This window comes from Camelus dromedarius, chromosome 5 (genome assembly GCF_036321535.1).
Source record: "Camelus dromedarius isolate mCamDro1 chromosome 5, mCamDro1.pat, whole genome shotgun sequence".
NCBI lineage: Eukaryota > Metazoa > Chordata > Mammalia > Artiodactyla > Camelidae > Camelus > Camelus dromedarius.
The window spans coordinates 57,563,293-57,635,381 of record NC_087440.1 but is presented as its reverse complement, the minus strand read 5'-3'; the positions used below and the strand labels follow the sequence as shown (position 1 = coordinate 57,635,381).

General features: G+C 41.9%; 1 protein-coding gene and 1 long non-coding RNA gene across 2 annotated transcripts; both read right to left on the bottom strand.

The window, feature by feature from the left end:
- Positions 1-36,731: 36,731 nt before the first annotated feature.
- Positions 36,732-46,782, bottom strand: DACT1 (dishevelled binding antagonist of beta catenin 1). Its single transcript, XM_031453793.2, has 4 exons — positions 46,147-46,782; positions 43,824-43,956; positions 42,933-43,088; positions 36,732-40,131 (listed from the first exon to the last, which is right to left on the bottom strand). The coding sequence occupies exons 1-4, from the start codon at positions 46,489-46,491 to the stop codon at positions 38,354-38,356; spliced, it is 2,412 nt and encodes an 803-aa protein (XP_031309653.2). The 5' UTR covers positions 46,492-46,782; the 3' UTR covers positions 36,732-38,353.
- A 17,898-nt stretch (positions 46,783-64,680) lies between these two features.
- LOC135321406 (uncharacterized) lies at positions 64,681-70,080 on the bottom strand. Its single transcript, XR_010381150.1, has 3 exons — positions 69,947-70,080; positions 68,869-68,939; positions 64,681-67,115 (listed from the first exon to the last, which is right to left on the bottom strand). It is a non-coding gene; the product is annotated as an uncharacterized LOC135321406 (long non-coding RNA).
- Between the last annotated feature and the right edge of the window lie 2,009 nt (positions 70,081-72,089).

Sequence of the window (72,089 nt, the reverse complement as noted above, 5' to 3'; positions counted from 1 at the left end):
GTGGTGGTCAATTACCGAATCACTCCATTGCCTTAAAATATTTTCTCAATCCCCTCCTCCACCTGTCTCCTTCTGAAGTACCACGACCTTTTGACAGCCAGCCTGACTGAGAGAGCCCATTCCTCTTCAATTACTCTGATAAATGTAAGAGCAGAGATGGCTGCGGTTGATAGGCACAAGCTAAACAAAGGCTCCAGATGAGAACTTTTGATGGCTATAGCTTCCATCTGAGCCTGGTAGACAGGTATTAATTCATATAAATGCTGTAGTCAAACCATATGGGTAGGGGAAACTTGACTACTAGACTGAAATCACAGACACACTGCAAACTGAAAAGCTACACCTCTCCTGATGTCACGGTTTATTTGCATGCACTCCCAGCCAAATCAATATCACCATCTTAATCAAGAGGGAATTACAGGCTTCAGCAGAGAGGTAACATTGTTAGTAATTACACCCAAGCCATTTTCAGACACATTGCATGCTGAGCTGAAAGGTTTGAACAGATATGAGAAGAAGAAGAAAAAAAAAAAAAACCTGAGAGAGCTTGAGGGCTGTTTGTGCCCAGCGTGGCGATTCTAGAAGTCATTGTGTTCACTTTGAACCTTAGAATGGAAGAGCGGACCAGGAATCTGAGGGTCAGGGAAACAAAACACCGCGGCATTGTGGGAGTGGAGGGGCTTGTAATCGTAAGTGAAACTAACCAGACTTTTTTGTTCTCGTTAATCAAAACACATCATCTCTTGCATCCTTTAGGGGAAAAATTCCCGGAACAGTTGCCATGTACTACATAGTGGGTTTGCAGCTTGCCAGCGATACAATTTGGGAAGAGGAGCACTCTGGCTGGCTGTGAGCATTTCACAGAAGCCCAGGGCACTGCGCCCAGCTCGGCCTTCCAGCAGCAAATAGAAATTAAGGGAAGTAGGGGTGGAGGGAGAACAAATCAAACGACATTTATTTACACTGAAAGTTTTATAAATTCTCTTCATCCTTTTTTTTTTTTTCTGTGCCCTAATTTGCATTCCAGGATTTGAGAAAGAGAACCTGCTTAAATGAAGAAAGTGTGAAATGATGTTTGTGAATGAGGAAATGTGATTTTCTCAATTTTAAGTGTAGGCAGCTTCAAAGCAGGAATGGTGCAGAAGAGACATTGCTTTAGTTAAAGAAGAAAAATGACTTATAATTAACTCTGAGATGGCAGCTTGAGCCTTGCTGGCCTCAGCCGAAGGGGCTTTGTTTATATGCAAATGACTTTTTCTAAAGCACTAAAAACGCTTCCTTTCCAGCAGGATGCAAACATCCTCTTGATATTTTTGTCTATTCTATTCATTTACTTGTTTTTTTTTCCTTTTCCCCCCTAATATTTCTAAAGAAGATGTCAACTTTAGCTCCTACTAGGAATGATCACAGGTTCCAAATTAACCTATTTTCCCTGGTCAAATGTTGCTCCACACTGTCATTTTACCATCATAGCTGTTTTGCAGGGGTACCATGTTAACAAAGTCAGCCCAGGCATCGGCAGGATGACGAAGCTGGGATCCTCAGAGCGGGCTTGGTTGGCAGCAGCAGGGAGGCAGAGGAGGCTCCATCTCTGTCCCTAGTCCTGGACATGTCCATGGTGCCAGAGCCCAACACAGAAGGTCACAGTGCCACCCTCCCAGGCTGGTGCATCCCGGTGTGGTGGGGGTGTGCCCAGGGTCCCCTTGGGCAGAGGGTGATCTGGAAAAGGAGAGAACACCCTCTGCCAACCACCCTCCGCCCCACAAACCAGAGCCTTAGCCCACCTAGCCTAGAAGGAAGGTGAAATAGGGGCTCTAATTTCTGAGGCACACCCACATACACTGTGTATTACTTTGTGTCCCTAGAAATTTCTGTCAGTGAAAGATGCTGTTGGCGTGTTGCCAACCAAACACTCCCTCCATAGGACCCTGTTATTCTCCAGCTGGTATTCACTGGCCTTTTCCTCTGAGGAACCCCCTAACCCCAAATATCCGGTCACCAAATACTGCCAATTTTACATCTTAAAGTTGTACGTCTGCTTGGTCTGTTCCTCCCATTGCCAGTATGCTTGTTCATGACCTGCCCATTCATCTGACTACTGAAGGCACTCTTGTCTGGACTCCTGGCCTCTGACCACTAACCTTCAGCACAAACTTCACACTGCCACCAGAGAGAGAGACAGACAGACAGACACACAGCCACGTCGTCCTATGACCCAAACCTTTCAGTGGGGTGTTAGTCCACGCGGGCAGTGATAACAAAATACCACAGGCTGGCTGGCTGGCTTAAGCAACAGAAACTTACTTTCTCACAGTTCTGGAGGCTGGAAGCCTAAGATCAAGGTGGTGGGTTTCTTCTGAGACCTCCCTCCTGGGCTCACAGGTGGCCACCTTCTCCCTGTGTCCTCTCATGGCTGCCCCTCTGCTGGTGCACACGTTTGGTGTCCTTCTCTATGTCCTAGACTCCTCTTATAAGGACCCCAGGCATATTAGAAATGACCCTGATTTCACTTAATCACATTGTTAAAGGCTCTTCTTCAAATACACTCACATTCTGATGCACTGGGGCTTAGGGCTTCAGCATACGACTTGGGGGGGGGGCAATTCTGCCCATAACACTGCTTGACCAATAGAATATGGTGGAAGTGACGTTGTGTCCATTTCCAGCTTTAAAAAAACTGGGATTCCCACTTCCTGCCTCTGTGACACCTGCCCTTGGAACCCAACAGTCACACTGCGAAGAAGTCACACTGCGAAGAAGTCACACTGCGTGGTCACACGCAGACCACGGGGAGAAGCCATGTGTAGGTGTCTGGCTGCCCTTCCTGCTAAAGTCCACTCCACGACCACATCTGTGGGTGAGAACCTTTCAGGATGACTCCAATCCCAGCCACCCTTGGATTACAACTGCATGAAAGACCCAGCCTGAGAATCTCTAGCTGATCCCAGTCCATTCCTAGAACCGTGGGAATTACTAAAATAAGGGTTAAATTTTAAACCACTAAGTTTGGGGATGATTTCTTACACAGCAATAGGGAAACAGAACAGGTATTTTTGTGTGAAATCCACCGACTATTGTACTGACCATTAATATAAATTTAAAGAATAAGACACTGTTCCAGCCAATTACTATGCTTCTATAGGCTGCTGGTTTGAAATGTTTGCTTGCTCTAGCAATACCCAAATGCTTTGAATGTTTCTAACACCCTGCTTTTCCATTCTTTCATGCCTTTGCAAATGCCACCTCAATCCCAGCATCCCAACTACTTAGTTTTCTTCTGAGAAGAGCTTGTTCACTTTTATTGAATAAATGACCAGGTGACCAGGAAATCAAGGACAAACTATATTGAGGTCACTTCCTGTCTTCCCTGAATCTCCTTTGAATCCTTATCATAACCCCCTCTTCCTAAGGTAGGCAGATCTGGCTCTGTCCTTGCCTCTTGCAACACCGTGGATGCTGACAAGTTATATACCTTTTATTCTACAGTTTCCCCCGCTGGGGGCAGGGGGTGGGGGGTGGGGGATCTGCAGTGACCTCTTTCCTGTTTCTCTGGATTGCCTCCTTATTCTCTTCTTTTGTCTTTCCTCTGACAATTGTCTGTTCATCCACTCTTCTTTTTAATGGCCCTCAATTATTCAAGGAAGAATGTCAAGCACGAGGGTTCACCAGGCACTGCATTCTGCAGGACGGAGGGTAGAGAGGGGACAGAGATGGCCATAGCACACCCTGTCACTGAAAACAATCTGCTGTGGTCCCCCAGCGCCTTGCAGTAAATGGGAACCTCTCGCATTTAATATTAAAACCCACGTGCAATTAGAGATGATCTGCAGATATGCAGGTCCATCACAGTCCAGATCCAATCGTTTATTTTTCACAAGGAGTCAATCAACAAGAAAACTTTTCACACTGGTGAATTCTTGGCTACCTGGCATTTCTTCATGCCAACTGCTTAGTGATATACCTTGTCTCTTTGTCCTTAGATTTTAAAAAAAAAAATTTTTAATCTTGTGTCTGAAAGTATGGCTAAATGTCTCCTAAATATTTCTCCTAGCTCTGATTTCTCCACCGCTGCAGTTCCACACAACACTGGGAGATTAATCTTTTAAAATGCCATCTAAAAGCAATCAGCAGACACTGTCCATACACCAGAAAAAGCTCCAAATGCCATGCCTAGAACTCAAAGGCATGTGGGGCCTGGCCCCAGTCTATTGTCCCGAGTCCTCTCCTGTAACACCTTGCGTGACCTCTGGCTCCAGCAAACCCATTCCCTCCTTGTCCTTCAAAACACTGGGATGCCTCCCCCAGTTCTGTGGTTTTCTCACTCTCCTTCCACCACCTCACAATTTATCCCATCTAGGTCCCTCTCTTGCTTGAGAGGCTCCTCAACCCCTTCCCTTTGTGATGCTTCTCCTAAGGCCCAGGGTCTTAGAAACAGACCCTTCTCTGAACCCACATGACACAGATTTCTACAAACTCAGATACACTCCCTCGTGTTGTCGTCCCTCTGCACGCAGGTTCCTATTCTCCGGAGAGACTGTGTGCCTTTCAAAAGGAGAAGCTGGTTTTTCACACGACTTTATATCCCCAGGACCTAGCTCAATGCCCAGTGGTCAGTGCTCAGCAGATGTCTGACCGTCACACCCAGTTGTATGTGTGTCTGTTGTTTGCTCTGGTTATTGATTAGACACACAATCCAACAGACAGTTAAACACCTCACTTTGGTCACTGCCTTTGACTTTCCTCTGACCCTGTTATAATGTGTAAAACTTAGCAGGATTTACTGGCCACTCACTAATTAAATAATTGACCAGGAGTTATATACTGTGAACACCACCTAAAGAGATGTGAAATTCTGTTTCTAAGACAAACCAGGCTTACCTCTAAACAACAACACTCAGCACCCCTGGGAATTTACTAAAACAGTATCTGAGGAATGGGCTAAAGGCACCAAACAGGAAGTCAAAATTATTTTGTTTCCTTTATTCCACAGGACCTTGGAATTTGCATCCATGCTGAAACCGTGTGAAATAGCAGGCCAGCAAGTGTCTGACTTTAAATATTCCACAGCGAAATTAAAAAACAAATCAACGCGTATAACTGAGAAAGCACTCGGCTCAGGAGAGCTGAGCTCACGTCTCACTTCTTGAGTGTAGAATGACTGGATCCTAAAGACGCGCGGCTGAGTGCCAGTGAAGGGGAAAGGGGTGTAAACTCTAAGCAAATAGAGCCAGGTTGTCAAATCTATATGCAATTAATGTAAGGATTACGAGACAGCAAGAGCCCTGGATTCTGGTTAGATTTTAAGTGGTGCTTAACCAGACTATTAATTCAGAAAAATCTGGCCAAAGCTTCCCAAATCATCTTTTAAAATCTAAATACCGTGTTTTATAGTTGTCTGTGACCCAAAAAATACAGACAACACATTATGACTTTTACATAAATGTCACTGTCCAGACTCATTTAAGTATTTCCATCAAAGACTCCCCATCTTATAGATGAACAGTGAGGTCAGGAAGCATTAAGAGACGGCCTCACAGTCACACAGGCATTCTAACCCAGAGGTCAACAGCCTTCCAACACACCCACTGTCCCTAACTCAAAAATGAAAGAACCTCTGAAGAGAAAGGGTCCAAAGAGAAAGTGTCTGGATTAAGTGACTCTTAAACGGACAATACAAACAGTATTTAACATACACTTGTGGTCATGAAAAATTGGCCTTCTTAAGTCGACCTCCTGGACCAAGGGTGGCAAACTGGATTCTTCTCATGAGCTAAACTGATCAATTGTCTGAAGCCGCCTTTTGAGAAAGTTTCCACAGCTGCCTCTGGGTTTCGTAGGGAAAAGCAATGCAATAGATTAGTGATGTCTCATTAGAGTCGTGTGTTGGTAGCATGCGTCCCACATATCTGCCCTTCCTGGCTTAGACACTTAGATGTTGAATTTATTGTGGCTGTTCCCTGGCTCTGACTTGTACTTGGATTCAGTCCCCCCAATGCAAAAATAGTTGCTTGGACAGGTCAGCCACCTCAGAGAGGACTGATGGAGGAGCTGCAAACACCTCGCTTCAGGTGGAACCATCCCACTGGAAGGCTGAAGCAGTGTGTCTGGGTTATTTGCTTTATATCTCTGAGAAAATGCACAGAATATGAAGATTCCAATTTTCCTTGAAGAAAAGCACATTATTCATCTTGTTGGTGACTGACAACTTACGATGAAAAAGAGTGAGCCTACTGTTTATAAATTGTCACACATGAGATAATATCACAAGTTAAAATAGTAACAGATTTCTTTCTCCCATATTTATCCCTTTTCCTTTTTCCACATCTCTCCCCAGCTTCCACTTCAAACTGAGTATCTACTTGCGGTGGAAGGATTTGACAAGACAATAGAACTGAAATAGCCTGCCACACGTGGACACGTTTTGTTTATCCATTTTGTTGAATACTTATGTTGTTTCTACTTTCTGTCTATTATGAGTAATTCTACCATGAACATTTGTGGACACATTTTTGTGTAAATATATGTTTTCATTTCTCTTAATGAAGCAATTCCTCTCTTGCATCTGTTCCTTTTATCAGGGAAGCCAGAGTTCACCAACATGCTTCCCCTTTGTTTCAGTGGCCACAGTTTAGTGACTTGGTCACCTCTGTCTGTAAGTGAGACTGGAAAAAAAAATGTTTCTGGTTAATTATAGTATGGGGCTTGAGAAAGGGAAAAGGGACTTGGGAATGACTCTAGGGTTATCCAACTAACAGTGTTCTTCCAGTGGGCATGTGCCTCCTGAATGTCTCCACTCGTGTCAAAAGCATCTCAAAACCATCACATCCAACTCATCATCCACTCCCTCCACTAAATCCGGTCCTTCTCCACCACAGTTTTCCTTCTGTCTCCTTTCTTTCCCTCACCCCTGGACCTAATCAGTCCCCAAGTCCTATTTTACCTCCTAAGCACCTGTCAGCTCTGTTCACTTCCTTCCATCCACTCCACACTATTTCAGGAACCTCCATCGACTCCTTGCATGAACACAATTGCCTCCACTCTCTCCTCCCTCCACCCGTCCTCTACACCCTGCCCAGAACCATAGCTTCAAAATGCACATTAGTTCATGTTTCTGTAAAATTTAAAATCCGTTGAAGGCTTCTCATTGCAAAGACCAACATCGGTCTCATCGTCAAGCCCCTTTATGAACTCTCCTGCTCCAGGACTTCGCATAGGCTGTTCTTTGTGGCTTGAATGTTTCCCCCTGTTCCTTTGTCTCATTTTAATTCCTAATAATCCTTCAAAGTTCAGCTCAAACATCCTTCACTCTAAGAATCTTCCCTGCTTCTTCAAACTAGGGCGAGTCTTCTGTCCTGTGCTCTTACAACATACATTTTGCCTTCACTCATTTAACACATCCAGTTAACTCAGTGTGTGATTATGTGTTTAACATCTGTCTGTCCAGCATGAATGTAAGCTCCATGGGCCAAGGAGGTGTAGCCTTGCTCTCTGCATCTTATCCCATGCCTCACATAATCCCTCACACGTGGGAGGCACTCAGATAGTTGTTGAACATATACAAGAATAAATGAATTACTGAATAGATGGAAAGTACTGAGACCCAATTACTAACGCAAAGAAAGCCACTGAAGAAACTCAGCTAGTGGGGACCAAAGGGAGGAAGGGAGTTGGAAGAGATTTTATCTCCCCCAGGAAGCCCGCCTTCCTTGCGGACAAAATCCTCAGGCGGTAGCGCCTTTGGGTGCCTGATCACTAAAGCTTTCAACAGTATTTGCTCAGATATTATTTTCTGATCCATTCTTGTCTCAAGTTCAAGTCTCTTGAAGGCTAGGATGATTTCTGATCAAGCACCTGAAGAGTTCTTGCATGGCATTTGGTACAAGCAGATCTCCAATAAATACTTTGAGTTTCATCGAATCCTGATATTACTGAATTGTGCCACCAGAGGCTTCTGGTCTCCAAAAATATTGTAAGGAGAAAGCAAAATGTTGTAAGTGCTTTGAGAGCAAGGACAGTATATTATAACCTTCCCCTTGCCTGACACATAAGGACCTGTAAATGCCCACTGACTTGGGTCAGGCACTCCACAGGCGCTGGCAATGCAGCCTGTCCCACCAGCCCCACTCTCATGTTACCTCTTAACAGCTCTCATGGAATCCCCACTTTACAGGAGAGGAAGTACCCTCTACCCCTGTGTGAGGATGTGACCAGCTTCAAAAGAGCTCTTTAAAAGTTCAGGGATAGAGGCTGTAGATCACCTCAAAAGAGATCTTTCCTTATCCACTTTCCTTTACAATTTAAGGAAAGAAAAGAAGGAGCACTGGGGCTCAAGCCCACTCTCTCCCAAGTGAAGGAAAAAGTGATTTTCCCTCATTCAGAGCATAACCAGAGATTTCTTCTTTTTCCCCAGCACAGTGTGGAATTGTATAACTCAGCCCAGTTCCATTGTCCCTAAATCCTAACATTTTACCTTTCTCTCTGATCTAATGACCTCAGGGGAAAGAGCCTTAGTACTGAAAATGCACAAGCCTCTCCTTTTGCTCAGCCCCAAATCATAAAGCGGGGCACTGTTTCAATCTGGGTATCCCCATCACACCTACTTAACACTGAGCACTTAAATCCCTCTGCCAAGTGGGAATATGCTCATTGCGATGTCTGTCTCGGGAACCTGCACCAGACAACACCAACCAGCTCCCCACAAACGCTGGCTGAAGGATTTCAAGGCAAGCAGAAACTTTTCCAAGAGAAGCTTGGCAGCTTTTGAATCAGATTTCAAAAAAATGTCTGCAAAGGCAGCAATATTATAAAGGTTTTTTATTCCTTGAACTCTATCCTATAGTCTTTTGGTTTTAAAAAATGCATTAAAAATTTACACATCTAATCCTTTGCACCCAGGTTTTCAAATCACTTGGCACAGGATAAAATGTTAAATATCTTTTATATATCTATATATAGATATATAGATATAAATATGTATATAATGTGTGTGTATATGTATATATGTGTATATATATGTATGTGTATATATGTGTGTGTGTGTGTGTATAGTGAGCAAGTGGACCCCAGGAGGGTGAGGACCGGCTCCAGCGTCTCACCCATCACTCTCTCCAGATCATGATACCTGGTCACGCACGCAGACAACTCAGGGAGGCCCCGCAAATGATTCTGGTAAAGAATAAGGAAACTGGGCTTCAAAATTAGTTTCTGTCCTTGCCTGCCTGTGACAACTTTCTCTCCCTGAAGGAAGGGGAAGGGGTGGGAACTCAGAACTGTCACCTCTAGCTGGAAGTCCCTCTGGTGGGGCAGCCCACCTCACACAGCCGGCCAGGCAGCTCTCCCCTCGCCAGACCTTGCTGACAGGGTGCAACCTACAGAACACCTCAGTCTCTGTTGGTGACATCACTGTCACCATCACTGATGCCATCACTGCTGGTGATAGTTTGCTAAGCACTGCTACTCAGACACAAACAAACTCATTTACAAAACAGAAACAGACTCACAGACATAGAAAATAAACTTGTGGTTACCAAAGGGGAAAGGAAAGGGGGATAAATCAGGAGTTTGGGATTACTATATATGAAGCAGATAAACAACAAGGTCCTACTATACAGCACAGGGAACTATATTCAACATCCTGTAATAAACCATAGAATATGAAAAAGAATATATACCGATGTGTAACTGAACCACTTTGCTGTACACCAGAAACTAACATAGCATTGTAAATTAATTATACCTCAATTAAAAAGTTTTAAAAATAATAATGCTACTCAGACTCCTGAGCAATCTTCACAAAGGCTTTGCAGCCCATAATGCTGAAACCATTTTCCACATTCTCTGGCAATTTAATGTAGCTCACACCTCAAGAAAAGGAAAGTGAAGCACACTTTCAGTCTGTGCTTTGTATTTTTACTGTAATCTAGAGGAAAGGTCCTTGAGTGTCGCACCTCAGCTATTCTTTTCTTATGCAGTGAGTTCCTTTATTTAAAGAGAACTATCTGCCCTCTGAGTCCCAGGGGTTTTTTCCCTCCAGAGCAGCTGGGCAAATGCTGACAGCACACACAACTTAAAGAAGCTGGAGACTGTTGTGAGTTACCCTTTGCTTTTGAAACTTCAGAATAAATTGCAACTTGCACAGTCGTATTTGAATCAGAATTCTTATTCCCACTGGCAATTTTTCAACTCCCAAAGTTTAAAAAAGAAAATCAAAGACGTACATATCTTTTTAAGACATCACTCTGTGTTCTTCTAACTCTATTTTTTTATCTCTGTCCTTAAGACCATGCATTCCCTTTGGGCGACCTCCTTGATGAAGCCTCTGATATGAAATCTGCCTTTAGGCCACTTGGTCAGGATGGAATTCACCCTCCATTCCCCGCCTCAGCTACAGAACCAGAACTTCCTGATGCCAGTTGTCTACACCAGAACTGTCACACAGTGCTCCAGGATTTGTATTCTACGTAAAATAGAAACTAAGTGGAAAACAACAATAATATCAAAATGCTTTATCCCAGTGATGAGTGATTCTTGAAGTAATTGGTTTATAACATTTGATTCTGCATTCAGCTCAGTTTATGTGATCTCCTCCAGAATTGAAAACTAAAAGGGAGCAATTTAACCCTTAGCAACTTTCAACTTAAATATTAACTGCGATCCAATTATTTTGGAATAATCAACAAATGAATACAAGAAAGCATATATAATTGGAGGGAAATCAGTAGATTTTTGCTCAACCTAAAAAGTGAAAATCAATATATGATTAATGATTAAAAAGGAAGATGAGTCCAACAGCTTCAAATCTGTTGAAGCTGTTTCTGAATTAAGCTAGGCACATATAAATAAATAAAAAATAAAGTCAACATGGTACTGTTGGCTTTTTTGCCATCAGGACAAACATTAGCCTGTGAACCTGTCTAGTGATTTACTGAACAAGTCAGTGCCTCTTAGATTAGTTATACGTCCCAGTTATATGCTGGTCACTACATGCTACAGTGCCTCCTGGACCTGCAGGCACTCTGGGGCACAGTGGTTAGGAATATGGACATTGGGTTTAAGTCCTACCTCTGCCGTGCGCTGTGTGGTCTGCACCAGACGGACCCTACATCACTGCCCTGATGCGGGGCTGTAAGGATGACATCAGCAGACCTCAGGAAACTTGAACTTCCCATGAAGTCTGCCTAAGTCTACTACTGAGGGTGCCTGGCAGGAGTCCAGAGGGAGGGAGGGAGGAGAAGAGGATTCGGGTGCTTATTCCCTTGGCTCCTTCTCTGCAAGGCTGCCGTGGGCTAACAGTGCCCCTGCTCAGAGATCCCTGCTCCTTGCAAGACACAACTGGCTTCACACATCTCTCCCCTCCAGGGTTTTGCTCTCCTCATCCATTCAGACCTGGGGTAGTAGCCGACAATGCTTCCTCTACATCCACGTTTGTAACTAGCCCATTTTGTAAATAAACCCTCCCAAGTTAACTGTTTTTATGTGTCATCTATGTTCTGTTTGGATCTTGACTGATAAACAGTGTAACTCTGGATAAATTACATAACCTCTCCATGCCTACATTTATAAAATATAGATAATAATGGGAACTCACGTCCCAGACCTGAGGATTAAATGAGCTTTGTTTTTAATACATATGAAATACTTGGAACATTGTCTGGCATGCAGTAAGCATAACTACTTCATTTTTATTTTAATCACCATCATCATCATTGTCATCATTAGGTGACACTAATAAACAAAGGTGACATGTCCTCTAGGAGCTAACCATCTGGTTTCTAGCATGCTGCTGTGTTGTTTGTGGAGACCTGTGATTTAAAGGAAAGGACCCAGACAAATCTGACAATTACTACAGAAAGTAGCTTAAGGGAAATCCAGAGGTGATTTAACAGCACTGGGCAGTTAAGATCGATAGTCATTACCAGTGATCCCAAAGGATTTTTGCATTCAGTTGCTTGCTCTGCTTTTTCTCAAAGCCCTTTTCATGTATCTTATCCTAGATTCATAAATGTTTAGTGCTAAAGAAAAAAAAAAAAAGGGAGTGGGGCTCTAACTAGAAACATGACCCCTCATTTCACACTTTATTTAGAAAAGAAAACTGATTTAACGAAAATAAACTTTTAGGCCATTTAGATGCAGACCTTGCATAAGAAAAATAAGTGGGGAAAAAAATATTGGGGTCTTTTGATCTTGCTCAAGGGAATCTCAGCTAACCATATGGAGAGATTTATTTCTAACCAAAGTTTCCTAAATCCAAGAAAGAATATTATTGTATTCTCTCCCTAGAGAAAGGAAATGGATCTTAATAAGAAAAAAAAGAAGAAAGGAAACAAAGAGAAAACGGAAGTCCCCCATCCATCCTGCAGACTGATTTATAATACCCGTTAGATTCAGGGGAATATGAATTGCTGTGTGTCCGAAGCCTTTGACCAGGACTTATATTCTACTCGAAGAGTGATAGTAAATGGTGAGAGGTGGGAGGGAGTTATCCTTCAAAAGAAGAGGGAAACTTACAGGATATTATGTGTGTCCAAGTCAAATTGTGAGAGGCTCATCCCCTCAGGAGAATAAAGCGCTAAATCCATCCTTTCAAAAATTGGAATCTTTGGGGGAAAAGAAACTAGATCTCAACCCTAAATATTTTATTTCATCTCTCTGAGCCTCTATTTCCTGTAAAATGAGAGGGTTAAACCAGATGGTCCCTGTGATTCCTTCTAGTTCTTTATTTCTAGAATTCAGTGAATTTTAAATTGGATATTACAGATATCAAACAGTCCCCTTCCCAGCCTCAGATTCTATTACAAAGAAACAGATGAAGGCTACACCTCACTTGTGAAAGGATCAAAGTTGCTTTCTGATTTCTTTCTTTTAAAAAAAAAAATCTCTGAGTGGGTTTCTGATCCTTGAATCCAAAAATTCATTTTGAACTCACCCAGTTGTTTCAAATTCCTGGTGAACAAATTTAGTTAAAAGAAATTGATTTATGAGTAGCATGTCAAAGGCCACTTCATTAAAATGTCCAATTAGGAAACCCACTTGGAAGACTGAATTGAAATTAGAAGGATAAAAAGACTTCAAGCAAGGTTAGGAAACAAGCCATCAGCAGAGAGAAGATACTTGCATCACAGATAACCAGCAAAGTGCCAGTAGCTGAAGCTTATTAAAAACTGCAAATTAATAAGAGAACAACAATCCAACAGAATAATGAGCAAATGATTACAAACCGTTTACAGGAGAGAAATGATCAATAAACATTAAATATGCTCAGCCTCACTAACAATCAGGGATATGCAGATAAAAACAACAAAGATCATTTCACTTAGGCAAAAATTTAAATGACTGACAACACTAAGGTTTGGTGAAGATGTGTAGACATCAGGACACACGTGGCTGGCAATAATACAAATAAAAACAAACATTTTGGAGATAAGAGCTAATGAAGTTGAAGACAAGCATATGCCCAGGTCTAGTAATTGTACTTCTAAGTCTATAATCCAGTGAAACTCTAACATAATAGCTCAAGCAGGTAGCTTATAAGAACAAGTTTATAACAGCAAAAAATGGGTATAATCAAAATGTCTGTCAAGTAATGAAAAAAAGATCAATAAATTTGGCATACTCCTACAATGGGATATTACACAGCAGTTAAAATGAATGAGCTTTTGAGCCACGTGTACCAACATGAATTTGTAAACGTCTAGTTGTATATATTCATAATATTTCATTCATCTAGGGTTGTAAAATATGCCAAAAACTGTATTATTTATGGATACATATACATATAGTCGACAGATAAATTCATGAATGGGACTGTCTATATAGTGTTGATGTGTCTGACACCAGAAGAATGGAAACATCTGATGAGGGAAACAAAAACCTTGGAATAAGAAAGTGTTCACAGGGCACAAGGGATTTCCATGACGTTTGTGTATTTAAAAGAAGAGGGGGGAAAGATCTACGGATGGAGTAGGGAAATGACAAGATAAGCCTAGAACCCCTTGTGGTACCAAGAAGTAAGGAAGCACTCCAAAAAGATGGAGCATGTGGGACGAAGGTAGGAGTCATCCCGAAGGAACTACCAAGGACTATGTCTAGGACACTCTGAGCAACAGAATAATAATAGGAATGAATTACAGCTTATAAAATAAAGCAGATTCCATGGCTGCATTTGAGATAATAAAATATTAAATAAATAAACAAATGGGAGAGAAGTCCTCATGGAAATAGAAAAAATCAGCAGTTGACAAACATCAGCGTAATCATCGTTGCAGGTAAGAGTCACCAATAGATGCTACAGATGTGATGAAAAACAGGATATTTGCATAGTCTCAGTGTATTTCTGCATAAGATACTTATTAATACTTACTCATTACATAGGGGAAAAGAGTAACTTCTCAATGGAGAAGCCTGGAAAAACATCTCCTCAGCCAAATGATCACAGTGAGCATCACCAGCAATGGAGCACATCATCGACACTGAGAACTTCCTGATGTGATGCACTGAAAGGACACAGTGTCGCTTCTGTGATGCTCCTGCTAAAAATGCGTAAATGAATTTAAGTATAAGAAAATACCAGACAGCTCTAAATTGAGAGACGTTCCCCAAAATAACTGGCCAGTATTTTTCAAAAGTGTCCAATCATAAAGGACAAAAGAAGACTGAGGAACTATCTTAGATGCAATATAGGATATCAGTGGGGAAAACTGGTGACATTCAAGTAAGGTCTGTAGATTAGTTAAGAGTATTGTATCAGTGTTAAGTTCCTGGTTTCAGTCATTTTACTACGGTTATGTAAAGTGTTAATATTTAAGGAGGCTACATGAAGGGTATGTGCAGGCTGTTATTGCTGCAATTTTTTAAGTCTAAAATTATTTGAAGATTAAACGTTTTACAAATGCTATGTAATTTGCTGCAGCAAATATGACAAAATGGCAAAGTGATTAACGGTAGTGAAGTATCCATTATTTGTACTTCTCTGTATGTTTAAAATACTTCATAGTAAAAGAAAAAATGAAGGATGTGTAAATTTAAAGTGTGAGTAATAATAAATTAGATAGTCCAAAAAGATATTTTTATTAGCAGTTTTAAAACAATGAGCTACTGTGGTGTGGACTCAGGCTTTGTACCTGCCAGTCAGAATCCTTGATAGAAAACTAAAAATACAAACACTGGCCTATTGAAAAGTCCCGGTCTTCTGACTCTGTTCTAAGCAAAATGCAAGGTGTTAATTTCCTTTTCCTCTGCCTGGTTTTTTCCTGTTGTTCATCTTAATTTCACTCAGACCATTACTACTCTAATATTCTTCTTGACTTGCTTGCTGCCTAATTCATCACCAGCCTAGACGTCTGGGGTCCAGTCATTAGGCAGCTTTAGAAGTAGTTGTCAATGCATAAGAAAAAAATATCTGAATGGAAATAGGGAAATCAAGTGTACAGACTAGCTGAGGAGATATTGAGCCTGACTTTGAAATGTTGAGCTTGAATGGCTTCATCATGACCTTCACGTGCAGGTGCCTTGCCGATTGTTGGAAATGTGGGTCTGGAATTTGGGACTGCAATTAGGATATGACCTAGCATTTGACGATTAACCACAGAAGATGTATGGCTTGATAAGACCACCAAGGTTTGGGAACAGAACCTTGAAGAACAACAAAATTTAAGGAACAGAAAAAAGAAAAACCAGTCTTTATTGGGAAAGTAATGAACTTTTTACCAATAGTGTTAAATGATGCACTAAATTCAAGAAAGATGAGAACTGAGTTAAAACTAGCAAGTTTGGTTATTAGAATATGGCCTTCAAGGCATCAGATGCAGCCAGATAGTATGGAGGGATGGTACTGTAAGAAGCTAAGGCCAAAGTACGTGGAAAGGGAATGGTGAGGCACAGATATTTGGTGGTGAGATAAGAAGGAAGAGGGGATGAGTTGTAGCCTTGAGGGAATAGCTGAACCCAAGGGAGGATTTTAGAAAAAGAAACATGAGCACACTTAACAGGGAGGAGAAGGAGCCAATAGAGAAGGAGAAAAATTGTGCCTTAGAAAGGTAGAGCAAAGTCAGGGAGGGGAGGGAATGCAGGTCAGGGTGGAGGGCCACACCAGCAAGAGCTGCACCTACTATCTTCAGTGAGGCCGTGAAAGAAAGACTGAAAATGAGAATATTGGAGGCAGAGAACTGAGAGACGCTGCAGAAGCCTTCATCCAGAGCCTCTGAGAAGTCAAAGTCACCTGCTGAATAAGGAGTATTAGGGGAGAGACTGAAGGAAAGTAAGGAGGTTCAGGAGAAAATTGCACTTTTCAGCATAAGTGCAAATCCACAGCTACCCTATTTTCTCACCTGACTGTGGAGCAGCCCTGGAGTGGAAAAGGATCAATGCATATAGCATTTAACTTTTGCATTTGTTTTGTAACTTTATTCCAATAACTTTGTAACATAACTAGAATGGACATTACTAACCCTGTTTTATTGAGGAGGAAATCAAGGCTCAGTAGTTAAGTGCCTACCAAGGTCGTACATCAATAAGATAAAGTTTAGAACTATTCACTTCGTTCACTCTAAGCACTTTGCAAGAAAGGGCTACCTTATACAAATTCTCTACAGCCAAGCAATTTTTTAAAAAGTTCTCAAGAAAAGCTGCCAATGCGTGCACTGTCAACAGAATCATGCTTAATAATCTTATTAGTGGAACAAGATTCTTCATTAAATTTGTTACGTGGTTAGATGAGGGTTGGTGGCAGATCGTAGATATTGAAAGCAGCTCCTTACAGCTAAAAGCTGTTGGCAAGAGCGGTTAGAATATACAATGATGGATGACACAGTATTCAATTTAGGGAAGGTCGTTGAGTCTAATCCAGTGACCCAAGGGTCAAACTCAGGCTTAGTCCTATTTAGCATCTCACATGATTCTTGCAGCATGCATAACAACATGCTAATAGAACCTGAAAATAATCATAACTGATAGGTGATGAAAATACTAATAAAGCAGGGGAAAGAAAAGAAAAGGAATTTTAAACAGTTTAGGGCTTAACATGAAGAGAAGAGGGTAAGGAATTATATAAGGCTTCAAGTGGAGAGATTTTTCCCTAAAAAAAAGAAATGCAAGTATACTGTAGTGGTGGAGAACCCCTACACTCTTGGAAGAGGATCAAGAAGAACCTAGAAGGTGATCAGAAGAGAGGTAACAAGTGACCATGCAGACAGGACAACAGTCAACCAAAAGGTTCAACTGAGTCTGGAGTTAAAATTGCAACTGGCACGCTATCACTTGCTTCACAAAAAAAGGCAGGGAAGGAATGGATTTATGTGTTTGTGCACATAGGAAATACACACACAGACACACACACAGACACATAGATGCACACACACACACAGAATATCTCTGAAAGGATATAGAAGAAAATAATAACCTTGGTTACGTCCTACGAAACAAACTGGTGGCCCACAAGCTAAATCCCACCTACAGACTGTTAATGCTTGGCAGCACATTATGAAAACTTTGGGTATCTTTAGGCTAAGTGTAAATTCTCCAGTGTAGCATAATCCTCATGATTCTCTAATTTCACACATTTATGTTAGCTGCCTGGCCCTTAGAGGGAATTTAGTTGGCATCAACACACATGCCCCCACACACAGCCACAGCCACATATATAGAATCAGATAAACATAGAAAAGGGCCCAAGCAGATATATTTTGCAAGGCTAGCAACAATGGTGTCAGAGCAGTTAGATAATGGGTGACTTCTTTCATCAACATTTCTAAATGTCCTCCTAGAAGACGGCTGATCTTAAATTCATGTTTAAATGAACATCGTTTAGCAGTCTCTAGCCAAGTACAACCATTGACCTTCCAGGGAGATTTGGTGGGACCATTGTTCTGACAGATTTTGCTTTCTGATACTCCTTTATGCCTGCGCCTACGTCTTTAACACAACCCAGGGCGGCTGAATGTATACCACGCGTGGATCACGCATAATAACTGAAAAAGCAAAACCAGGCAGCATGGTGTCTACTTTTCAATAAAGGAAAATATTTAAAATAGTTTCTTTTTTAGTTTTCATTTTAATAGGTACTATTTTAATGGGTGGTTTTTTAAATGATTAAACAATAGTCCACTCTCCCAATCATCCAGTTCCCCTTCACAGAGGCAGCTGAAGTTACTAGTTTCTTGAGTATTATTTCAGAGGTGGTCTGTGCATACAAGTAACTTCAAATATACTATCTTTAGGGAAATTTTGCCCAGAGCAAGTCCACTGTTTTTATCTGGATATTAGGAAGATGACTCAGAAATGTACCTTTTTAAAATGATCTGAGCAGAGGTCACTTTCAATTATCCGTAGAACATCACAGCACTTGCTGGGACCAACGTGGGTAAGTTTCATTGCAACGGTGGCCACAGAGACCAACCGTTTTCTCACACTTCCTGCTGCAGGGGAAGCAAAGAGACTTGGAAGCAAAGAGACCAGCAGCCTAACCAAATATTTCAGCCAAGCAAATCGACTGTCTCAGTGCTTTTAATGGTCTCCCTCTAATCTGATCATTATTATTCCATTCCTTCCCTATTGCTGACAAAAAGCCTATAGAGAATAACCAGTTTCAAAAGTGAAATGGGCTTGATTGTGAAAATATGCAACCTTATGATTTTAGTGACAATTTATCTCTGTCAGAGCTAAGCGAATTCAAATCCAATCCATCATATTTCTACCTCCACATCTCCTAAACAATGCTGAAAAGACATGGTTGCATCTGCTTCTCTTTAAGTCATTTATCATTTTTAAAGGGAGGGAGAAGAGAAAGTGGTTTCCCGCATAATTAGAAATCAAGAGATTCCCCTCTGTGAAGGCTGGATTCTAACTGAGGCGGGCGTCTTAGCTGAGGGGGTTGGAAGAGGGGCTGGGATATGCGTGTGGACGACTGACAGCCCAGGTGAGATAAACATCCCTTCTTTAATAACCCATGCCAACACCACACTCAGGGGATTAGGGAGAGGCTTGCACTTATCATCAGGACCTTCCCACGTGACAGGTGACCTCTGTGACCTGGTCCTGACAGGGGAGAGGAGGGAGTTTAGGAAGCAGGGGCCAGCTCATCTCTCTCCTGCCTCTTCCCTCCTGCAACCTAAGTGGTGTGACTGAGGAGTGCTGAAAGGTGCGCCTGTCACACTAATCTCCTCTCCAGCCATTGCCAGAATATGGGGATGTGACGGGAAGGTCATGACACCCAAACAGAAGGCTCCCTCGTGATTTTCAGCTGTCACTACACAGGGTAGCAGGGCTCTCTTCTGCTTATTCCAGAGCCTGGGGTGGAGACTTTCTCAGCATCCTCTTCTGGCAAATCCTTTCTCCCCAGCTCCAAATAGGAAGCACATGCTGTCAGTTACTTAGAACAAGAGGCTATGAGGTGCAGTGGGGTGGGGGGTGTCAACCCTTATAAACCTTGGCAATTCATTCGGCTTTGCCCTCGGGCCAGCTGGCTTACCCACTACTCGCCCACTCGTGGCCCCAAGTCCACTGTCCTTACCTTTAGGAACAAATCTTTAGCTTTCCTGAAGCCGTCTGATTCCATCACCCCAACACCTCTTTAACGAGACACTCTCTCCACCACAGGTCTCCCTCTCCAAGCTCGCCATCTATCTTTAGCAAATCTAAAAACAGACGTCAGGAAGAGATTACGGTGAAGTGTATGGACTTCAGGATTTTGCCCATCACCTTCCGCTTGCCCACCCCATTCCCGTCCCACTCTGTGTCCACAGGGCTAAAGCCCCCAGAGCTGACAAGAGACTCGAATAGCCCCACACAGTTCAGGGGTGGGGCTTGGGCGCTGCCTACTCTCTGAGGAAAATTGCCACCTGCTTCTCTTCCTTGTAAAAATGTCTACAAAGTAGATGAATCGTCTCAGAGAGTTCTACTTTTAACCAGTTAGGGGAATGAATGCCGCTTACCGGGTAACGTGCTGAGTCAGCTCTGTCTAAGTGAGCCTGCGTGCTTTCCCCTCACTGAAGGTGGGCGAGTCACAGACAGATTCCCAACCCAGTTGGCTCGCTCTACATAGGGCGGTGGAGGCTGTGAAAGGACCCTCACTCAGGCTCGGGACCCCCACCTAACTGAAAGCAGAGCCTAAGTGAGATTCAGGCAAGGGAGAGTATGGAAGTAAGACCCAGCTGGCCTTGCACCCGAAGGCTACGGGGCTGGATTAACGCTGGAGGTGGGGCACTCAGTCTTTGCTTTGGGTTATTTGCTGAAATAACATTTTAGTGGGAAAAGGAATGTTATTACAAAAGAAAGAGAGGGAGAGAAACCTAATGGTTTCAAGACTAGTGCTTGGCGGGCAATCTGAAATTAGGATTAAATGCCCTGTCTAATAGAGCGCCAACATTTCTCAAAGGGCTTCAGGGAACACTGGGTTGAAAGGCCTTTGGGTGGACATTGCTCCAGCAGCAGCCAGGTCTCCGACACCCACATCAGTCGTTCATCAGTAATAAATAGTCTGAATTCCACTCTGCTGGCTTCACCTTGCCCTTGGCTTTTTCTCTGGCCTCGCACTGTCTGCTCTTCCTCAAAAAGAAGCCACCTCTCCACACCCTGGGTTCCCATGGCACCCACAAGCACTTAGCAGCAGCCCCAGATGCCTGGAAGCCCCCTGCCCGCTGTCATTGACCCCATTAGCAGCCGTGACTCCAGCATCAGGCTCTTCAAAGACACCTCGCCCCTGAGTAATCCGGGCTGTGGAAGGCAAGCACACCTCTGAACCCAGTTCTTTGTCATTTGCCCAACCCTTACAGAGAAATAAAACAAAACCACACTAAATATCACATTTGGGGCCATAATAACTTGAGATTGGTATGAAATTTCTATCATTAGGGACTATAATAGTGGGGAAGTTGGTGGTCTATGGGTAAAGGCATTATAGGGTGACTTAAACTGACATCCATCTGGAAGCAAAACACTCTGTTAGTGTCAAAATGTGTGGTGCATACAAATTCTGTGTGTAATTATCAGATGTAGACGTAGTTCATTGTTATTCCAAGACCTTACTTTTATGACAGCCTCATTTTATTAGAAAAGAGTCCTGTTCACCTCTAAAACCACTTCCAGCTGGTCAGAGATACCACCAACCTAGAGAGGGACTTGCAATGGAAGGATGAATGCCCCAGGGAGAGGAATCAAAATGTGAGGGTGAGTTTTATTCGAATGATTTTCTAGGCATTAAACAGCCCCTAGCAACACTCCCCTTCTCATTATAATTTTTCTGTGCATTTAGCTGGGAAACATCTGAAGCCATTTTCTTGATAACTACTAGATGAAAGTTTCAGTTGACTTTTTGCCATCATTGAACATGTAAAACAGCCAACATTTAGAGCTGGTGTTTAGGATTTCATCACACAATGTTACTCTCCCGCTCTGCTCTCGCTGGGAGCTGAGCAGCTTCCAATACTTGAGTCACGTGTAACTGAATAAGGTAACGGCTGAGTTTAAAGTAGTTAAGTGGAGAAAATGTTCATTATTTTACTTTTGCAACTGAAGGGCATCTATCATTTTTATTTGAAAAGTCAAACTATGTGATTGAAAGCAAAATAAGCATTGCTGTCTCATGTTTGTGAAATAGCCACTGGATGATCTGAAGGCAAAAAAGGAGCTTGGACATCATATTATTTAATAATTTTCTAAATAACCAGGAATGAATATGTCCCAAACCTGCAAATCTAGCGTAAGTGGACTTTGTCAGCTAGACATGAAACTTTAGACTAATGAACACAAGGCAGAAGATTATATAATGGCATAATATGATTGTGAGCCTGAGAAAATATCAAAGTGCATAAGAAGTCCCTTCAGACACTGATGCCAGAGAAAAAATCAGAGCTTCTCTGACCCAACCAAATATCTGCCTTCCAAATTAAGACGGTCTGACAGGCCCTTCCAGGTCATCACCCTGCCTGAAGCTGAGCAAACATCATTCCGGAGAGGCAAGAATCACCTATTTGTCAAAGCAGCTGTAGGTGAGGTCTCAGCTTTCCCCTGAAAGCCAGCGAGATGCCTCCAGTCTTTCACCCACTATCTTTCATCCAGCCTGAATCCCTTTTGCTGTGATTTGAGTCTATCCCCTCTTGGTTTACCCTTGGTGAAGACAAAGAACATTGGTCACCATCTTCTTCCACATCAATCCGTCATATCCTAACAACTGCATTCTGCCCAATGGCAGCCTTTTTCTTGATGAATTATCCATCTGCAGTCCTTTAGCATCTCCTCTCAGGCTTAATTTTTTTTAGCTCTTTAATCATTCATTTGGTTCTCCTCTGAATTGACTTCATGTCCCCCCTTCAGGATGTAAAGTCCAGGCCTGGACCCTGTATTCCAGTTGTGCACTGACAGTGCTGATTAGAATAAGGGTCTAACTTACAGACCAAGCAGAGACATAGAAGGGAAGAAAGACCAGAGATGGAAAGTCACAACAGACTTCCAGTCTTTGCTCTGAGTCTGTTTCCAAGGTTCCAAGCACCCCTGTTGCTTATTAATCACTTCCCTGCTTTTGCTTAGGTTGGCTCCACTGTTTTCTGATACTTACACACTTTTCCCCACAAATACAACATTTGTGTTTAATAGCTGCTGCCAAACACAGCTGCTTTAAGACTGGCAAGGCTTAGGTACAGGGCAAGGAAGAAAGAGGGCCTTCACAGCAAAATGCCAAATCATGATCTTTTGACCCTGTCTGGAGACTGTGTCCTAGAAATTCCCTCTTCCACCTTTGACCCACCACCACTTAAGCCCCGTGACTCTTGCAGATTTGGTACTTCTGGCTAGCTCCACCTAGATGACCAATTCATCGTTATCTTAGATGATAACCCCCAACTCAACTTTCCCAGCTGCACAGCCCCAGCCCCCTCCCCAGTCCTCACTAGGGTCACAGCCATCTATCCCATCATTTCACAGATGTGGAAACAGAGGCTGAGACAGACATAAGTGACGGCATCTAAGTGTTTAGCACTGAGACATCCCATTCACTTGACTCCTGCCAATCAATCCATGGCTTGCCCCAGAGTCCCTGAACTCCCTAGCAATGCCTAAGTGATTAGAGAATGTTCTACGCCAACTTTCAGCAATGTGACGTTCATCACAGTGTTTAATGGTTCTCTGGCTCTGTTTCCCCATCTGTTTCTCAGGGTATTTTGTTTCTCTGAACGCCAGCTCCCACGGACGCATAGCCCAATGTCAATGGCCTTGACTGCCAAATCACAAGGTCCCTCTTGTCTCTATCCTCAGTTTCCCTTCAAAAGCTACTTATTTTAACCCCATGACTATTAACAGAAAGAATAGCTTCCAGACAATGTATCTCAGAAAGACTGTCCCCTAGAAATACGAGACATCTGTCTCACTATCTTTTCATTTTTCCCCTTATCAAAAGGGGTAAAAATGATCTTTCTTAATATGCAGATTACTACTTACTATGTGAATTGTTTTCAAACTCCCTCTCTCCTAGCTGAAAAACCCTTCTTTGGCATCATGAAATATTTTCATTTCCATATAGAGATTATATCTGCAATTATTTCCCTTGAAGTACAGTCAGTTTACAAGGTTGTGTCAGTTTCTGGTGCACAGCATAATGTTTCAGTCATACATGTACATACATAGATTCCTTTTCATATTCTTTTTCATTGTAGGTCACTACAAGATATTGAATATAGTCTTTCTTCCTTCCTTCCTTCTTTCCTTCCTTTCTTTCTTTCCTTTTTTCTTTCTTTCTTTTTTATTCAGGTTCACACCTCTGCACTAATCCCTTCTGAATTCATCTGTTTTTATCTCTATTTATTTCCCCAGTCTCCTGTTTGATATCTAGCCTGAGTCTCTGCCATTCTGGCTACTTTTACCTTCTGAAATTCCCATTTTAGGGTCCTCTAAGAACTTAGTCAGGTTTTATTTTAATTTAATTTCCCATCAATCATTAACATTGCTCCTGAGCATTTACCTTGTATTTTAATAACTGGTCATATCAGAGGAGATCTAACTTGACTTTCTTGGGCAATTTTGTTGTACATATTTTGTGTCCTATTCTATTTCTAGCCTCCTCTCTGTAGTCTATTCACATTTGCTGGGACATTACACCTAATCCATTATCTAGAAAATGGAAATATAATACTAAGTGGCTTACTGTAGCCCCCATTCCTTTCATAAGGTCATAAAAATTTGTAACATTTAAAAGCCAATGATCCCTGAGGTCATTAATTTCCAAAAAAGAACAAGTTTATTCTTGTGGAGCAGAATCTACATCAGATGTAGATTTCACATTATAAGAAATGTACCCTTAATGCACAAAATCAGGGCTGCCGGCAAGCCCCCAGCAACCGTTCAGTGCCCTGATGGTGCAAAGCCCATTAGACGGAGGCAGGTGGGCTCTTACCATTCAGAGGTAAGGACCGGTATTTCAGCAATTCACTTTAGCCTCGATATCAGATGTGGCTTCACAGAGAGATAATGACCCCCTTCAAACAATGGGAAATAACTGAGAAAAGTCATTATGTCACCGTTAAAAAATGTACTCGATTATCCTGCTCTAGCAGTTACCTAATCTGAGTTTTATTTCCAAAGGCTCCTGAGTGGGAAGACTTAAGAACTCCACATACCTAGCTCATGAAGTAATTGCTTTCAATGGCCATCAGATAGTGGGAGCAGAATGAGGGGTGAGGTAACGGGAGTGAGCTAGCAGCTAAAGGACCTCTGACGCTACAGCCCGCTTGACAGAGCTCTTTCTCTCTAAAACCAGTTGGAGAAAAGGCAAGGTCCTCATCTGGCAGATAAGGCCTGTTTGCAGGACACCAGCTGGCCTGAGGTGATTTCTCCGGAGCCATCTGCCTCCAAAGAGGCCCTCACCTGGGCTCTCAGCCATCTCCCGAGGGAGCCCCAGGCTCTGAGCGATACCGATCCCCACTGACAGCCACCTCTCCAGAGAGCCTCCTCCCGGAGCAACCAGTTGTCCAGGTATTAGGTTCAGGCTCTCAGCCCGGGGCAACTGCACAACTAACCTTTTCTGTTGACCTTCTTTCAAGCCTTCTGCTTCCACTCAGCTCCTGTGAGTTCCCAGGTCTCCTAAATTCCTGATGAAAAGAAGCATAGCACATAGACATTTCGTGTCACTGAAAACGGGTCCTTCCACATCCTCCCAATTAAACATTAGGCAGCCATTTGAAATGATGCAGTTATAGCTACTGACCAAAAAAAGTTCACCCCAGATTGTTAACTTGAAAATGCAGATAATAAAGCATTAATTTGACAGTGTTTTTTAAAATAAATGTTTATGTGAATATATTTTTAAAAGGCGTTAAAAATGTCTGTTAGGACTTAATATCAAAATATGAACTGGCCAGAGAAAGACAAATATTATATTACTTACAAGTGGAATCTAAAAAATAATACAAATGAATCTATATACAAAACAGAAAAAGACTCACAGACAGAAAACAAACGTATGATTACCAAAGGGGAAATGGGGAGAGGTGGTAAATTAAGAGGCTATGATTAGTAGGAAGGGCTTAGCTCAATTGGTAGGGTACATGCGCTTAGCATGTATGAGGTCCTGGGTTCAATCCCCAGCATCTCTGTTAAAAATAAATAAATCCAATTACCTGCCCACCCCACCAAAAATAATAACACAATATATAAATAAATAAAATATTTTAAAAAGAGGATAGGATTAACAGCTACACATTTAAATATATAAAATAGATTTTAAAACAAGGATTTAACTCTATAGCACAGGAAACTGTAAAGTCTTGAAATAACCTATAATGGAAAAGAATGTGAAAAATAAACATAACTGAATCACTCTTACAACACCTGAAACTAACACAATATTGTAAATCAACTATACTTCAATTTAAAAAAAAATGAACTGTGGCCAATTCTGGAGAACAGAATTATAGGCTATTTTTTTCTCTTTGCTCACCCCTGTCTCCTAATTCTTTGGTGAATGTGCACTGTATGTGTGATTTTTTTTTAAATAATAAGTTAAGAGAAAGAAACTCAGCCTGTAAATATGTGGGGCAATTTTTTGCTCCTCTTTTTATGTTGGGGACTTCTGAGACAGCCGTTGTTGACCGGGGGTGGGTAGTGCCCTAACTCTGGGAAAAACCTCTGTTGGCCACAAGGATTCCTTGAGTACTCTGTGCCCCATGAAGGAACAAAAGAGCTTTATAAGGAAAATTGAGGACTTCGAGAACCATTGGTTAAACACAGAAGAACCACAGGAGGCTTGAAGCGGGTAGTCCAAGTAACACGGCCTTAAAGATTTGTTCAAAGGAAGTAAAAGTACCCTTTAAATAAAATATATTGATTTTGAAACTGTATTACTATGACCTTTCCTTGATGATCAAAAGTAGATAGAATTTTGTTCATCACCATCATTTTATTTTTGTATTTTTACCACCTCTACCTAATATAAAACATCTGCTGCCCTTGGACTAGCTTCCAGTTCTCCCCACCACCCTCTGTGTACCCAGTCCCACCCCACAGCTACGACGCTGTTCTCAACTATATTCTTTCAGTTGGTCAGTCTGTGTTTCATATCATCTGTATGACTTGTTTGGCTTCAGTAAAATAAAAGCTTTATGTGGTTATTTAAAATGCAATGTGTGTATAGCTTTACCTCCTAAGAAGATTTGAGTTTGCTATTAAGAGAACCTGCTAGTTCTTTCCCTCTTCCAGAGTGACGGAGTTCCTGACTTTACCTAAGGCACACAGCCACCCAAAACAAAGCCCACACTTCTAGCCTCCTTGCCTTAGAATTGACAACGGGACTAAGTCCTGGACAACGAGACATACGTAAAAGGGCTGGGTGCAATTTACCCAAAGTGCCTTTAAAGAGAGGGCGTGTGCTTTTCTTTCCTCCTCTTTCTTGGAAATGTTGATGGGATGGGCTGGAGCTCAAGCAGTGAGCTGGGACCCTGAAGTAAAGTTCACATGCCAAGGAATCCAGAGCAATAAGACACAAGTAAACTGGGCCCTGATGCTATTACGAGCCTTCTCTAACAGCCTGGGATGCTTTTCTCTAGATTTACTTTATGTAAGAAAGAAACTTCCCTCCAGTTTAAGCCACTGTTATTTTGGAGTTTCTGTCACTGATGAACTGAATCCTAACTAATAAAAACAGTGAGTGTATTTTCATTCATTCTACAAATATTTCCTGAGCACCTTCTGTGTACTGAGCACTGAACATCCTGGCTCTGGAAATACAGCAGAGAACAAAGCAGGCGGAGTCCCTCTCCTCCCCTCCCCTCATGGGGCCTCCATTCTAGTTCCGTATCCACACTGCGAGGCACCTAGCAGGTGCTGGACTATTTGATGAACAAGTCAACAAAGAGCTCTCCTGTTTATCTTTGGGTTTAAAACAGATTTTGTGTTCATGTATGAAGATCTCTGTACAAATAGTGCTCAAAAATAAAATCACAGCTGCTTTCACAAAGAAAATCACTTAATGGAGCTTTCTTGTTTCCATACCTCCTCCCCACCCCCCCAAAAAATTAGGTAAACACATTAACAAAGCCTATTGTCTTTTGAATTATAATAAACAATGATGGTGCCATGATGACAGCTCAAAATAAGGCACTGTAGTGTTACACATACCCCTCTACGCCTCCATACAAGACTGGTGTGAGACTTAAATGAGATCATGTCTCAGAAACTGTTAATAAATATTGGCCATATTCAGAGGACAATAAATATTAACAGCTTTAAAAATAGTCATAATCTTAACTTCAGTAATTCCATTTCTGGGAGTCTATCCTAAGAAAATAATCTGAAATATGAGGGGAAATTTTATGGGAAAAAAAAATGCTCATCCCAGAGTCATTTATAATAGGCACAAACCGAAGATCCAGTGACCTTTCCCTACCACCCTGACTCCCTTCCTATGGTGAGCTGAGGCCAACCACTCTGGCCCAAGCTGAGAGCGACAAACCCAGAACTGGCTGGGAAGATGCAGGCAGGGCTGGGAAAAGGCAGAGCAGAATGGAGAACTTGAGTGCAACTTCCTGGCAAGGCAGACTTACAGAGAAAGAATAGCTCAAGATGTCGAGTCCATCAGGGTAGAGTAGAGAAAGACAGCTGAAATGAAGCTTGACCCCTGAGATCAGGCTCCTTGAGGAAACATTCTAGAATGTGGATCCTGGAGAGATGCCTTAGTCGAGTGGGGAAGGGGAGGAAGAACCCTCCACAGAGCATCTCCAGTGCAGTTGGTGGGTGGGCCCTGAATAGGAACAAAATGTATTTTCATCATGAGAGAAAGGGCTAAGTAAATTATTGAATGCTGGAATAAGATATTATGTAACCATTACCAAATGCTGATTAGAAAGAATGTAGTAATCAGAAAAAAGCTGGACTATTGCTAAATATATACATTTATGTACATATAGTACATGTAGTGTACAATTATCTATTTACATAAAAATATATAATTACATAGTATATGTATGGGAAAATGTACACACTTACATATACATTTGCATGGTATGTACTTACATGTAAGCACATATGTGGATGTGTATGTATATACATACATGATAGTGACTATGCCATATGTATAAGAAAAATATTTGGAGGAACCATATAAAAATGCTAATAATTGAGTAGGAAGGTAAAGTGATGATTTGCCTTTCTCTATTTGTTAAATTTTATTTAATGTGTAGGTTTTAATTAACTTTTATATTTAAAAGGTTGGATGTGAGGACAAAAAGAAAATTAGGCACATTTACCTAAATGTTAGATTACTACTCTTCCAGAAATTTGTTTCTCAAGAATAAAATATGCGTGTCTTAGGCAACAAGCCATATTTTCAGCCTCCTAAATCCTTTCCTCTAAATATCAACTGATGAGATTCCAGAGAAAGAATGTTCCTCCCTTGGACTACTTTTGGCTCTTTGGGAATAACTGTAACTCTTTCCTGACACAGGATATCATTTAGGGGACAAAACTCAAAAAACTCATTTATGGGATATACTCTAATGGTCAGCAATACCTGGATCCTTTCCAAAGGTTCTAACTTGCTCCCACGGTAAACCTTACTCACGTATCATTTAAAGGAACACAAAGGAAAGTGAGATGCTACAAATACAAGTGCTGTTATATTTCTCGCATTATATATTTTCTCATTTTTACTAGGAACTTCTTGCCAGAACGGGAGTCATTTCAGTCCCTCAGTTCACCAGGGCACAAGCTGATCTTTGGGTTTGATAACTCTAGAACTATGATCAGAATCAATTAAACTGTACAACACACTGACCACATGATTATCAATACCAACTATCCGCTCTGCCAAGGCCCTCCCATGAATTCTCTAAATCCAGTTAATTTGGGCAAATATTTAGAATGACAGCCCTAGTAATGAAATACTGACTTTGAATTTAAATTTTTTTTTAAGTTCCTCTGAACAGTTGGGGAAATATGAATGTGAGCTGAGTGTTAGATGAGATGAAAATGTATTTATTGTACATGGAAAGGTGAAGATCTTCCACTTTGAAAATTAAGTGCTAAAATAGAAAGTAAGGTATAATCTTATTCAAGGAACAAAAATACATATAAGCAGAGTTAGACGGGGATCTGAAAGGATATACAATGAAGGGGTTGGCAGGAATCATCTCTGGATAATAAATATCATGTTTTTATATTCTTATTTTTAAAATTTTCTATAATACGTATATATTGTGTTTGTAATAATAAGAGTATTTTCAATAAAAAAAAAGCTTCCCTCGGTTTTAAAAATAGACCCCTGTATTTCCTGGTTCTGGCTAAGTATCATATTCAGAATAAAATGCCATAACCCTTAGAAAGCCAGAAATGTGGGAAGCATCCTCTTAAATAAGGAATATAAATTTTAAAAGAAAATCTCATGGGGGAAATTAGCTTCTGCAAGGTTCCCTGCCCAAGTTTGCCAGTTCAAAGTCTTAACATATTTTGCATAAGATTTCAATAAATAGATTTTAGAGTTGTTTACTGAAACCAAGTTCGTACTCTGATCATTTTGATGTTGCCCATCATTAATGACAATCTTCCAACAAAATTCTCCAGGCTGCAACTCTACATCTTAGTATCTGTTTATAGGATTTCCTTTAAAATATAACAGCTAGATGAACAAGCCTTATTTAAAATTTTTTTTATATTTTGGTAACCTTTAAATATTCATTTGTTAGAGTTAAATTTAAAGATAAATTATTCATTGACCACTTCAGCAGTAACGATTCCAAAGCAGCTGTTATTCACCTGGGCAACGGTCCTCAAATTAAAATAATTCTCTGAATCAGCTCTGGGCTTCATGCTGCTACTCCTTATGTTTAACAGATAGGTTGTAGCAGCTCCAAAAAAATCACTGTGGGCCAAGGAGTAAATAACCATTTTCAAAAGTATAATTATACACTGTATTTATATTAGAGTCAGAGATATGATGATCAGGTAAATAATTGAAAGGGACAGGTCTGAAACTAAACAAAAGGACTCCCATGGAAACAAAGGCACTTTCATACCACCTTTCAAGCAATACACATATGGGTAGAGAATGTTATTTTTTTTCTCAGCCCTCAAAGAAAGAATCATGTAGAAAATACATAATTATATAGCTCCCCTCTATCCTCCAACTTAAAGGTCTGCACCTGGAAAAAAGTAAAATAAAATTGACTCTACCAATCCTAAATACACCCTTTTCAACAGTGATAAAGGATTTCCTTGCTTTTAGTGACTCTTACTATTTCATGAGATTTGCAAACCAGAACACAGAAAGCCCTGTGTATTTTTCAGAGTGACATGTGGAGTTCTGTGGAAGAGCATGATCAGCTCCCCTTTGAGACTCTGCTGCATTTTAAAATTCTACCCATATTAAACATAAATGGGTCAGTAGATTCTGGTTCTCCCATGGCAGACTATTCCTCTTACTAATTACAACTAAAAACTCTGGCAAAAATATGGAAAGGAAAAAAAAAAAAAAAAAAACACCTGAAGACTGTGAGAGTAAACAAAAGCAGATGGATTTGGGGGGGTGCATATGTTTTCTATTTTTTTCTTTTCCCATGCAGCTTTATCCTAAGAATAGGCCCCAGTTTCAGAGCAGTGTGTGCTATAGGCAGCTAAAATTCTGATAGAAAACATGTCTTTCTAGCCAGAGGAACCAGGAAATGATTACCCTGGTGGGTGGAATGAGTGGGAGAAATCCCAGATGGAAAAGAACTAAAAGTCCCCTCATTCTGTGTGTGAACCTTTGGCTGAATCTAACATCTGAGACAAGCGTGCAAGGTGCAGACTCAAACCAACATAGCAAAGGTTTTGAGAATTTAAATGAGATGTGAACCACCTAGGTAAGTGTCAGGCTAATCTCTGAACTATACGTGTACAAGACAGACACAAAGCAGCACAGCAAAGGCTTATATAACTGAACTGAGATTTAAACCACTGCCCACAAAGGTGAGAAGAACTTAGGGTCAGAGTCTACCTGGGTAGACTGCCTGCTAAAGCAAAAACATCAATTCTCCTGAGGATTATGAAAGGACTCAGCACCTATGCAGTGCTACATTGACAATGTTCAGGATAGAATCAGAAATTACCTGACAACCGAAGAAACAGGAAAATGTGATCTGTTCTCAAGGGAAAAATAATGATGCCAACCTCAAGATGACCTAAATGCTGAAACTATCAAACAAAAACTTTTAAGTAGCTGCTATAACTATGCTCCACTAGGACAACACAGTTGAAATTAATTAAAAGATAGAAATTCTCGGTAGAGAAATAGAAACTACAAACAATCAAACAAAAAAAAACCCAACTGGAAACTTTAGAACTGAAAAATACAATATATGAAATTAAAAAAAAAAAAAAATCCACCGGATAGTCTCAATAGCAGAACACAGATAACAAAAGAAAATGAAGATAGATCAATAGAAATCACCTAAACTAAAGAACAGAGAGAAAGTATTGGGAAAAAAAATGAACAAGGTTTCCAGACCTCTAGGACAATATCTATAAGTCTAGAGTTGGAATTCTACAAAACAATTACTAAAACTAATAAATGAATTTTGCAGGGTTCAAGGTTAATATACAATGTCAACTGTATTCTTATATATCACCAGCAAATAATTAGAAAATAAAATTCTCAAAACTTCTATTTACAGTATCACCAAAAATCATAAAAACACAGAATAAATCTAACAAAAGATAACCAAGACTTCTACACTAAAAACAACAAAACATTGCTAAAGAAAATTTTAAAAGACCTAAATAAATGGAAATATATACCATACTCATGGATTGAAAGACTCATTATTTTTAAAATGCAGTATCTCAATAGTGAACTATATACTCCATGAGATACCAATAAAAACTTCAGCAGGGTTTTGTTTTGTTGTAGAAATTGATAAGTCGATTCTAAATTTTAAATAATAGTGCAAAGGATCTAGGATAATCAAAGGAGTTAAGAAGAAGAAGAAAGAGAAAGCAAAGCTGGAGGATTTGCCCCCTGATTTCAATAATTATTCTAAAGCTACAGAAATCAAGACAGTTTGGTATTGGTGAAAAAATAGGCATACAGATAAATAAAACAAAATAAAATCCAGAAATATATATATTTCAATTTTTTTAACAAATGTGCCAATTCAGAAGTGAAAGTCATTTCAATGAATAGTGCTAGACTAACTGAATATCTGTTTGGAAAAATTGAGTATCTATCCTTAATTCACATCATACCCCAAAATAAACACAAAATAGGTCATTGACCCACATGTAAACCTAAACTATGATACTTCTAGAATAAAACATAGGGGAAAATCTTTGTAACCTTGCTTTAGGCAACAGTTTCTTCTATGGGATACCAAAAATCACGAGCCATAAAGGAAAAAGAGAAAACAACTCGATCAAAATTAAAAACATTTGTTCTTCATAAGGCACCACTAAGAAAACGAAAAGGCAAGCCACAAACAAGAAGAAAATATTCACAATATATGTCAGAAAACTTTTTCATGAAATTAAAAATTTTTCAAAAAACTCTTACAACTCAATAGTAAGAAGCTCAACAACCTAATTCTTTAAATAAAACTCCTATGTGAACAGATACTTCACCAAAGAAAATAGATGGCCAATAAACACATGAAAAGATGTTCAACATCATTAGTCATCAGAAGACATTCAAATTAAAACCACAATGAGATACAATTACACACCATTAAATTGGCTAAAACTAAAAAGACTGATCATGCCAAATGATAGTGAGGATATAGAACAACTGAAACTCCCATGTTACTTGTAGGAATGTAAAATAGTCCAACCCATTTGGAATATATTTTTGCAATTTCTAAAACAGTTAAACATACATCTACCATAAGACAAATGCATTCCACTCCTGAATATTTACCCAAGGGAAACAAAGACATCTGTTCACACAAAGACCTGTGTATGAAAGTTCTTCATGGTTTTATTGTAATTAGCCCCAAACTGGAAAGAACCCAAATGTCCATCAACAAGTAAATGGGATAAACAAATCGTTATATATCTATACAGAAGAATACAACTCAGCAATAAAAAGGAATGAACTATTGAGCCATGAAGCAACATGGACAAATCTGAAAATCATTATGTGGAATGAAAAATTCAGGCAAAAAAAGAGTACACGCTGTTTAATTCCATTTATACAGAATTCTAGAATATACAAAGTAATTTATAGTGACAGAAATCAGAGCAGTGGTTGTCTGGGGACAGGGGTGGAGGGAGAGATGGAGCACAAAGATACCAAGGAAACTTTTGAGAATGATGGAAATGTTTGCTGTATTGATTAGGGTGATTATGTGGGTACGTAAGTGTGTCAAAACTGATCAAACTGTAGAGTTCACGTACGTGCATTTTATCCTACTTTAGTTGTACCTCAATAATATTGTACCAAAAATAAGACAGGGAAGGGAGAATCTAATGTATCGGCAAAGGCAACATATAGCCTATGGTTTCTGTTTCTAGCCCTTCAATGGAACAGGTAACCTACTCGTCTCACTGTAAAACACTTAGAAATGATGGACAAACTATTACCAAACATCCTCACAAGCATTTATGGACTAAAAAATGGCACTCAATTTTGGTCTGCCTTTGGAGAGCAGAGGGAGAAGTTTCTGGTCCCTTAAGCAAGGCACTCAGGGACAGGGACGTAGCTTTCACAGGGTTTGGATGTGGAACTGAGACTTCCCCATATTCCTACCAGCACTGAAAGGTTGGTCCAGGAAAAAAAAAAAAAATCCACTTCCTGGCCCAGGATGAAAATAAACAGCTCGTCTGCCTTGGGAAAGGTCTCCTCTGAGAACATGTAAGCACAGTCTACCCTCATGGGGGCCTGGGATTTGAATTTATACTACCTCTGTAGTCAGATAACCCCAAAGTAGAGAAATGAACTTAGAAGTGGTCCAGCCTGGAAATGTCCCTGAGGTACCCGGCAGAAAAAAATACAAAGTTCCTCAGTATGGCAAAATTCTTAATCAAGTCTCACAGGATTCCCCCAATAATACTCCACTGAAGTGACCTCACAGTACAAAATAACAAAATGCATGAGAAAACTAGGAAAGCAAATATGTACAAATGTATAGCACTCAGATAACACTTCTGTTGCTAAATATTAGAATTATTCTAAGCAGAGCAAACAAGTAGCACATAACATCTGGTGCCTTTTTCCTCAGTGAGAAATACTTGGAATCCCATTAAAAAGCACTGAAAATTATATTCACAAAATGAAGGAAGCCAGATACGGAATGAGACATATAGACTGAGACTTGGTTTTGAAGAAAAAATATAAAGGTTATCTATTTATGCATATAACAGAGTATGGAAATACATACACCAATGCTACCAAAGAGTAGGATTTGAGCAGGATTAAAAGAGAAGAGTGTAAACACCTGTGTACAGATCTGATATTTTTTATTGTCTGACAATGAGCATTTGTGATTTGTTTAAATGAAGGAAAATATTTTAAAGAGCTCTTTTGTTTGAAACAACAATAGCAGATATTTTGTCATTGAAAATGTTGGACAAAACCCAGTTTTCCAAGTGCAGTACTACTGCTAGCTACAGGGAAGTCAAGCAACAGAGGAGGACAAGCCCAAGGTTCTTTGAAAATCCTGTTTTTCACGCTTCTCTTCCTTTGGCGTTCCATCACCTACAATGTAATTACTCAGAAGCTGGTTTTCAGAAAGCATCCCCTTCTGAGCACAATGCTTATTGAGAACGATTTGGACACAATTCAAGAACTGCAGGTCACAGTTGCCTTACACAATAAACTCTACAACTTGCCCCCAAAGAGATTGGATCACAGGACTAGAAAAGATGGTGAGATCATCCCCTTGTTTGTGCTTGGCTTAGATTTAATCAGGTAACCAGAGAAATTCTAGTCAAAGAAGAATGACTGGTTGCATATAAAAACATGTGAATACTAAAAGATGAGCATCTCTACAACATCTTGAAGAATTGTCTGGGATATCTTGCTAGAGGGATATCTTGCTAGAAAGATGTCTTGCTGAAAAAAGGATGTCTTGTTGGGAAAAAAAAGTCTTATCTTTATAAGCCATGCTGTTCCAAAGTTAAAGGCCTTCTTAAAGATAAGAGGTTTATAAATTACAGGAAAAGAAATCATTTCCAAGACAGAATCAAAAAACGAATACTTAAGGGATTTTTGTTGCACTGAAATTTACCATCCAAAAAATCATTTTAATTGAGTATATTTCATAATAAAAAATGAATTATGAGACTGAGCCTATTCTACAGTCTGCTTTTAAAAAAATTTACCTTCCTACTGGCCAAATTTGGGACATGCTGAGCATCAAAAAGAACAATAACCGTAAGTGATTATAAAGTACCAAAAGAATAAAAATCCTTAAGTCCATCATAATATTTTAAAACAAAGAGAAAGGGAAAAAATAAGGAAAGCTCTTTTTGGTAGCATGTCAGTTTTTAAAAGTAGAAAGAAAGATATTTAGAAAACCACCATTTTGCATCCCCAAGGCAATAACTGATTCAGGCAAAGAAACAGAAGTTATTAAGTGGAAAGTTATGAAGAATAGGATATCTAGACAGTACCAAAGAATCACCCACAAATACTAAACATTTGCAAAGAGGAAAAAAAGAAACCTTTCTAGTGGATAAAACTCTGCTCACTGACTTGACCAAAGGATCACTCTCAAATTCAGTAACAGTAGGGCAAACTGATACTATGTTTCTTATTGTGAAGCACTAAAACTACACAAGATCACTGGTGAAATTCTTCTTGCCAAGAATGTTTAACCCAAATCCAATCAGGCCTTCACAGTTCACAGGAAATAGAGGAACTAGATGTTAGAAGACAACATAAACAACCAAATCCAGAGCGTCGGCCCTTCTATAAGGCAACTGTGCTGACTTTAAAAACCCAATGTCATTTTAAAAATATATATGTGGAGAAGCTATTCTAGACTTAAAAGACTAGGGATCTATAACCAAAAGCAATGTGTAACACTGATTGAATCCTGGTTGGGGAGGAATGGGGAAATTGTTATTAAAAAATTCTTGAAACAAATTGGAAAACTTGAATAGAGATTAAATATTTGATGATATTAAGAATTATTGTCAATTTTCCTTAGGTGTGATCATGATGTTGTGATGCTATGGAAGAAAGAATCTCCTTGTTCTTAGGAAATACATGCCCAAGTTTTTAAAGATGCAATCTCATGATGCCTGAAATTTACTTTAAAATAATGCAGTAGTAAAATAATTATTTTACTTTAAAATAATGTGGTGGGGAGAGGGAGGATTGCCAAAATCTGTCCTTGACCTACAAAACCAGCAATTGTTTAATATATAAATGAAGAGAGTTAAAGCAAGCATGGCAAAACATCAACAATTGTTGAACCTAGGTGGTCTGTAGCTATGTAGGAGTTTATTGTACTATCCTTTCAACTTTTCCATGTTGAAAATTTTTTATACTTAGAAGCTGGGGGAGGTGGGGGGAAGTCTTCTCAGAAATAATTTCCTAAGAAGATATCAATCAAATTTACCTTAAATTGTAAAGAAGCACCTTAACTATTCTAACTGGCTTGCTTTTCCTCATTTGCTTACTCACCATCCATTCAAACACTCCTAAAATCTGCCTAAATTATTGCAAATGATATTCTAATGCTAGAATAGGCCTAATATAAATCCCATAATAATCAGTGCAAGATTTATAGGTGTAAACATCTGGTTTTATACCCAAATAACAAACTTAACAGCAGTAAAACAAATCGTTTATTACAGCATATAATGTGTTATATTAAATTTACACAAAGATATATAAAAACACATACTGTTTATATCATAGTCATTTAACATCAATAGGAATATCAAAACAAATACTACTCATGCACAAAACATGCAGATATTGGTATAAAAAAAGCAATTTTACACAATACTGTTTACCAAAAACATTTATTTTAAAAAAGGACCACCAGACAGGGTCAGTGGTCCAAGCTGGACTGGATTGCACTATTGTGTTTGGGCTAATGCTTAGGTGGTACGGTGCTCAGTGAGCAATTCTGAGCTTGGAGTCACACCTAAGGGTCATTTCATTAGGAGTGAATTTCTCTATACGCAATGACCAAAATGTTATCTCAAAGGCAAGTCTCCAAGGGAAGAATGGTTGGATCTGCTGCAAATTAGGGAGGAGGAGAAAGGCATCAATGTTGGGTAAACGGCCCTAGAAGGGGTTACTGTAACCAGGGCCTAGGCACCAAGTGTGGCAAAGGTTTTAGTGAATCCTTTTAAGGTTTATTACTAGCCTACCCATCCAGGTCACCTCTCTGGATTTAGGGTCTGGTCTTCAAGTTCTGAGTCCAGTAAACGAAACAATTCTGAGAAGAAAATTGAATGTACTGTATGTAAAAAAATACAGAAAACTACGACTGCCCCTTGTACCTACTTCACACAATTGTATGCGATACCCCCAACAGGAAAAAACCTCCTGGAGACACTGCCCTAAAGAACCAAAGAAGTAAATGTATGTCCTAAAATTCCATCCACCTGACCTTCAGAGCAAAAGGTCTCAACCCATTAACACTTGAACATCAAAACCTGTGCCTTCACAAATGCTCAGAAAATTTCAAATAAAAATCATCTGATACCACAAAATTCACTCACTATTCACCACCATTAGAAACTCAATATTCACTTCTAACCAGCAAAACATTCTTTACCTTCCATTAAAGGCACTAGTGTCCATACACGACGAAGATGAGACATAATTTACCTCGGTTTTATCTTAACAAAGGAAAGCATTCCATGAAATTATTACACGAAAAAACTAAGACGTCACCTTTTCTTCGGGAACTAGGAGGGCTGGGACCCCACTTTCCACAACCAAGAATGCTCCTCAAACGGTTGTCATCAGTTTCAAAGAGCCAGACCGAAAGCGGAGGATTTTTTTCTTGAGGTTATGTGAAGCCTTGATTTTGACGAAGGTTTTTGTGGGGTTGTTGCGCAGGTCCGGGGCTGGCACGGGCTGCAGGGGGAGAGTCTGGACAAACTGGGACCAAATCAAGCCGCCGCTCTCCTCGGAGTCGCTGGTGCTGGTGCTGTCGCCCACAAAGTCGCCCTCGCTCACGCTGGACTCGCTGTCGCCGAAGCAGTTGGTGGTGTAGTTGCTGCGCTCGTCCTCGCTGGTGTCCAGCACGGTGGAGTGGAACAGGGACTCGCACTCGGCCGAGTACTCGGAGTCGCTGGCCACGTAGGCGTAGGGGCTGGCGTAGGGCAGCGGCCCCGCGGCGAACAACCCCGCGGGCTCCCGGCGGCCCCGCCGCGCCCGCCGCAGCGCCTCCTCGTACGACACCTCGGCGGCCGACCGCCACCGCCGCGAGTCGGTTCGCTTGTGCCTGGGCTTGGCCACCACCGCCTCCCGGCCGTGGCCGTGGCCATGGCCCCGGCGGCCCGCGCCCAGCGGCCGGCCGTGGAGCCCCGCGTCGGGCTGGCCGCCCCCGCCCCGCCGCCCCTTGGCCGGGGCTCTCCTGAGTTTCTTATTTGTATCCGTGTCGTCGGGGAACCGACACTTCTTGCCGGCCGCCCGGGCTTTCTCCCTCACGGCGGGCAGCGCGCCCTCCGGCCCATGGACGGCCGCGGCCCGGTGCTTCAGGGCGGAGCCCCTGGGGGCGGCCGCGGGCCTGGCCCCCCGGGCCGGCCTGACGCCAGGCGGCTGCCCCGGGGCCGGCGGGGCCTTCCCCACGGGCCCTTCCTCCAGGCTCTGAGAAGACGAGCCCTCGCTTCTGAAATCCAGGGCAGGCCGCTCATCCACCGGGAAAGCGGGAGACAGCAGGGCCTGAGCGGCGGGAGGGGGCGCCCCCGGAGCGGCAGCCTGCGGGCTGTTTTTCTGGGACGCCTTTTTCAGTGGCTGGACCACTTTGTTCTCCTGCAGCGGCGCGGGGCCTCTCCCAGGGCTCTCTTTCGGAGAGGCAGCTGGGATGTGACCGCTTTCCTTAGAGGGCTCCCCTGTCCCAGCGGGGGGACACCTTGCATGGTCCTGGGCGGCTGGCTTGGCATTTTTGAGCAGATGCTTTCCTTGAAGTTCAGTGGCAGTGCCCGGGGAGCAGCCCTCGGGCGGGGTCAACCTCTTGCTTTCCAGTGGTTCTGGCTTTGATTCTTTTGACCACTGTTTCAGCGGGGAGAATGTCCCACTGTCAAAAGGGGGGATCCCGCCGGAGGGCAAAGACACCTGTTTAGAATTCTTAAGGTTCCCACTGTTGCCCTGTGAGACACCCCCAGTCACTCTGATGCAAATGCTCCCATTCCTCAGAAGGCCCTTTGTCGGGTCAGCGTTCACACTGGTTCTTGGTTTGTTGGTCCTTACGGGGTGTGTTTTTTTCTGGACCAGGCTCAGAATGTAACCATCCATTTTCTTACTGGATGAAGGAGGAGGAGCAGCCCACATACTGCTTGGAGATGGTAAGGAAGTGTCTGTCTTGACGGCATCCAGCTCGGATCCGACGCCAATGTCATTGGCATGGTTATCCAGCCTCTCCTCTTCCCTCAGGGGGTTGCCAGTCAAGCAAAGGAGAAACATTGGGCTCTGTACGGCCACAGCATGAAGTGGACTGGGGTAGCGATACACATCATTCCCGTTTTTAGACACCAGATCACACTGGTACTTGGGATTCACATCTGCAATGACACCAAGGGAATTAGATTGTGATGTGGATGGGGGAAGGCAAACTGCCCCTGAGGCCAGGTCTTCACAGTGGCCTTCTTTATATTCCAACCATCCTATGAGATCTGAAGAAATGAACTGGCCAACACCAGCCTGACTCTGGCCAATTTCTATGAAGACAAATTCATGGGTAGAGAGAGAATGCTAAAGAATCAACAAATACTCCACAAGTTACTCTGCTATTTCACATACACTTCTTACTACTGGATGAGGGGAAAAAATAATTAGCAAAGAATTTTTAACAAGATATGACAATGCTAAAGGAACAATATTCAGCCATTAAAAACACTTTCAAACTATTGGATAATATGGGGAAAACACTTTAAGTTGAGTGAAAAACCATAATGCCGTACCAGACTACTGATTATCATTTTATTAAGACTGGGTATATTCAAAGAAAAAAGTCTAAAATTAAGCATATCAAGATGCTAATAGTAGCTTCTCTGTGTGGTTGGAAAGCAAATGATGTTTATTTTCTATTTTATAAATTTTTAATAAATATGTACTGCATTTATAACTAGAAAAATAAATGATTTTTGAGTCATTCTTTCTCTAGGCCACTCTCTCTTCTGTGTTCTATTCCTGGTTTCTCTTTAAAATACTTCAGATGAACTATCTATGGCCTTTCTCCTGATTTATATCTTTTCCAGACCTAATTCTTAATGACATGTGTTTGACCTGTCAATTGAAAGGTCAGGGAAACTCATCAAATTTCAATACAGACTAATCAAATTGAAATAATAAGCACCTTATACTTTCAAGGGTGGTGCTACAAAATAAAGCACAGTATTTTAGGAAGGAATTCTTGATGAGGTTTTTAAAAGATTGAGCAGTAGGATTAATGAATAAATTTCCCACATCTCAAAAATGTACATGCCAAAATACAATGAATCAAGCTTTCTTGCTTAATTAAATGATTTTGATCTCTTCTCTTGGTGATTATTATAAATATCAAGTCCTGGTAATGACTTTTAATTAGAGAAAAATCAAAGTTTTTAATTGCTAATTTGTTTTCCATTATAATTATATTTATTCACTCAAATATCGAAAACCCACTATGTGCTAGATTCTATGTTAATTGTTCAAGGGAAAGCTCCATGAATTTCAATGATAATTAGCTGCTGGGGGGGAAGGAGGGGGCAGGGAATAGTCTAGACTCAGAAATGATATGATTCATTTATAAACAAAAGACTACTATAAAATAAAAGTGCCATGTCCCCAAATCCACCTCCACTCCCAATAAATGGTTTGTTTTAAGAAGGGAAAACCTCTCTAATATCTTTGCCCATCCCTACTTTATTATCCCAAGGCCTATCCTTGCCTTACTTAAAGCCACATTTGCCTATCCATCACCTTTCATCCCTTTTTTCCCTCCTAAGAATTAAGGAACAAGACAGACATCCCAGACCCCGAGGGCCAGCACAACTGTCTCATTTATGTGAAGATGTGGCCTTTGGGATAGCAGGGGTCTGCCTTTAAGGAAAACCTATACCTTAAGTATTAAGTATTAAAGTACCTTTAATGGGTTTATAAAATTTCCCTCTGAAACCAGATCTGCAGACTGAAAGGGAGCAATTACCAATGAACTTGAAGCCCATACACTCTAGATAACACAAATTTGAGCTTCCCCGAATGATCGCTGCTAACAACACACACTGTACAAATACAAAGACACCAGCCAATTAGCAACCTCAGTGGTTTGGTGTTACGTTTGCACTTCCCGGACCTCAGAAATTCAGCCTGATACCCAAGAGGAAAACACACACAGACCAAGGTGCAGTGACTGGCACCAGAGCCTACAGTTCCTCTCATCCCTGAATTTTCTCTGCTCTTCTGAGGAATCACTCTAAAGCAGGACTCAGGAAGGTGTCCCAAATTTTGGCAACAACTCTGCCATTCAGCAAATGAGGAGCCTCTGACAGAGGGCGTATAAAACCAAATTCCTTCTCTGTTCGACGAGAAGGTTGGACACAGCAATTTCTGAGTTCCCTTGGTGTGGTGGAAAAAAACACAGACCTGACAGTCTGGAGCTTGAATTGTGCCTCTGCCACTCATTCGCTATATAGCTTTAAACAACTTGCCTAACCTAACCTTACTAGGCCTAATTCTTCTGGTACATGAAATGGAGATACCAACACTTACACCCTGCAGAACTGTTCGGAAAATTCACAGCACGTAAATGTACGCAGAAACTCTTTCAGGACCAAAAACATGATTCTCTCTAGAGGTCACTGCACAAGTAGCCTCAAATGGGGAACACGGCCTAGGGGATCTCACCCCATCCACTTGCTAAAAGAAGAGAGAGGAAGGCACTCTGGAGAACACCAAGGGACCACTGCTCCTAGAAGTGCCAAGGAGCTCTTGGCCAGGCTGACAGATATACTGAACTTAATGTAAACTTTGGCTTTAAACGATTAAAGAAAGGAGAAAGAGATCCAAACTGATTTTCAAAAGAAAATGCAAACAAGTTAACAGCAAAGGCTCAGAAACAGAGCTCAAGACCCATAATATTGAGACAGGATTTCTAAAGATAAGCTGTTTCTACCATCAGAATATAAAGCTAGGTGACACCCAAAGAGGACAGAAATTGTGGTGATATTGATTCTAAATGGAACTATGGCACTAAATGCAAGAAGCTCATGAAATTCTCTGAGCCTTTGTTTTTCATCAGTAGAAGGGATTGAAGCTAGATAGCCTTTAAGGATCTTTGACCCTTTCCAATTAAAAATGTCTATCAATTCTAGAAAAGTCTTACCTGCAGATTTGGGGCAACCATCTGAGATAGTCAAGGTTGCCTCCAAGGGGCTGCAAAAGCAGGTGCTGGAATGACAACTGGATAAACACTCACTGAAGACCGAATTAGAGGAATTGGAAAGGGATCCCGAAGCCCCATCACTCAGTTCATAAAACCCTGCAAATAAAAACACCGTTTGGGATTAAAATCATGTCAAGCAGCAATACGCATTCATGCTTAAAAGGAAAAGGCGTAATCATGTAGGGAAGGCAGGAAAGGGAGAGGGGCCAATGTTGGTTCACCAGATTTCGTGTCCTGATTTTATGATTTTTGTTTCCAGCAATCCTTAGAAAAAGGCAAAAGCCCATAACTAGGGGTACATTTCAAAATTATTCTCATTGTCAAATTGACTTTCCTCCTTGACCCCACCTTAAAAGATGTACAAGGAAAGAGACTTGGATCTGTCAAAGCTTCCACTTTTTAATGAACGTTTCAGAAAGAATAATTTGAAGAGAAAAACAAATCTTTGTAAGGAGCCAAATGGTTTAAAAGAAAAAAAAAAACTTTTGAAGTGGCCTCAGGAAGTTGAAGTGTGACTAATTTTCTAGCCCAGTTCTGACTTTCTCAAGTTTCAAAGGAGGACCACTCACTCTTCCAGAAATCTGAATAGAAGCTTTTATTTGTAAACTCGGGGGACTCCAGTCAGATCAATCTCATTATTAAAAATGCTGCTATCTGGTTTTGTTTGCCTCTCTTGCACAGAATGGCAGACTGTTTTCTAAATCCTCTCTGCACTGGAAACAAACTCGCTTGCCATTTGCAGGTCTCATAAGGTTAAGCCCGGGGGGCGGGGGTTGGGGGGGCCAAGGTAGAACTCATGAATGCAGGACGCTTCCCTGTGCTCTGACGCACCTGAGCTAGGTCGGCTGTCTGTCTCCAGGTGCTCCTCAGATGTCTTCTCTACATCCAGTCTCAGGTCACTGATCTGCTTGTCGAGTTCTTGCAACTGGTTCAATAAACCAGCATCTCTTCTCCTCAAACAATTCTGATTAGGAAGAAAAGGAGAAAGGAAAAACAAACACATTTTGGTGACAAAGAACCAGAAAGTCCACTCTAAGTTTTCAAACTACCACCTGAAGAGTTCACTAAATCTTCCAAAACCAAGATTTTACCAGATGACCTGAAATAAAGAAAAACGTCAAGACTATGTCCTCTGTTGAATTCCACTTTCTCACATTTTGTGGTGATCAAAGTCCCTTCATAAAAAACAAGACTTGCTTTTAGGTTCAACTAATATACATACAAACTTATTTTTTACAGGTAGGGATAAGAAAAAGCCACTGAGATTTTTTAAATCCTCTGTATACAGCCAATTTTTTGTTTTTTACAAAACAGTACTTCACAGTAGACTCTTTAATTTGAAGTCAGACTGTAACTGATTTCCTACGATACACTATAATCTTACTTAGGTGAGATTTTCTGGCCAAATGTCCTGTGGAGTTTTGTTTTCTATTAGTTGCTTTGTGGGGCTTAATCAGTCGTAGGGCCTTTGAAAGTGAGAAACTAATACTAATAGCCAGTGCCAAGTATAATGTGAGCTGGCAGAATCTAAAACTCTCCAGGGAAGGTCCATCAAGATTTGAACTCAACTCGGGTTTCCAAAGGTGACAGACCGCAGTGCTAACTCACACCGCCACCTAGTGCTTTCTATTGCTGGAAAAGCAAAAGAACTCAAGAGGCATCTGGTTCAAATCACAAATGCCAAGTCGACAAATGAAAATAGTACCACAAACACGGACTGGACGGGAATTCTCCTGACATGCTGCCTTGCACCCCTCCAGGGGACAAGAAGAATGTGCCACTCACAATCATGAGATTCATGAAGACAAGAAGGTGCCATTGTACAAGACAATGCACACAATGTCAATGATGGGACATAGCCAGCAAGAATTGGCTCAAATCTGTGTTATATACAACTCTGGTCTGCTACCAAAAAACATAGCAAAATGCCAAGACAGAGGTATTACACAAACCACCACATACATACACCCTTACAAAATAGATGCATATGAATATCTACTCCTCCTGTCGGTCCTTTGACTTAAAAAGCTTGGAGACATAACATGCTTGTTTGCTACAATGAGTTCCTTCAGGAAAAATAGACCAAAAAGTAAAATCAAATTGATGCTCAAAAAAAGAGACAACTTATCTGAAAAGAGATAAGAAAACACTTGACAAATAACCACATAGCATCACTTTGTTAGTAACTGTAGGAGGGACATTATCTGGCATGTGTCTAGTTTCAGATAGTATCACATGGTCAGATAAGGTGTTTTTTTTTTTTTTTCTGTTTCCAAAACTACATTTTTGAGGTCACCGAAACAAAGCTGCCGCCATTACTCTGAGGCGGGGTCAAAAGCTGTTCAATACATTAAACGCCAAAGTTCTTTTTCCTCCCTATTAATGAAGACGGCAGAGAATGTCTAAGACACTGACACCAATCCAGTAAGATAAATGTTCTCTGAGAGCAGGTTTTCTCGTCTCTCACCTCCACCTCAAGTCACAGCAAGCAGAACATATAAAATACGAGGGGAACGGGCACTTTCTCCAGCCAAATTTCCATGTTTTTAGCCGCCTTATACAAAGGGCTTCTATCTGAAATTAAGCAGCAGCCCAGGCAAAAGCTGGCAGGCTGGGGAGAGCCCTGGGAGGGGCAGGGCTCCCTGCGGGCGCGTCCGTGTAACCGTAAAATTCGGCACTGGACAGTTAACCACGCCACAAAGCCCCCTCCTCGGCTTTTGTCCCCTCTCGGCGGGAGGACATGAAGCCAAGAAGCCCTCCAAATAAGTGCTGTTTGAAATGAGGGTTTGCAAACCCGCGGGGAGAGGGCATGCATTCGTCTAACTAGAGAGACTGAAGGTTATAACCTGGCGACTCCAGGAATCCCGAAGGCAGAGCGGGAGGTGAGAGCGGCCACCCCCGCCCCGCCGTCCGCGCGGGGTCGCCAGCCCCTCACCTGACACAAAGCGGGCACACGCCGGGAACGCGTGGGCGTCAGCAGTCCACGCGCCGCGGGCACCCGCAGGAACCCGGGTCAGAGAGGCACCGGGCGGGGGTCCCGGGAAGCCAGGGGAATTCCCTAGCCGGAGGCACCCCGGCGCCCACCTCAGGCCACCTGCCCGACCCCTGGCTCCTCTGCAGGGACAGCCGTGCCCCACCTCTGGGCACGACCTACCAATTGCTTCCGTAGCAGCAAGATGTTCTCCTCCAAGAACTTCTCCTCCAGGCGGCTGCGCTGCGCCGCCTCCCCCGGCAGCTCCCCGGCGCGGGCTGCAACGGCCCCCGCACCCCCTGCGCCGCGCAGGGCGCCCCGGACCAGCAGCTCCTGGCGCTGGCGCAGGTACTCCAGCTCCGCCAGCCCGGCCAGCGTGGCCTCCTGCCGCTCCCGAGTGCGCTGCCGCTCCGTGTCCGCCTCGCCCTTCTCCCGCCAGCGCCCCTCGGGTTCCGCCGTGCGCTGCTCGCCCCGGCTCAGCGCCGGCGGCTCCAGCTCCCTCGCCGTCCCGGCCGGACTCGGCTTCATGGCCCCCAACCCTCCAGCGCGCACCCGTCCCCGCTGCCGGGCTGCCCGGGCAGAGGAGCGGGCGCTACGGCTGTGGCGGCTGGCTCATGCCTCCCGGCGGCGTGGCGCGACGGCGGGGGCGGGGACCGAGAGCGCTCGGGACCCGCGCGCGGCCACGGGCTACAGCCGTCCGGGCCCGGGCGGCGCCGTCCGCTGTCGCCGCGCGTCCCCCGTCGCGGCCCCGCAGCTGATAACGCCCTGCCCGGCGCTACGTCACGCGCGGCGGCCCGGCGAACCCCCGCGCGGCGCCCGCCTCCCCGCGCCGGCCCCTCGGCTGCGAGGCCCGCTCCCCCCGGCTTCCCCCTCTTGTGTCAGGGGCGCCGCTCGCGCTCGGCGCCGGCCTCCTCCTCGCCCGGCCCTCCCCGCTCCTCCCTCTCTCCTCCCCCACTCTTCCCGCGGGCCTGCTCGCCCCCTTTTCGGGTTTACGGCACCCAGTTTTTGCCTCGCTCCTTATTGGTTCTTTTCCATCGCACAAAGCAAGGGGCGAGCACCTCGAGCCCCAGCATCTTGTTACAGTCGGTCTCGCAGGCAGGGTCCACGAAGGGATTCTGCAGTTGGGTTCCCCAGAGAACTTTCTGAAACTCGACCGAGTTGCAGCACACAGTGTTAACCCTTTCCCCACACGTCCACTGTTCGTATCCACTCGCACTGATTGAGGTTTCTTTCACCTTACCCAACAAGGTACTGCGAGTGTATTCAAAGACCATTTCTTGGCTTTGGCTTTTTTTTTTTTTTTTTGACTCCACGTTGTAAAGACAATCATTACAAGGCACAATGCAATGTTGTCCTAAAACTGTTCAACTCTTAGTTTTGCTGCTGTTGTTTTAATCTTTTTTACGGAAGGCACTTAAAATTAGGCAGGAGGATGTCGCTGCATAGCAAGCGGTTGCATCAATTCTTTTACAAGCTCGGGGTTTAGTGTGTGCGCGCGCGCGCGCGCGCTATGGTTTTTGTTTGAGTTTTTCATTGTTGTTATTTAGTCTGCAAGCGTTAAGAGCTCAGACTCTGAAACCAGACTGCCTGAATTTGAAGCCTCTTTCCAGCGAAGACTAGCTATGTGGGCAAGTAACATCACCTCTCTGTGCCTGTTTCCCCAACAGTAAAATGGAACTACTAACAGAACGTGACTGTTGTAAGAATTACAGTAATACACAGTATATAATACATATGGGAGGGTGCGTTTGCAATGTGGCAGGTAAACAGTAAGGGTTATGTAAGTTGCAACTTTTTTTTTTTTTTTTTTTTGGCCTCCAGAGGGATTCACAAACTTTTCCTCTGCAGTAATGTTTGTGGTATGGTCATCTCTGCTTGGGACGCTGTGAATCTCAGTGGGGTAGGGGTCCGGAAATGCCACTAGCTGGCTTGTCTATGCAAAAGTACCATATCTATTTTAAAAAGCAGTCCATCGAGGAGCCTCAGAAATTGAATCCAGCAAGTCAAAATTTGCTGAAGTTCAGGCAAAGTGTTGTGTGAAGGAGTGCATCCTATATCATTACTTAAGACTCTTACACATTTGCCCAGCTGTTTCCCCCTGCTAAGAATGCTCCATTTCTCACCTCTGTGTGGTACACTCTTCTTTCCTCCAAGATCAGTTCCCTTCTTTTCTCTGAACTTCAATTAACTGCATGAATATTTGATTCTTACCAAATGCTATTTGGATGGTTATTTATTTGGGTATGTACACATACATCTATGTAGGTGGGTGTTTATGTGTCTCTCTTCTCTCCAGTTACATTATAAAAGTTCCCTGAAGGCAGGGATTGTTTTCATATCGTCTTAGGATTACTGTACTCAGGACAATGCCTTTGCAAGCATTCAAGAAACTGTAGGTTGGTGTAAATTGTTTTTTCATTAACTAATTTCTAACTAACTTAATAGTACCCATTTTAATCTTGGCCACAAAGAGAGTCAAGTTGACATTTACCAAAAAAAAAAAAAAAAAAACCGCACAAAACAATAACAAGTGTTCTCTTGCCACCCTCCACCGACCTCCGGCTTGCTGGCCCTCACAGACATAAATGGAACTATACGGACAACCATGATTCATAGTTAACCAGATTGTGTAGTAGATCTAAAAATGGAATTATGTTTTGGTGCTCATTGGCATACAAAATTAATGCTATTCAGCTGACCTATGCCTTATGCCTACTGTGTGCCAAGCACTGTACTTGGTAATACAGGAACTAAAATTTCCTCCCTAATTTTAGTAAGGCACTAAAGTATAGGGACTGATCCTGTCTGCCAAGAGCCACTCACCCACGTCCTCTGGCATTGTCTCATGCTATTCATTTCTAGACAAGCGTCTTGCTTTCTAGTTCTGAATTAGATTCCTTCTGGCTGGGTGGAGTCTATTATTGTGGCCTGTGTTATGTCACACATCGACAACTATATATAGTTGAGGGGGGAAAAAAGCTGAAGCATGTTTTTACACACTACTAATAAATCTTGTTTAAGCAGACAGACAAGTCGCTGTGTCTCCAAACCTCCCCACCTCCTCCCCACCCCTACCCCGCCACCAAATGCCACTTTGAGCTGGCTCATTAGTCCAAAGCAAACCATTTGCCATAACAGCTTGTACATCTCTATGAAAAAGTGTTCCCAGCAAGTTTAAATATTAAAACTAATGTATTCAAATGGTTCCACCAATAAAATGGTCACAAATAGGAAAAAAAGGTTATGGCTTCCAAAGTATCCATTACACATTAATAAATAATGCTGTTCATTCACACGCCAATTAAAACAAACTGAGGCTGTCAAGTGGAGTTAGAAGCGTAGGGGCTCAATGCTGTAATTGTTTTTCCAGGAAAACTCCCAATGTTGTCAGATTAAGTGTGCCTGTTTGGGTTGCTCCTATTCTCTTTACCCAACAGCCAAATTTTCTCCTCTCTAGTCCTCTGGCTTTCTTTTTGATTCTTTGTTTTGGTCACAGGTATTTGGGAGGCAGTGGAGGGTAATCACCCACTGTTCACTGCTCCCTCCTGTCAGGGACAGGATCTCATTTCCCCCTACTGTTTTGATTTTTCTTTCCCTTTCTTTTTAAAGCAAGTGCTGGTGCTTCTTCCTCCACTGATGCTACTTCATTATCTCCTTTCTAGTATTGTTCAGCCCTCGTTAGTTCTTTTGCTTTCCCCGGAGGCCTCTGTCTTCTCAGAAAAGCTGCTAATCGACACTCAGAAAGTGTGACATTAAAGACAGGGTGGATTTGCTGCCCAAGGATCTGGGGAGTAAGATAAACTTGCCAGCATGGAAAAAGAGACTTGACTGAATGTATCACAGTTGTGTAGCTTACACTTAAAGATATTTCCTGGGCAGAGCCAGGAAGGATCCCTCAGATCACACAGTCTGATGCTTTGCCCTTGGGCAGAACAACTCCCAGCAACACCCCCACAAAGTCAGAGCATCATTGTACAAATGCCTTATCCAGCAGTGAACATTCTATTGCAGCCAAGCAAAGTAAGGAGCATCAATTGCACGTTTTGCTATAGAGCAAAGCAACAAAATGATGCCTTGCAGCTTTTATGGCCAAACAAACACAAATGATGTAATTGGGAAAAGCTGTCTCCAAATAGGAGGGAAAAAAATAAAGGGCAATCCTTTGAGTTGGGGTGATGACCACCATTCGAGGGTCTGGGATCAAAGCTCCAGCCAGACATCAAAGCCCATTTGAGTCTAATGCCAGAAGAGCCACAGTGAATTAAACTTCATATATAAACTAATTATAGCTTGACCCCACAATCAGGCTTCAGTGAGCACATAGGGGAAAGAAAGCAGACATTGAAACAAAAGATCAAGAGAAAAGAAAGCTGGTAGCAAAACTGGGCAACATCATGGCCCTGATCACTTTAAAAATCTTTTGAGGGCAGAGGGGAATCGGGGAATGGCAGCGGAAACAGCAAACTTTTGACAATGCTGGTCTTGTCTGCAAGGCTGTGAAACAGCTTCTTTGCCCTTACTGACTCGTGCACAACCAGAGGCATCCTTATACCCGGAAGAAAAGGTTATCTTTTAGGTCTTTTTCAGCATTGTTAAAGAAGTTCCCTGTCAGCAGCTTTCTGCTGAAGGAGCACAAGGTGATTCCATGTAATTTGGGGTGAGCTCTTCAGGAAGGGCAGGCTTGTCGGACAGAGCACTGTGAGTTCCTAGCACGCATCTGTCTAGCAGTGACTGGCATTCCCCTCGGATGGAATCCCTGATGCCTCCACAGACCTCAGACTTCAGTCCCTTAGCCCTGCCCTTTCAGCTGGTTATCTTTACAGATGGAAGATACAGCATGGCAGTTGTACAAATACCCTAGAATTACTTGCTCTGGTACTAACACCATGAAATAAGACTACTTCATCCCCAGGCAAAATTTAAGAGTGTTTCAATGACAAGGGACCTCTTTAAACACTCATATTCAGTGGATTTTGCCCTTCCTCTGACTTTTCAGGACTAGTCACCAATTATTTGAAATTCTCAACCTCATGAACTGGCAAAGCATTGCACACCTGAGTTGAAAATCCATTGAACATGTTCAGTTATATTTCCTTGTAGATAAGTGTTATAGTAATCTCTTAAATTAACAAAATCCAGCTTTATAACCTGAGTCTCGTTATTAAGAGAAAAAAAATTAAAGCAGGCATTTTTATAGGATCAAAACAAATATATATCATCACCATTACACTGCATGTCTTTGATTATTCATGAATTCAACAGATATTTGAGTACCTAATCCATGCCTGGCACTAGGGATACAGTGGTGAGCAAATCAGTCATGGTCCCTTCCTTCATGGAGCTCAGGGTCTAGGAGGTAAACTGGCATTAATTGAACAACCACACACACACATCTATGTGATATACATACATATATATACACACACACATATATACATATATATATATTCCGAATTGTAAAACAACTACCACAACTTGTAAAATAATATAGGGGGATATGTAAATATTTTCCTATTTTAAAAACAGAGGGAAAGGCATAGATATAAATTATCCTTGGAAGCTAAGACTTCTTTTAATCATACCTAAGTGTGTCATCTTAACAAATATAACTGATATTGGATTATAAATGGCAGCACCACTTTATTTTTTTTCCAAAATAATATTCTCAAAGCAGATATATTCTACGATTCTATCCAAAAAAGTAATACTCATATGAAATTACACACATACACATATTACTGACCTTTATAAAATGGAAGTATTTTACAGGGAAGGGGATATTATATTTAACTTTTTATTGTCTCTTTAAAAAGTTTACTCTCCTTGGAGCTACATTTGAAATGTCTATAGAGAGATATTTGCTCTATCACAGAGTAATTCAGAATTTTCATCTAAATATTATTCATGGAAAGGTGGTAACTAGTATATGTAATTAAACTTTAAGATAATGAATTTCCTTACAGATCTATTTATTACCTTTTCATCAGAATAATTTCAGAAAGGACAAAGAGAAAGCATCACTCCAATCCATGATACTTTGAGGAATTACCAGTGTGGTTTCCTGCTCATTTCTACACCAGCAAAGGGGAATGACCGAGTGATGTTTTGCAGGAGAGCTCCAGGTTATTAAGATGAAAACAGACACTTCTGCTTTAGGATTTTCTTTTTTTAATTTCTAATGAGGGTAGGTAATTCAGTTTATTTATTTATATATTTGTTTATTTATTTTAATGGAGGTACTGAGGATTGAACTCAGGACCTTGTGCATGCTAAGCAGGTACTTTATCACTGAGCTATACCCTCCCCCTGGTTTAAGATTTAGACAGTTGGTTCAGCTCTTCCTTTCCCTTCGCTCCTCTGAACTTAAGCTTCTCTTAGGCCAGGGAGAGATGGAACCAGAACTCAAAACAAGCTCCCACCCTGAATTCTGGGCTGGTATTTGCCTCCAAGACCCACAAAGCCACTTTAATTAAGATCGCTTGGGGGCCTAGGGACCCCTGTGGAAAAGCCCAGAATGCCATTATCACTCTGCGAGCGGCAGAAAGCGCTGGCTGCTGGCTGAGGCTTAGGTGGCCCGGCCCCGCAGGGAGCCGCTGCCTCTAATCCCCTGGCACCTCCGCCGCCAGCGCGCCCGCCCTGTGAACAGTAGCACATCCACTTCAAACAGAATCTGGGCCTTGGGTATGTTTGGGCTGAGGGGTAGGCTGGGGGTTGTGAAGAGCCTCAGATTCAAAGAGAAAGTCAGCTGGGATGACAGGCTGTGGCTCCGGCCCCCAGAGGCTGAAGGGCTGACAGGAGGCCTAGGGGCTCCTCTTCCATCTCCCTCTGCACCCTGGGAGTCCCTCCTCCGGGGCCAGGCTTCTTTGAAGTCAGGGAGGATGGTTTTGACAACAGATGGGACAATTTACTTCTGTTCGGTTTGGTCCGCGCAGGCGGAATTCAGAGTAGAGGGAGTTTTGGCTAATGATAACGAAACGCTGCCATGTTGTCATGTCCAGCCCCCACCCCCAACCCCGCAGGCCCCACGGAGGAACTAGTTGACTCTCTCTAGCCTTTATTGGATGCTTTTTCCACAGAAGAAAGAATCTGATTCGAACAGGGCACTGCTATTGTGGTGAGAGAATATACACTGAGGTCAAGCCATCCTGGATTTGAACTCCAGCTGCACCACACCCCATGGCTTGCCAATGCCCACCATAGACGGGTGTTGCCAACTTTGACTTCTCTTGGCCTCTTTTTTTCTCATCTGTATAGTGGGCCTTATACCTAACTTTATAGGGAGGTTGTGAAATGTCTGGAAGTGAATGTTGGTTACCCCAAAGTCCCAACACCCACACACCCACATAGAGAATGGACATTTAAAGATATTCCTATCAGATAAAAATGATCATTAACCATTGCTTGGCCAATTTTCATATATTGCTTTGAAATTTTTCCACAAGTATACATGTCATATTTTTTTCTCAACAGTTTATCTGATTTTAAACTATAAGAAAGTCTGAGAGTTTCAAAGAGTAGCACTGTGATTTCATCTACTGGCACTCAGGGCTGCTAAGATAAAACACAGGGGTCCTGCCCTTAGAAACCATATGGACCAATAGAGCAATGTGGTATGTCGGAAGGATCATAAGCTGTGGCCAGGGGTTCAGTTCCTTAAAAAAACCCTTTAACTGTCTGAGCCTCAGTTGCCTTATTTGTAAAATGGGATCCCAGTTAATTCACAGATAGTGAATGTGAATGATCGGGCACTGAATAAATACTGGAGAACTGTTGACTTCCTTCTTTCTTCACCTCGCCTTTTATCTGAGGTATTATTTAGGTTAATGGAGTTTATTTAGTCCCTTCCTTTTTTTTTTGCATGATCTATTATTATGGGAAATTTCAAAACACAAAAATAGAATGGTTATAATGAATTCCCATGAAACCATCACCCAAGTTAAACAATTATAAACAGATTATGAACAGGCCCCATTTAGAAATTAATATTTTGATAATTTAGGGATCAACAGATATAAAAGAATTACAGGTTAGAGATATATCCCCATCATTAGTTTAATGGCAGGCATGTAATAAGCACTCAATAAATGCTAGATAGTATTATCATCGTTATCAATTATTTTTTCCTAAACTTATCCAAAACCTTTTTACAGACCTTATATGATATATCTTTCATCCAAATGGCACAAAGCATTTCCCACAACCCTTACAGTACATCATGATGTGGGGAGATGAAATTAGCCTGCAGGAAAAGCAGTGGTGTGAGTCTCCCAGCCTCTCAGGACAAGACCCCAGTTACTGGTCCCATGGTTCTGATTGTTCTTGTGCACCAGTGACTTTCTCCCTCACGTTCTTTCCCACCTACGGAGCTTGGCAGTGAGCTCCTTGAGAGCTAGATTCGTGCTGATGCAGCTTTACCTCTCCAGGGAAAGTGGCACGACTGGATGAGTGCTTTACGTTGAAAGTCATACAGTTTGGAAATGAGAAAAAGTACTAGGTAAGCCAAATTAGCTTGAAAATTAGTTCAAGCATCTCCAATGTCTAGACTGAGTTCCCTTTATTTGGGTTAGAGAGACTTTTTTCAGGAACAACCAAATCTACTACTAAAGCTAATGGACCCTTTTGGCCATTATACATAGAAACACTGCAGCCAAAAATGTGAATTCAAAAACTCAGAAGTAAATTCTTGGCTTAATTAGTGTTCCCTCTTATTCAATTTGATTTTAAACTCCTCAAGGGCAGGGACAAATCCTACTTCCTCTCTGACTCCCCCAGAACAAAGCCAGAAGCAAAGCAGATACTCACCAAATGCTTGTTTAATTCAATCGCCTTTTTAAGGTAGATTGAGATGAAATCCCCTGTCTGTGATGGACAGACTTTGGAAAATTCTATAAATAGATATTTAGAAACAAAATTGGATACTTTTCCAGTCTGTTGCACTTTCAGAAACATTTTTTGTAAGTCTGTGCCTTTTAGGAAAATATGAGGGACTGGGGAAAAGAGAAACCACTCCATTTGTGAAAAGATAAGAATAAAGTCTGATAAAGACAAAAGGCATTTAGGGGTCAGTAGTTAAAACAAACTCAGACTGCCCAGCCTGTTTGAAGTTGACAAGAAACAGAGAATGACCCATTGGTCCATTACGGAGCACAAAACAGCTTAATCAGCATTTCATCAATGAGAGGACACCATGGGGTAGCCCAGCCAGGCCAACTGGCACTGTGCAAAAAGCCCTGGGTATTTTTTACCTAAAGGGCTTTTCTACCTGTGCACATCTGTGTGTTTGTGTGTGAGAGTTTAAGGATGTGGAATGGTAGGGGGTATCACTAATTTGGGGTCCGTGCTTTCTCATTGCTTCCAGTAGTGGAATTCCTGTGAAGATTCTTTAAAAATTGTTTCATTCTATTTTGTCATTAATTCAAGTTTTCTCCTTCATGATAGTTTGTAGCACCTTACAGAGCCCTACGCACCTACTGGGAGCTTAATAAAGAAATGTTTGTTGAATTGGGTGGGAGAAAGGGGTAGACACCGCTAACATAATATTAAACAAATGCCATTTCCACTGAAGATGTACCTTGGGAAGGGCTCTTCTAGCTGAAAATGGTTCCTTTCCAGAAATGGATGCCTGTGAACCCACTTCTCTGAGCACAACAAGGGCTACATTAAAAACTGTTCCAACCCCAAGCCCTTCTGTCCTATTGAACCTGTACCTAGAAGGGCCAAATAGACTCTGACTGATGCTGGGCTCCTCCCAGGACTTTTCCAAGAAGCCAGGATCTTACTTTGCCAACTGCTGTGGCCGCAGCGGCTTCAGCACTGAACCTGGGTCTGCTGCACCACGGGTGTCTCTTTATGCATCACGCTGCACCCTGCACCTGGGGGATTTCACTGGCTTAGAAGAAACAACATAGGAAAAAAAGCCCAGAGCTTACAAGCACACCTTTCCTTCCCCCTTTTAGCTCATTTCCACATCAAAGAATTGAGTTCCTCTATTTTCAATAGAGCTGAGGCCATTTTAGAATTACAATGCATACCACTCTGTACCAATTGTCTTCTGTCACTGTCCAAACCGTGTCACCCTCTTTTTTCTCCCTCCTTTCTTTTTAAATATGTAGGTTCCACTGAGGACTCTAAATAAACATCTTGGCAATGGAAGGCAGTGGAAATTAAAGTGGATCTTTGGCACGTCATATTCTGTTGAAGAAACACAGTAAACTGGGAGCTGTTTAGCGTGTGACCCAAGTGGGGGCTTTGATCATTAATAATCCCGAAAGGGAAGAATGCAGATACGTACGGTCTGTGTTCCTATGCATCACTAGGTAATTGCTCAAATTCTCGGTCTTAACAAAAAGTTTGTCATCCATCCAATTTGTCTTCCAAGAAGGAACAAAATTAGCTCTTTACCTTTCCCCCATGCCATCTCAAAGAACAAAGCCCCAAAGCTAGGGGATTATGTTTCAGGTCTCTGTATATCCCTCCTGCCTCTGCGTCCTGACTGGGGCCTATCGGAAGAATGTGAATGATGAGACTACATTTCCTATTGACCCAGCTGTTTATAAACAAAGCTCTTCTTTCTAGGAAAGGCGACAACGACATTGAAATTGCTGAAAATTATCAGCCTCGACTCATCTGAATTTCATCGCAGTGCTGCTCATTCAGGAAATGGGAACCCGGAGAAGTTTCCCATTTTGTAAATTGCCTCCAGATGTGGCATACAAAGAATCTTTATTAAAATATCACACAGTAGCCAATGCTCTTCAATTTTTTCTTCTGTGACTTTGGTCAGCAGATGAATAACAAACCACTGATCATAGCAAAAAACACTCTAGGTGGCATCTGGGAACACCTTCAAAATTGCAAAGGCCCTCACCTGCCCCCATTGCCTCCAGCCACCTGCCCCACCTTAACCTTGTCTTTTTTCCATAGTGCTTAACGCTATATAATTTACTTTTTATTATGTTCACTATTTATTGCCTGTCTCTCTTGCTAGAATGCATGCTCCACAAAAGTAGGGATCTTTGCTTTGTTCACTGATACATCCCAAGGGCCTAGAACTGTGCCTACTCAAATAAATATTTGTTGAGTGAATGAATTAACGAGTCAGCTTGTCAATCAGTTTGTCAGTTCTTATGAGATCAGCATCTCTAGGCCTCACCTCGAAAGTGACACTACCACCGCATGTCCCATTCCATATAGGGCACAAAGGTATCACAAAGGTAATACCAATCTTAATTCTAGATACACTGTCTCACCCCCTTTACCCTGCGTCTCTTCCCAGAGTATCTATTTTTGTCAGTAACAACACAATCTCCTAACCCTATCATTAAAATTCTTATTCTGTTACTCTCACCTCTTCATCATCCCTCAGATCCCAAAGTCATCAAATACCTGAAGATGATTCCTTTCAAATCTCTCTCCAATTTGTCCCTTCCTCTCTATTCTCATTGCCCCTGTCTACACAATTATCACCTCAAATAGATTCCTAATTGATCCCTTAGCCTCTAGTCTCGCCCCCCTACAGGTTCTTTTGCACATCATAAGCATCGTTTTGATCACGTGAGCCTTCTTTCAAAGCCAGCTGTGATGCGACCCACCTAGCAAACCTGACCTTCCTGAGCAGTCAAATGGTCAGGAGTGAAGTCTTGAAAAACTAGAAAGTGTTGCATAGGCAAATGAGTTATGGTGTCTAGGGGGAGGAAAGGAGCAGGGGAGATCATAGCTGCCAGGCTAAGGAACTTGAACTCCATCCTAGAGACTGACTGGAGACAGAATTCATGGTCTAATGGCAAGATATTTCTGACTGTTAATTCAACAATTATCTACTACATCTCTGGCAGTGTTCAAGGTGCCAGGGATACCACAGGGAATAGTTCTTCTTGGGATCCTGGGACAGGTAGGGAGAAAGCACCAAAGGCCAGTAACAAGCCACCCACAGCCTCTGTCCTTGCACTCACCTGGCCCCTTCTCCCGGCCCCAGGCAATCTCTCAGATTTAAAATCAGCACAGTTAGCCAAGCTGGGCATCTATACTGACTTGTGCTCAAAGCTGCTGCTGCTGACGACCTGGGCCACAGGCTAGTTAGGAAAAAGAGAGGAAATGTTTCCTGCAAGTCATGAGTCAACAAGCTTTCCAGGTAAACAGCCAGATAGGAAATATTTTAGGCTGTGGACCTTATGCTGACTGTCACAATGACTCAACTCTGTAGTTGCAACACAAAAGCAGCCACAACAACACCTGGACAAGTGAGCATGGCTGTGTTCCAATAAAACTTTATTTACAAAAGCAGATAGTGGGCAGATTTGGCCCACAGGCCAGAGTTCATTCACTGACCTCTGTTCTAAGATATTAAGATATTATAAATCAATGCTCAGTTTTAATGAGGGAAGGAAGCATAGAGGAATATAAAGACAGTGAGTTTTGGAGCTCAGAAAGCTGGAATAGAATTCTAACTTGACAACAAAATTTGGGGCATTAGGACAATAAACTACAGTTTCCTAATGCATAAAATGAGAAACAGCATAGCATGGTGGCCTGTCGAGTCAGTCTTCCTGGGTTCAAATCCCAGCTCTAACACTTTTTACTTTTGTGATCTTGGGCAAGTTTCTTAATCTCTCTGAGCTTCAGTCTCTTCAGCTGTTTTCATGGGATAGAAAATATAAGCCTCCTCATTGAGAGGATTAAATGAGATCATGCATATTAAGTGCCTGGAACAGAATAAGCACATGATAACTGTTAGCGATCATCATTATTATTATTACTGTTATATTACTGTGACTTTCCAAGGAGTGGCTATTGAGACATTAAACATACAAGTATTTGTTTTCTTCTTTCAGAGATTAAAAACAGAGAGGCGTTGTTATGTGCTTACATTTTTCACACAACTGCAGGAAGCTGAAGTCACCTTGTAAACCAGCCCCTGCTTTTTCAGATGATTGCCTTTAAGTGGATTTCAGATTCTGAAGATTATCATGCATAATGTATTATGCTTATGTCAGGATTAAATTTTTTCCATTGGTTTTTCTCTTGCCTCCACCAAGGGTTTTGTTGGACAGGACTTTTTCCCCAGAGGAGGCTGCTTTTGCTTTTTCCAAATTGTGAGCACAAAGAATTTCTTTCAGACTTAGTGTCTTTAAATCAACTAATGTGGGTTTTGTCTCCAATTACAACCAAGTTAAAATTCTCCAGTACACACTAGGCTTCCCTTCCCAAGCTAGATATAAGAGTGTTCCAATCCATCCAACACCATCAGGAGAGAACAGGACTGGATCATGGGTGTCTCCTCCCAGAGCAATTGGTGCCTGTCCTCCTGGCAGTTGGTGCCAAAACTGAGGGAAGAAAGTAGATTCATGAGATTTAGGGAATCTTTATTCCAGGGAGCTGTGACCAGAGCGTAATAATAATGTATGTATAGCCTTTCAAGCCACAAAAAATCATAGATATTACCTTTCACACTGTATAGCGCACATGAAAAATAATACTGCTCCAAAGTACATTAAAGCAAAGATGGTCTTACTGGAGTGAGAGTCTACAGGGCCACCTTTGTTGTCTGCTGTCCTTTATTAAAATGCATCACATAAAGATACCTCGAGCCAAGGACAAGGACTGTCCCCTTCTGGCCATTTCACCACTAGTAGGCACGGCAACCTTCTCAAGGTCGGCTCTGAGAGTGGCAGGCCGCATTTCAGGTTGTCTCAGAGCATCCCAGGCACTGTCACCCCTGCTCTTTGTTAGAGGTAATCAGCCGCAGGAGCAAAGGCGGTAAACAGTAATTAATATGCAAATTTGCAAGGAACTTACCTCTCGGTGCTGAAGCTTCTTTGTTTGTTTGCACAGTCATGGACAAACTGGGGTTTGTCTTCGCCATAATTAGCAGGATAAATATAAAATTATGACATTAATTGTTAGCTGGCTTTTTAAAAATAGTAGTATACCCCTGCTGTGCCTGAGATGCTGCCGCTCAGTGGGGGGTTCCTTCAAAAATGAATTTTAAAATGCTGAAATACCCATTTTAATTAAAAGGCAAACACTGAAATGAGTTTGTCACTTCAAAAATCATAGTTACCGGGCAACAGATCATCAATGCATATATTAACAGTTAGTATTTGTACATCAGTTGACCTTATCGCAAAGAAAAAAAAATACTCTTATAAGAATAATGAAGAGTAATGTTTATTAAGTGCTCTGCATCAGGCACTGTACTAAGCACTTTTCTTGCATTATTTCAGTGAATCCTCACTGCACACAGACTGGGTGGTGCTATTAATATCCAGGTATGTGGAAGCCAGCACTTTATGATCGGTTTTTCTGGGTCTGCTCTCTGCTTGTGGTGTCCTCAAGATTCTATCTGCAGCTCTCCTTTCCTTTCTTTTCTGGTTTTCTCATCCTACATCAGCCGACTGTCACTTCTGCTACCAGGTAAAGCCCACAGTCCTTAGCCTGATATTGAAGGCTCCCCACAATCTGGCCAGCTACTTCCAACTTCTGTTTCTCATTTTATTCTTTCATTGTCCAGCCCAGCTCCTGTTATTTATTGCAAATTGGCAGAGTCCCTGTATTTGTTCGTGGGGGTGAGATGGGATGGGAAAGAGGGGAAAGTGAAATCTTTAAAAGCAACAATTCTCAGGGAGGTTCTGGTGAGAATTCAAAGGGAGCAATGATCAAGTTCTAAACTAAAACTTTTGATCTCCCTGATTGTAGAAAAGTGGGAACAGGAGACCAGTGCCTCTCTCTTCTGGTAACATGGCCCAGTGCCTTAAATACAGCATGTGGCGTGATGCCACAAAGCGCTTGGTAATGGCTTTCTTCCAACTTGATGCACATATCCTTGAAGTTCTTTCCCTTCCTTTTAAGTCTCAGCTCTAGTTTGCCTTGCTTGGAAAGCCTTCCTCACTTCTCCCAAACAGATGAGGAATCCTTCTGCTCCCACTGCAGCCTTCCTTTGACAATTAAAACACGACATCACATCACAGTGTAATTATGTGTTTGCCTGGCTGTCTCCCTGCTAAACTGTGGGCACCTTGAGGTTAGAAAAGGGACCTTTCCCCTTTATGTCTCCCATGCCTCCTAGAACAGTGTTGGCACCTAATTGGCACTTTTTGCTCTTTGCAAGCAGCCAGTGTTAGACCTGCTAACAAAGTCAGAAAGCGCCTTCAAGGGGAAATTAACAATTCAAAGCAGAGGCCAGTGAAAAGGAATCCGGAGGAGTAGCTGGGGAAACACTACCTCCAGACTGGCTTGGGCAAGTGGTCTTCAAACCTCCAGCTCATTACTGAGGGCTGGGATGGGAGTGGTTCCAAAAGAAAAGCTTAGCAAAATGACTTTATAAACTACTCCACCCCAGGGCTTTCTGAAACAAAACACCCCAGGCACTGCCCTTTGAATCTGGCAACTTTGGGCAGGTTTTTTGGATACAGTAGGGGTAATATTTATATTACTCTTTTAGGAGATGATGAAGTAACGGTGCCTCTAGAAGGCAGTCTCCTCGATACTGCCGAAGTAGCTGTTAGAAGTCTGTACAACTTAACCTCAGCAGATGTTCAAAGGTTCACACACAATGGGCCTGAGGGCTGTGCGCCCTCTTTCCGGCATTGTCTGTGGCTCCAGTAGTGCAGAGCCAGAGATGGTTAAGGCAGGAGGCAAAAGAAGGAATTGTGAGAGGAAGAAAAGCATCCCCAGGTGTTCAATATGCCTTCAACCTCCTCCTCTTCCCCTCGTGAGACCCTCTCCCATCAGACACAGAAGAGCACAACAGCATCGGTTATTCTCAAAGTATAGGGAGTGCCCCCAAAACACACACTGTGGAGGTGCAGACTGAAAAATCCAGAGTTACTCTGCTGGGACTAACACTACAATGCCTCTAACCTCCCAGGACTGACCTAGACACTCCTAATCTCCCATTTTCCCTACTTCCACATGAGTTCTTTCTTTTTTTTCAGTTCCTGTTTTTTATTGAAATGTAGTTGATTTACAGTGTTAGTTTCAGGGGTACAGCAAATAGATTCAGTTATGCATATACATGCATAAATCTATGTTTTCAGATCCTTCTCCATTACAGTTCATTACAAAAAATTGAATAAAGTTCCCTGTGCTATATAGTAGGACCTTGTTGTTTATCTATTTTATATATAGCAGTGTGTATCTGTTAATCCCAAGCTCCTACTCCACTCTACTCCAGCTCTTTCTAAAGCCTTTGTGCAGGATGCTGGGTTTGAAGGGAGAGGCTTTTTGGAAGCAGGTATCTGTTTATCTGCTCCTGCCATCCTGTGATGGCAATCTGAATTTCCCGCCCTCCCCATCTTTTTTTATTCAGAACAGGGCCACTTTTATTATTTTATTTTTTGGTACTCCACACAGAAATTCATTTTTAAAAAGAATGAGGCTTCTGCTGCTTACAAGAAAAAAAGAAAAGAAAGAAAAGAAAACCGTGGCTCTAACCTCACTCACGAATCAGGCAGTTAAGTGTAGTGCTTGAGAGCAGGGATTCAGGGCCAAATAGCCAGGGCTGGATCCTAGACTGGTTATTTACTTGCTGCATGACCTTGAGCAAGTCTCAATTTTCATTCTCTGGTCCTTAGTTTCTTTACCTGCAAAATGTGATTAATGATCGTAACTACTTCAAAGAGTCACTGTGAGGATTAAATGACTTAATGTATGTACAGCACTGAAGACAGTCCTGGGACACAGTAAGTGCTGTGAGTTTACTGGTCCTGTCACTGGAATGTGGCCTCCACAAGGATGAGGATTTTTTGCTGTTTTGTTCACTTCTGTATCCCAAGCACCTAAACCAGTCGCTAGCACCTAGAAAGTACTAGATTAACAATCATCAAACAGACTGAATGAATACATTTTGCTGCCATCATTCCTCGCAGCTTTGAATGCCACCAAGTAATATCGCTTGTAACTGTCCCCTTGACATCACTCCTAACAATCGGCCCATGGTTCCCTGGTTCCCTGCAGCCCATAAAGGTGGTGCGCGGCCCGGGAGAAGCAGTCCTGCAATGAGAAGGATGAGTCACGTTCTGGGACCAGCTCTGTCCCTTTGGGATCTGTGGCCTCTGTTTCTCTGAACTATAAAATGTGAGGGTTGGAACCAGAAGATCCGTGTATGTGCCTCAGCCAGGAGACCCTCCGTGAAAGACAACCGACCACAGACTAGAAGTGAAACTGGGTGGCTTCTTTGGTCAAACTAGCTAGGCTCACAGAGTCACGTCCCCCAGGAAATAAGTCTTCACACATAAAAACGAGCCATCAAATATTATTCTCAACATCTGTAATCCTTCTCTCAAATTGCAGTCTGCTTCTCCTTTACAACCAAATGTACATTTTATGACAGTTTACACTCAAAGTCCATGAAGAAAAGGGGTACTGACCTGAACATTTAAGCACTCCTCTGAAAACCTTGGAAATCCATGGACTCTGTGTGGCCACAGGATGGGATGCTCATTGCTGCTGCCCCTCACCTGGGGGAGAAGCAGGTCTGTGGGATAACATGCTCAAGATTCATTACTGCCAGTGCAGTGAAATCACATGTATTAGCACTCAGATTAGATTATTTACACAGTGACAGTTACTCCAAGAGGGGAGGTGGCGTTGAAATGGGCCTGTGCGGTTGACACACGAGAAAATGAAAAGCCCACGCCACATGTGGCACCCAGGAGAAGCCTCTCGCTGGGCATCCATGGAGACACTGAGGCAAGGAGCAAAGTACTGCTGGTGGTGGGGCAGGCATTAGTAAACGCAGGGAGAGCGGACTCCTTGTCCGACTATCTCCTGTTAGGCCCAGCAAAGAATCCAGTCTCCATTCCTCCCTTGTCACAGACTAAATTTGACCTATAAGATTAAGGTAATAATTCATTCCAACAAATCACTTTCAAAACTTACACAGCTCTGCTCGGAAAGACATGGAATTTTCCTTCCTTAGACTAGGATGTTGGTTTCCCCTCTAAGTTACGGTGGCTATGCCTAGCGGGCCTTCAATGTATCGTATACCCACTCGGCTCTTTATATCACAAAACCACCTTCCTACTTGACGTCATCCCCATGGAAGTGGGTGTATTGGTGGTCCAAGGTGGTTTATTCTCTGAACTCAGTGAGACTTGCTTTGGCATTTAAGCCTGGTCTAAACAGTGCTGACCTAAGTTTCTTCCACATCTGGAGATTATCGGTCCTTTTCTTTTTTTTTAAAAAACAGATTCCAGTTATGTGCCCTGGTTTAAGAGGAAACCATCCTAGTGCTACTTGTTGGCTTTCCAGCCTGTCTCTGAACCTCTTTACGTCTGCTCTGAATTCTGTCTGCATCTTCTGGACATTCATTCGTTCACTCAGTAAATGATCATTGAGCCCCTGTTGGGGGTCATACATTACACATGCATTATGCACAGAACTGAAAAGTATGGCCTCTGATGTCTTCCTGGTGGCCTCTGTCTGCTGCTGCTTCTTCCCTCACCTCAGTCTACCCTGACACAGTAGTCCAACCTTTACTTTACCTCCTCATTATTTTTATTATGTTAACAATACATACTCACTGCAAAACACATAGAAAAATACAGATAAGGAAAAAGAAAAAAAGATAAATGAAATTTGAAATCATTTGATCATTACTTTTCCTCTCCAGGTAAGCAGGTATAATAACACCAGACACAACATAAAAGGGGCAAATGCATTTTTGTTTGTTTAACTTTTTATTTGAAAATAATTATAAACTCACAGAAAGTTGCAAAAATAGTACCCTTCACCCAGTTTCCCCCAATCATTATCTTACACAGCTACAGAGTAATGAAACAGAAATAAACAATTTACCAAATAATTCAAAATATCAGTAACTGTAATGTGATATTAAAACCAGGAAAGTGCACTCGTGTGTGTGTGCGTGTATGTACTTCTATGTAATGTTATCGTGTATGTAGATTCATATACTCACTACACAACATACTAAACACACAACTGTTTATCACCATCAAGGAACTCCTTCTTGCTACTTTACAGTGCGCTCACCCCTGCGTTTAACCCCTGGCTACCATCAATATATTCTACGTATCTATAATTTTGTCCTTTCGAGAATACTGCAGAAACAGAATCAAGCAGTATGTGACCTTTTGGAATTAGCTTTTTAAACTCAGCATAACGCTCTGGAGATCCATCCAAGTCGTTGCAATGATCAGTAGTTCACTCCTTTCTGTTTTGAGTACTATTCCATGGTAAGTTTGAACCACAGCTTACTTAACCACTGAAGGACACTGCAGCTTTTCTGATTTTTAGCTATTAGAAATAAAGCTTCTAGAGACATCCATGGACATGTTTTTGTTTGACCATAAGTTTTTATTTCTCTGGGATAAATGCCCAAGTGCCATTGCTGGCTATATGGTAAATGCATTTTTAATGTGATAAAGAAACTGCCAAACTATTTTCCAGGACGGCTACCTCAGAAATCCAGTTTCTCCACGTTCCCACCAGCATTTGGTATTGTCACTATTTTGACTTTAGCTGTTCTAAGTACAAAGAACTTTTAACAGCAACAGTATCTCAGAAAGCATGGAGATAAACACAAAGTAACTTAACTTCATAACTACTTTATAAAAATACTAATAATTTTCACTTCTAATATGCAAGTTTTATTTGATGATGTCCACCTCAGACTCTACCTCATTAAATATTACTTTGGCTTTTTTTACATAAAAAATAATAAAAGAGCTCAGCCTGGCGTGAATAATTAATTCATCAGGTGTCACATTTTCAGAACACTAATTGAAGATATTCTGGAAAGCGTCCAGAGCTTTTGGGTAGATCCTAGAATAGTGGTGAGCAGCACTTGTGTTCTTCGTCAGTGCGATTTCTCTAGGTCTCATTTCATTGAGACTGCACTGGTTTATGCTTATTGTCCAGTATCTCATGTGGTTTATCCTTTTTTTCTGGATTTTTTTCATTTTTAAACAAAGCATAATTAGTGATTATTGCATTAAAATAAGCCGGGGTAGATTTAAGAGAACTTCGTCAGAGCCAGAGAGATGCTGGGGTCAGTGAGAAACATGAGATACAGGGACATTCCTGTAACATATGTGAGAGAGTCTAGAGATTAAGTTGTCTCATGGTGGTTTGGCCATTTACTGTAAATCTACAACTATTTATTTTATTGATAATGTGTTTATACGGCAATAAATCCTTTTGACAGCAACGAATTCAGTAGAAATAAAGTAGTATATTTAGTGGGAAATTAAGTACTAAACGTCCAAGTAAGATGATGATGAACATGTTTCTTGGACAAACCGGTTTGTTTGTTGACATTTCTCATTCTCCATGGGGGTCACAGTGACATCACTGACCCCATGAGAGCCAGAAGATTAAATCTACTAAGGAAGCATCAGTAGCAATGGTTAAGCGTTATTTTAAGAAGAATGTGCTGGAAGAAAAGTTACCTAGCAGAATTCGCTCTGAGATGAACAAGTGTCCAAATTTAGATGACGAATTATATAGTCACTTTGTTCATAAGAAGAGGGCATTTTCATACTGACGTTTAGTCCCAAAAGTAGACATTCACACATATGAAGATTAAAAACTCAGATGGTTTGATGGGTCAGTTGGTTTGGAATTAGGTTATCCTAGTCTGGGTAATGGTCTGACCACAATACATGAACCACATCAATGGACAAAATGTCTCCAAGGATGTCTGCCAAGTACAGGAGAAGCCCTCCTCCCTTTTGGAGAAAGAAGGAAATTCAGTAACAAGAGTGGCTCTGACAGTCCCAAGAGGATAGCTATGTTTTTCACTGTACACAGAGAATAAGGGTAAAATGATGGTCTCCAGTTCTATAAAAAGTTGAAGGAAGGGATCTTCAACAGTCCTTAAGTCCCACATTGCCCAGGAAAAAAAGAAGAGGGACACAGCCCAGCCTTCTTCCACGATATCCCTCTGGCTAACCTTGCTTCACATGATAATCTGACTGCAACAGTCCAAACTGTTGGGTTCAAGTGGAGCCACTGAAAAACTGATACCAGGCTGCATCCCACAGAGATAGTCTTGGCACATTCTAGGGCTAATCTGTAATGGCACACAAATCTTTCCAGATTTAGAGAGCAGCAAGCATAGTGGGAAGAATGTAAATGTTGAAGCTAGATACCATGTCACCAGCTATGTTCCCTTGAGCATCAGAACTCCTTATCTGTAAAATGAGAATGAAGATAGTAATACCTTGCACAAAAGGGAATAATTCGCAGCAGAGAAAATAATTTGCTATTTAAAATACAACTATTCCCACTTCTACCCCTAGGGAAGGAGACAGTTTCTCTCAGGAGGAGGTCAAGTGTTTGCCCAGTAACATGCTTTGATGAGCACTCACATGCAAACCCTGGGCATGGGCCATGGTTTACAAAGATACCAGGGAAAAAAGAGGAAATTACAGATATACTAAACTTCACTAGATATAGACAGACATTGGAGGAAACTATTTAACCTGGAGTTCTCTGCTATGAGCTGCTGTTGATCCCCAGGCCCCACATTCTTCTGCTATTACCCCAGGCACTTTAGTAAATGGGTAGCCCTTGCCTTGTAAGGAGTGGTATTTTGGAAAATTCTAGGAGAGGGCTACCTTTGTGGGCACACAACCTGTGCAGTTGCACCTCTAGGCTTAGAAAGGCCACATGCTTGGTTTAATGTTCTCCTGTTACCATCTTGAAATTCTTAGTTATTTTTAACCAAGGAGCTCTTTATTTCCCTCTTGCACTGGGCCCTATAAATTATGTAGTTAGTCCTGTTCCAGGAACAGGACCTGTGTTCTCTCCTGGGGTCCGTGGGTCTGTGAGACAGATAACAGAAAAGCTATGGCCCAGCCTTACTGTGAATGTAATGACTGAGGCCACTTGCCCTTTGAGGCTACTAGGCAACAGGAAGAACTCACTTTCTTCCAAACACAGGAGAGGCTGAATACTTCTTGTGGACCTCTGGTCCCTGTTGATCTTATCCTGAAACATCTTTGCTTTTCCATTTGTGGTTGAAGAAAATTTCTACTAATAGACTCAGCTTTCTTTCCCAATCAGGGAAAACCCTTAAGCTCTCAAAAACAGGGATCTTTGACTTTAGTATACGAGGTAATGATATAAATAGATGATGTAGGATATTTTCTTGAGTATTAATCTGAATGCATGAGAAAGTGGCTAGTGAGTCATTAGCCATGTTTATGTTCTTATCCAGAAAGAGGATGTGGTAGGAAGAATTTCAGATGACCCCCAGTGACCTACACTCTTGAATGTCAGTGGGACCTGTAACTGGCTTCTAACCAGCAGGATATGGCAAAGGCAATGGAACATCACTCCCATGATTACGTTATATGGCAAAAATGAAGAGATTTTTCAGATGTGATTAAACTCTATAATCAGTTGACTTTAAATTAATCAAAAGGAGATTATCCTGGGTGGGCCTGACCAAACCAGGTGAGATCTTTAAACAAGAGTCTAGAGATGCTGGCTTTGAAGAAGCAAGCTGCCATGAATTTTACAGCTGCAAGAAAATACATCCTGCCAACAATTACATGAATTTGGAGGAGGACTCCAAGCTTCAGATGAGACCCTAGCCCCTGATGATACCTTTATTTAAACTTTGTGAGACTCTGAGCAGAGAAGTCAGCAAAGCAGTGCCTCTGAGATCCTAAATGTATGCCATTTTAAGGCACTAAGTTTCTGGTAATTTGCTACACAGCAGTAGAAAACTTAACAGAGAGGGGCAGAAAATTAGAGGTGAGGGCCAAATGGGGAATTGAACCAACCAAGGAAGTCATGAGCTAGATGCTAGTTAATGCTAACTGGAAATGTTCAGCTGCTAAGAGCCCCAGCATGGGACTGCCTACTTGACTGGGAAACAGAAGTGAGAAAGGCAGCAGTAGATTGCTTTTCAGATCTGAAATTAAAGCCCCCACTCACTTGATTATCATCTGAAGCACATCCATAACCATAGCAGCTTTGCTGTTTAAGTCAGACTTCTTTTTGCAGAGCTAAGGAAAAACAGAAACATAATCTCAGGGTTATTGATTATCCTCCAGAAAGTGTTTGTGTGAATTGATTAGTCGGTGACTCTGGCTCCTTGGCTGTGTCTTTGAAAAAGAGTGTTTAGACCCTCCCATCCAACTCACCAATCAGCCAGAAAATCTAAAGATATTTTTTCAAAGAGTTAAAGAAAGCAGTGCGTGAGTTCTGGAATCACTGAGAAGTATTATCTGAGGACTGGTTTTCTGTCATCCTGATACTCAATTTAGAAATGAAAGAGAATGGGGAGAGGATTGAGCTCCACTGATGTGTGGAAGTCTTGAAAAAACCTTTAGTCATGTTTAGCACTGGAGCATCCAGGTTAAAGGAAATATATGAATATATATGAAAGAATTTACTTAAAGCAGACTGCTTTCTTTATGCCTTCGTTTTTAAAAAGCTGTGAATCAATTTTGTCATCAATTGACTCTCACTTTAAATGCATCAGGGAGCGCAGTATTTGAAGGAACTCTATAGAAAATCAAATTCAGCTTTTAGTGGTGTATATAATTAGGCAACCTAAGGCTTCTATTCTATTGATACAGATTTTTGTATATTGAGACTTTTCATAGTGAAGAACTTATTTTTTAAAAATTGCACTCAATTTGTTTTTGTGAAGCATGGCGCCCATAGAAACTGCAAGCTAAAGAATGCCGCTGTCCATCTGGTTCTACAAGAATGAAGTCACTCGCCACTACAGTCCAGTCACTGACCTTTAACACACCCTGAGAGGAGTTCAGGGTGGAGATTAAGAATGACGCACTCTGTGCTTTGGGAAAAACTGGCAGAACAGGCCTTCGGATAGGTATTTTCAGGAGAAAATTTTATGAACTCAATTCCTTGCATCTTCTCATAACTAGAAAAGCACTAAAATCATTAACGGAGACATCTGCTCCTTGTGACTACCGGCAACCTTCCACCAAAATGTGTGCTTGATTGCATTTACCCCCCTCACCAAAATCATATATGTACTGACCTCACCCCCTATCTCTTTGGAGCAGTTCCTCAGAGCTCTCCAAGAAGCAGTTTCCTGGACTAATGTCTTCAGTGAGCCCCAAATAAAACTGAACTCCCAGCTCTCACTTTAGGTTGAGGTGTTCTTCTTTTTGTTTTTTCAGTTGACAAAATCTTGGATGATGTGGGGTGGTCCCAGATGGGCCTTGTTGAAAGACAGCAGAATGAACGCAGTTGGATCTGGAACACTGGAAAGAGAAGACTGATGGGCCATTTAAAAGTGATGTCCATCAGGAAGGCCACAGACCCCAGAAACTTCTAGATGAGATATGGACGGACCTCCAAGCCAGATGTTAAGGGAAGAAGGCCCAAGGTCTTAGGAGACAGAGTCTTATATTTTGCTGTCTGACTCCATGGATTCAAGTCCTGAAACCTAGGCATACTAGCTGTGTCACCAGCAGAAACACTTAGCCACTCCATGCCAGCTCTCACCTACAAAATGGGAATAATAAAATCCCAATTTCATAGGCTACTGTGAGGACTAAATGCAGTAACACAATGAAGTACCTGGTGCCTAGTCAGCCTTCAGTCATTGTTTCTATTTGGCTTTTATTCTGTTTCTATTTGGTACAACAGAGTTACAGAGGCTCCAATTATTTAAAAGACTGACTAAACCCAAGAGGCAAAAAAAAAAAAAAAAAAAAAAGCGCACTTTTTTTTTTTTTAAAGAAATTAACACACCATAGGAAAAAGTGCTAGTTTCTTTAGCAGGAAAATGCCTCGGGCATTTACAGTTCAATGACTATGTACTATTTCTAGTCATTATCTCATTTAGAATTATAATGAAGAATGTTGGGAATAATTAACCCCATGCCATAGTCCCAGGAGCCTGTCATCGCAGGTAGGAAGGATTAGGGACCAGCTCTGTCAGTCCTGGCATGTGGAGCGCAGTTCCCCCTGTGATACAATGTCATTCTGCCTCTCTTTTCTGGCAGGCTCAGTAAATTCCCCACCCCCTGCACAGTGGTGAGGAGGACAGCTGCATTTGTCTCTTGCTTGATAACACTTTTCCAGTCATAGAATAGCAGCGGCTCCTGAAACACCCAGCCCTCTTAAAAGCTTAGGAACAACCACAGCCATGATGAGCGAGCATCCCTTCAGAGCCCGATGTGGTAAATCCTCTCTCCGCTGAGCTGCCAGCCTGGAAGCCCGCTCCCTCCTTTGTTAGAAATTCTGGTCACAAAAACCTCCAATAAAATGCTGCAGGCGCATCCATAAAGGATATAATGAAATCAAATGAGTCTTGTTCTTTGCATTTACATGCAAAGTATATCAAAGGAACATCCAGTTTGTCCCAGAGACCAACACAATGGATTCTTTTGTGTGGGAGGAGAGAAGATATATGAAGCTGAATTAGGAAGCAATTCCAATTAAAAGGGCTGTGTTTAAGGCTCCAAAGACAATGCAGCCTTTGCTAGACAGTTAGCTATTAGAAGTGTCTGGCTGCTGAGGTGGTTTTATGGTAATTGGATGAGAACTGGGTGGAAAGGAACGCAGCAATACCACCAGAGGGTCCCAGGCACCGGGTTGCACAGCCTCCCTTCCAGCTTCCTCCTGTGTGACCTCAGGGACGAGAGTACCTGCTCAATAGGGTTGTTCTGAGGATTAAATGAAATAAAGCGTATAAACCACTTCAGGCAGTGCCAGGCGCATGCTAAGCATGCTACAAATGTTTGCTATTATCGTTGTGACTTCCTCTGACTCAGGCCCCACGGGAGAGCTGGCAGAGGTCAGAATCACCCAGATGATAAGTGAATGGGACCCTGGAATGGCCTGCCCTTGAAGGCCACCTGCTCTGTGGTGAGAGGAAAGTTGTCTCCTGGCACAAAGACCTCTTAAATTCAGTACAACTTTCTTCCCTGGAAAAATAGAGTCCCTTTTGCAAATATTGAATAGCTTGGCCATGTGCCCTTTCATGTATATATAAAACTGAATCACTATGCTGTGCACCAGAAATTAACACAACATTGTAAATCAATTATACTCCAATAAAACATTTTTTAATTAAAAAAAAATAGAACTATCTTGCCTGTTTCCTGCACTTCTTGTATTTTGTAGTTTTAGAATCAGAGAGTCAGGAGACGGCAGCCTGGAAATAGATTATT

Coding starts and splice junctions, on each gene's coding strand:
- DACT1 (XM_031453793.2), bottom strand. CDS start 46,491: ATGAAGCCGAGTCCGGCCGGGACGGCGAGGGAGCTGGAGCCGCCGGCG. Junction 43,957..46,146: donor TGCTGCTACGGAAGCAATTG/GTAGGTCGTGCC, acceptor CTTCCTAATCAG/AATTGTTTGAGGAGAAGAGA. Junction 43,089..43,823: donor AGACAGCCGACCTAGCTCAG/GTGCGTCAGAGC, acceptor TTTTATTTGCAG/GGTTTTATGAACTGAGTGAT.